The 54654-nt window shown below is 43.7% G+C and overlaps 3 protein-coding genes across 6 annotated transcripts; 1 reads left to right on the top strand and 2 right to left on the bottom strand.

Annotated features, from left to right (window-relative positions):
* Positions 1-26115: 26115 nt before the first annotated feature.
* On the bottom strand, positions 26116-29755 carry LOC307084059 (uncharacterized protein). 2 transcript variants are annotated; one of them, XM_079748192.1, is made up of 4 exons: positions 29664-29755; positions 29026-29299; positions 28755-28884; positions 26116-28464 (listed from the first exon to the last, which is right to left on the bottom strand). In XM_079748192.1, the coding sequence occupies exons 2-4, from the start codon at positions 29291-29293 to the stop codon at positions 28056-28058; spliced, it is 807 nt and encodes a 268-aa protein (XP_079604318.1). In that variant the 5' UTR covers positions 29294-29299; positions 29664-29755; the 3' UTR covers positions 26116-28055. The 2 variants fall into 2 exon arrangements, with proteins under 2 accessions (XP_079604318.1, XP_079604317.1); XM_079748191.1 differs by having other exon boundaries at positions 29026-29732.
* Positions 29756-29793: 38 nt separating this feature from the next.
* stx18 (syntaxin 18) lies at positions 29794-43610 on the top strand. Of its 3 annotated transcripts, none has more exons than XM_079747519.1 (11): positions 29794-29978; positions 37876-37943; positions 39004-39119; positions 40154-40231; positions 40375-40441; positions 40529-40626; positions 41524-41615; positions 42181-42239; positions 42320-42389; positions 42478-42558; positions 42779-43610. In XM_079747519.1, the coding sequence occupies exons 1-11, from the start codon at positions 29826-29828 to the stop codon at positions 42872-42874; spliced, it is 978 nt and encodes a 325-aa protein (XP_079603645.1). In that variant the 5' UTR covers positions 29794-29825; the 3' UTR covers positions 42875-43610. The 3 variants fall into 3 exon arrangements, with proteins under 3 accessions (XP_079603645.1, XP_079603643.1, XP_079603644.1); XM_079747517.1 differs by lacking the exon at positions 29794-29978 and adding an exon at positions 36637-36707 and having other exon boundaries at positions 42779-43607; XM_079747518.1 differs by lacking the exon at positions 29794-29978 and adding an exon at positions 37406-37677 and having other exon boundaries at positions 42779-43607.
* Positions 43611-44599: 989 nt separating this feature from the next.
* On the bottom strand, positions 44600-49512 carry LOC307083475 (neuronal vesicle trafficking-associated protein 1-like). The gene is made up of 5 exons (XM_079747378.1): positions 49393-49512; positions 48871-49023; positions 48580-48696; positions 46201-46311; positions 44600-45288 (listed from the first exon to the last, which is right to left on the bottom strand). Exons 2-5 carry the CDS (start codon positions 48997-48999, stop codon positions 45088-45090), a joined length of 558 nt encoding a protein of 185 aa, XP_079603504.1. The 5' UTR covers positions 49000-49023; positions 49393-49512; the 3' UTR covers positions 44600-45087.
* Positions 49513-54654: the final 5142 nt, after the last annotated feature.

Here is a 54654-nt window from a genome sequence, read left to right as displayed (position 1 = left end):
TAAAAAAAACAGTGAATGCCCATGGGTGAGAAACAATTATGGGTTTGTGTTCATTACATCGCTGCACAAAGGCAATAGGAATTCCTGAGCTAAGTGTTTTTACCATCAAAATGCCAAGGGCAAGATCTATGTAGGCCTAATTAATCCCACAAATATCTCCAGCTTTCGTAACAAAGCTGTTTTACTGTGTTCAAGAGCAAAACATGTAATTTTCTTATGGCTAAGTGCTTGTATAAAGATTCTTGGCTCATAAGGACTATGAAATCATTTATGCACAGCAGAGACATTGCAGTCATTTGAGCTTGATGAATGTTTGTTGACAAACCTATGGGTGTTTTCTTTGGTCCAGCAATATATATAGAAACTGTCTGTACTTGATATATATAGACTTGTTCATAAAGATGATATTTTGCTATTATTTTATATGCAAAAAGCCGTTTCATCAAGGCATTGCAATCTGTGTCATTAATAACCTAGTGAATACTTTATTTAAAAAAAAGGATATTCCCCTTCTCAAACACATACATCTGTACTACGTACATCACTTAGTATTGAACAATAATAACGTATCACAGTATCATCCATTACTAACCAGGTAGGCCTACGCTATTAGAGAAGCCACAGTACGGGGATTCAACACATGACAATCAACACAGGACAATCCATATGTTCTTGTGAAAAACCAACAGATCAAGCACTAACCTAAAGATCCAGATATGTTGAAATTCAATTCAAAGAGTGAAAGTGAACACACGATAGATGACGCGTCACGAACACAGTGCGGGGGGAAACGGCAGTCTTAATAGTTTTGTTGTTCCTCAGCATTAGCTGCAGTGCCAACAGTGCATGTGTGCAGCGAGTGGCTTCCACACTCAGTCTGTGGTGTCTTCTGGAAGCGGACAACAGGAATGCAGTGCTACTGTAGACTCCACACCTCTCTGGGGAGATGTCTGCAACAAAAACGTTCTGCATTGTGAGCAGAGCATGATGCTCAAGATTTCAATTTTGCCGTTGTGTTGCATTTTGCTATGCTCTGTACAAATTGCTTTGCTTTTTCTGTTTTCTGTTGTTTATATGGCATTCAAATAACAACATGTCAGGGCCACCCTAAAGGATACAAAATGTTTTGTAAAAGGGGTGCCGAGAGGGAAGGAGACCTTTAGGGAAAACAACAAACTCTGAACACACATAAAGACATGGCTATAAAATACAGCGTTTTCTATTTCATTTTACGGGGAGGACCAAGTATATCAAAATCCTACCCCGGCAACCTCCTATATGCGCCTCAGAATGCACTCTATTGAAAACATCTCCAATGAAATACATAAACAGATTTCTAGGTCCCATTACGGCGCGCATTTGGGCACTGAAATCTGATTTCTCTCTCTTTGATGCCTCTTTTCATATCCCTCCTTCCTTCCCAGAAACATATGCCCCTTGTTACATCACGTCATGCCAACGAACAATCAGTTTGTCAAAACACATCTCCAGGCTCCAAGAGGAAAGCAGAGAAAGAGAGAGAGTGGTCCTGAGAGAGAGAGGGCCTAAGAGAGAGAGAGAGAGAGAAAGGGAAAGAGGGAGAGAGCGAGAGAGAGGGCCTGAGACAGAGCGAGAGAGAGCGAGAGAGAGAGAGAGAGAGACAGAGAGAGAGAGAGAGAGAGAGAGAGATAGACAGAGGGCTTAAGATAGAGAGAGAGAGGTTCTTAGAGTGATAGATAGAGGGCCTGAGAGAGAGAGGGCCTAAGAGAGAGGGGGGGGAGAGAGAGAGAGGGGGGGGGGGGGCTAAGCGAGATATAGCTAGAGGACCTAGGAGAGAGGGAAAGGGAAATAGGGAAATAGAGATAGAGAGAGAGAGAGGGAGAGAGAGAGAGAGAGAGAGAGAGAGAGAGAGGGCCCAAGAGAGAGAGAAAGAGACAGAGAAAGAGAGGAAGTGACAGAAAGAGAGAGAGATAGAGAGAAAGAGAGTGGGTGAAAGGGAAAGAGGGGGAGAGAGATAGAGACAGGGCCTCAGAGAGAGAGAGAGAGAGAGGGCCTGAGAGAGAGAAAGGGCCCCAGAGAGAGAGAGAGATAGTGATAGAGAGGGCCTCAGAGAGAGAGAGAGAGAGAGAGAGAGAGAGAGAGAGAGAGAGAGAGAGAGAGAGAGAGAGAGAGAGAGAGAGAGAGAGAGAGGGAGAGAGAGAGCCTTTTATAGGCTGCGGAGCAGAACTGAAACAGAGGATACTGTCAGGGTATTACCGCGGCCCCGTAACAGATACCTCCTCCCAGCCATTAGCGCTGGACTGACTGGCTAGCTCCAGGGGTTCACCGGCAGCACCTTCCCCTTGATGTGAGCGCTGGCCCGCGCTGCGCCACCACTGGGGCAGCGCTCCTGAGTGACAGCTCCAATAAGGCTAATTATAGTGGCGCGCAAGGGCCCAGAGTTATGCTGTCTGCTGACCCCACCCACTGTGGAGCCACGGCGACGGCGCTAACTACTTTGTCAGCCCAAGGTAGGCATCATGCTATCCCCGCTGACCCTGTAGTGTACAAACACAACAGAAGTGTTGTTGTGGCACACGCACGCTTGCTAAAATATACACAAAAGGACATAATCCCCTTAATTAATTACATATTTACGGTATATTATATATATATACTGCTGTTTAAGTTGTACAGTACTGTTTATTTACTAAATTTTCCAGTATGCTTTGTGGTGTGAATGTTTCCAATGTTGCTGGGCAAATGTAGAGCTTTAAACCAATCAAATTAATTTGTTATTTTTGTGTATTTACATGTTGCTGGGCAGTTGTAGGGCTGTAAGCCAATCACATTCTGTAAATAGTTTCGGGGGCATAATAAACGGTATATTTTCTTTGTATCTTTATTTACATGCTGCTGGGCAGTTGTAGGGCTGTAAGCCAATCACATTCTGTAAATAGTTTATGCCCGCAAAATCTCTGTTTTGTGGGGGTCCGAGGTGAGAGCACTGCAGTAGTTCGAATCCTGAGGCGTCATTACAGAAAATATCCTAACTTCTTACCCTAATTTAAGTTAGGGACTCAAAGATAGGAAAAATCCTAATTTCCTATTACAGAAGCAGTCCCTAACCTGTTGGCCGTTTCCTATCTTATTTTAACTTAGGTAATTCTAATTGTTCTTTCAATCCGATTTTTCGATTGGCAATCGTCAGGTTATGTCTGTTTCTGCACTCAGAGTGTGCATGAGATTGGTAGAACGAGTTACTTTTAACGTTAACAGAGGCTGTTGAGGATCTTTGTTAATAACGGCACGCTAGTAGCACTAGTATTACAGTCATGGCGGGTATTGGTACAGAGAACAAGAAGAGGTAGTAATAAAGTAGTAAAGTAATTCTTCCACCAAATTCAAAATTAAATGTATTTGCAGGTGATAAAATGAAATTAAAATATGGTCAGAAAAATTGAACAAATCATTATGCGGTCTCGGTAGCCTTTCAGCCATCACATTTCTTTTGGGATGTTCCTCGTCTTCATTGTCATACAGGCCTACTAGCAGTGCTGCTACCATTTTTTTCAGTTATTTTGAATTTAGGCCACCTAACTTAGGGATGCTTACTTAAGAAATTCCTAACTTAGGATAGTTCTGTAATGGCTAAATTCCTATCTTAAGATAAGATAGGATTTCTTCCTAAGTTAAGTCAGGAAACCTCCTTCTGTAATATCAAAACTCCTAAATGCCTTCCTATCTCAAGATAGGATAGGATTTCAGAGTTAGGATGTTTCTGTAATGAGGCCCCTGGAGTCAGAAGAGAAATGTCCTATTCTCTTGACTGTTCGAAATCACTGCCGGTTACCATGGAGAGTTTTTGCCGTTCAGTTCGTGCATTAGGCCCACAGACCGTGTCCGATAGTAAATACTAACTGCGCTGTGTTGCTGTGTGGGACGCGAGACCCGTAGCGCTAACTACTGCTGCATTCCTCGGATTTCCACCTCCGGGATCATCTGCCAGAAAGATGCGTCTAGCGGGGTGGTTGACAACGTCGCTGCAGGACAACACCTGGGATCGCAGTTCGAGTTTTTCCCGAACTCATGACCGATGGGTCGTGAGTAAATGTACACATACACTGACACCCACACACACTCTATTGCCCTCGGACATTTGGACGGGCATCGGAAGAAGCTGTTGCTGTCTGGCTCTTGGTACTGAGAGCAGGCCTTCGTGCACCAACGGGCCCCTACGTCAAGCGCAATCTTTTTGTTTGGTTGTGTGTCTTTAATGTATTTTATGTATGTTTTGTGTAAATGAGAGGCCAAACCGCGCGGAAATATCTGCTTTTTCTCTTTGTCTAAACGGGGCCACTCTCTCTCTCTATCTCGCTCTCATAATTATTATTATAAATAAATAATATTATTTTTGAATAAATAGGACGCGGGACCTGTAGCGCTAGCTACTGCTGCTTGCCTGGGATTTCCACAGATGTAAATTATTTTAGTCTATGCTATTTCTGATGACATGTTTCAAGCTAACCACAGTTACGAATGGTTTCTTCACCAGATAATGGAAAACACTATATAAGGTTTTAATGATTTTATAGATAAGTTAAAGACTACAAACATGGCCACTTTGCCATTTCCGTTTAAGCCAAGACAGACCAAAGGTTTACCTGGGTAAATTAGAACATGCAGGCGTGGCCTATTTACCGTTCCGCCCACTCCCAATATAACCTCTTTGTTTACCTGTGTTCGGCAGATGCTTAATGAACCAACCTCCAGAACGCAAGCCTGTTTACCTGTGTCTCTGTTAAGAATAAACCACGTGTTGAACATCTACCACTCTCCGAGTCATTCCTAGCACGAGACCACCATACCACAAAGGATTAAAATAGTTTTACATCACCACCTCCGGGATCATCCTCCAGAAAGATGCGTCCAGCGGGGTGGTTGACCTCCTCGCTGCAGGACAACACCTGTGATCGCACAGAGGTTTTCCCGAACTCATGACCGATGGGTCATGAGTAAATGTGCACATACACTGACACACACACACACTCTATTGCCCTCGGACATTTGGACGGGCATAGGAGGAAGCTGTTGCTGTCTGGCTCTTGGTACTGAGAGTAGGCCTTCGTGCACCAACGGGCCCCTACGTCAAGCGCAATCTTTTTGTTTGGTTGTGTGTCTTTAATGTATGTCAACCGGTTTAACTGTTAAATGTTGTTGTTTATTGATTGTTGTGTTGCAAGCCCATGCCTGTTTAGACCAGCCTATGTTGTAAGTGTGTGCTGGGTCAATACTTTAATGATAATTGTTATCACTCACTAAAAAAAGAAAATGTGTGTTTTACACACCAACAAAGTTATAAAGTCAGTCTCTTTCTCGCTCTCTCTCTCTCTCTCTCTCTTTCTCTTTCTTTCTGTCTCTCTCTCTCATAATTATTATTATAAATAAATAATATTATTTTTGAATATATATTTGGGTGTTCTGGCAGGTAATTTAGCAATTTCCTACATGACTCTTGTAATTTATATATACATGTTCTCATTCTGTGAAGATACACCATTCACTAGCCCTAGGCATGTGCTACAAAATTGGTAATGTTAATGGCACTAGCCTGCTAGTACACAGGAGGTTCAGCCAGCTCACCATATCACCGCTGAGAATTCAGGATCCTGTTGCGCCACAGTGTTTTGAAACAACATCTGCTTCACGCATGAGTGCGTGCCCTGTGATTAAAAAGGCATTCGAGTCGATCAAACACATGGGTGTTTCACAGGACGGTGTGGATGCGCAATTTTGGTGGCATGCAATCAGATGTAAATACAGCAGAAGCAGTGGCAGGAGTGGTGGTGGTGGTGATGATGGAGGTGGAGGTGACGGTGGTGTGGGTGATGGTGATGGTGGTGATAGTGGTGGTTACGGTGGTGCTGGTGAAGGTGGTAGCGGAGGAGATGGTGGTGGGGAAGGTTGTGGCGTGTGGCTCACTGGCAGACAGCGTGGAGCTGCTCTGTGATGTCAATGCTGGACGTTGAGCTTCACAAACACGTGGCTGCCTTTGGGGCGGCCTGGCAGGCGGCCTATTGTGCCGCAGCCATAGCAGTGGAGCTCCTTAGCGCCGTACTTGTCCTGAAGCAGGAGCAGAGTGCACCAAACATCCGGCTCAACGCCACCGCCACCCGAGTAGAGCGTGGATGGGCGACGGTGTCCCCTGTCCCTAACTGGACATGACAGTTACTGCCCTGCATGAACACGCCGCCCCATCGTTAATCAGGCAAAGATGGCTCTGGGCAAGGGACCACTTGACCACCTTGTTGGGCAGTGGCAGATAAATAGGAGTGAACGAGGCATCTGGATCCAAGGCTTGCTGGTGCACAAACATCTTCTGGTAGAGACCAGGGTTGTGTACCTCCATAAAGGCTGACCCTTCACCTGTCAGTAAGAGAGCGCCGTTTTGGCTGCTGTAGATCTATTTGGTGATCAGGGGTTCCTGAGCGTCGCCGATGATGTTCGGCTGCATACACTGCCTGAATGAGGGGTTTACGTCCAGCTGATCATCCGCAAAGGAAACACCATACACTATCCCTGTGTCAGTGAGCAACATCAGCTGCCAGTTGAAAGTTGGACCTGTGAGGCGGATCTGAATGAACAGCGCACTGTGTTGAAACACCATCTGCTTTACGCATGCGCCCGTTTCCTGCCGCTAGATGTGGATGTTGGCTCCAGGTTGACAGTGGCTGTTGTGGCGGCTCTGAAGGACATAGCCGTACTGACGATGGATGACACGATGGCGGGGGTCCACTGCAAAATCCTGGACGTTAAAGTAGAGTAAGCAACTGATGCTGCCAAAGCGCTTTCACAGTCGTGTCTGTATGATGCTGTATAATGACATTGGTCGCTTGGGGTTCGACAAGTCATATAGCTTGTTACGTGAGAGGTTTTGTTTGCCTTGCATAAAACTTGATGTTGAAACGTTTTGCAAGACCTGTGAACGCTGTATCAAGCAGAAGACTCAAAGAGCTGCTCCTCTCTCAACCATCCAGTTCGGGGCTGGATTTAGTTTGTATTGACTTTCTTTCGATGGAGCCTGACTCTCAAAATGTCTGCAATGTGCAAGTGATAACTGACCACTTAACGCGTTATGCGCAAGCTTTTCCCACCAAGGACCAGACAGCTGTCACAGTGGCGATGACTCTATGGGAGAGGTATTTCAAACACTATGGCTTGCCTACTTACATTCACTCCAACCAGGGCAGGGCCTTAGAAAGGCGATTGGTTAAACCGATGCTGACCATGTTAAGAAGTCGAGGACCTCTCTTTGTCACCTGCAGGGTGACCCTCCTCCTGAGCGCTTCAGCAGGACTTTGTTAAACATGTTTGGCACACTTGAGTCTCATCAGAAGCCTAGGTGGAGTGAACATAATGTGCATTTGTTCCATGCCTATAATTGCACTCTCAATGAGGCTACTGGGTACTCACCTTACTTCCTTATGTTTGGTCGGGAGTCGCGGCTCTCTGTTGATGTCTGTTTTGGTGTTTCATCTGATGACACGTCGTCTTCATCACATCTGGAGTATGTGGCCAAGATGAAAGAGGAGTTGCAAGCTGCTTATCAGCTAGCGCAAGCTTCCGCGGATAGGATGATTTAGAGAAACAAGGAGCGCTATGACCAGAAAGTCTGTTATTTCAGCCTGAGTCCTGGGGATCTGGTGTTGATAAGGAATCTGGGTTTGAAGAGGAAGCACAAGCTTGCAGACAGGTGGAGTTCTTGTCCTTATGTGGTGGACGGTCAGCTCTGTGATCTTCCTGTGTACTGGCTGAAACCTGTGGATGATGGGCCGGTCAAGGTGATGCACCATAACCACATCTTGCCTTTGGGACAGGAGGTAAGATTGGGTCGTGTGGCTGATACCACTCCTGCTCCTTGCCCTAGAGCTGTGAGGCATAGAAAAGCTAAAGAGAAGCGTAGACCAGTTGAACCAGAAGGAATCAGACTCCATAGTGCCTTGTGTCTCCCCTGCTGCTAGTGACTTTAGTTTAATGCATCCACTTAGTGAGGGGTTTAGTGATCCTATAGAGACAGAACCCATTATCAACCCGCATAGGTCTACTGAAAGAATTTGTTATCTCAATGCTCCACTTGCAACTGGCTCTGATGTAGCTCCTTCTGAGTCAGAACCTGTGTTGCGCAGATCCAACCGGGACAGGAATCCTACAGATAGGCTAGCCTATGGCAAGCTGGGAGTACAGGGTGGGAACCATGTTGTAGCATCACACATAGCAACTGGGGATGTGCATTTCTGGCATAAATAAAATTCAATATTCGCTGAGAAGTATCCAAATAATATTCGAAAATCGGTCAATCAATAACCCCGCACACACACACCTCGTATAAACGCACTCACAATGACACAGGGAGAAGCTTTTAGGATTTGTATGAAATCAATCTTTTCATTTCAACAACTGCGCCATCAACATTCAACATCAAAATTATTTCAACGTGGGCTTAGGCAGATAGCCCTACATGCGCCGAAAACAGATTGCTATTTATTTTACTGAACCCAGCCTGCATGATGGTGAACTAGACACGTCTTAAGCATGTGGAAACTATGGCCCAAGAAATTACTTCGCACGGTGTGTCTTTTTTACAATTTATTTGTTACCAGCATTCGTAGTGTTGATCAGCAGAGAAACGTTGCTTAGCACCCGAGGACACTGGGGTTGATAAGTTACCGGACAACTTGCGGAGTGAAACGACAGAAAAAAAATAACGACTTTCCTTGACAGCGGTCATTATATGCTTAGCAACAGTAAATTATCAAAAAATTATTCAGCACAGGAAGTTGTGAAGGCCCAGGCAATTGAACGGAGTTTTCAACAGCATTGAGAAGAGCCGTGATAAATAAATAACGATATTCACATTCATCATTCGATTTTCTACGTGACTATTCGAGTACTCGACGATCGTTGCCCCTCCCTAATAGCAACAGGGCAGCCTCATGCCTGGTGGTGTAGCCCACACATCCGGTGCAACACATGCACCTACACCAGTAATAATGCCATGCACACCTGCCATTGCACCCATAGCTAGTTTCTGAGCACTAGGCTATGTTTGTTGTTTTGGTTTGTTGTTTTGGTTCCTTCTTTGTTTTTCTTTTGCCTGTCTTTCACCTTATAATGTATGTAACCCAGCTTGGGGGGGGGGGGGGGTGCATTAATGATAATTGTTATCTCTCTCTCTCTCTCTCTCTCTCTCTCTCTCATTATTATTTTAAATAAATTATATTTTAATATTTGGGTGTTCTGGAAGTTCATTTAGTAATTTATATCTGCATGTTTATTTCATTCTGTGAAGATACACCATTCACTAGCCCTTGGGAAGTTCAGTATTTTCTCAGTGGAGGCACCATGCTAAAAAAATTGGTAATGTTAATGGCACTAGACTACTAGTCACAGGAGGTTCAGCCAGCTCACCATATCACCGCTGAGAATTCAGGATCCTATTACGCCACAGTGTTTTGCTTAGTAGCATTTTCACAACTGGAAGCATCAGGCTTTTGCTTATTTAATTTTGCTTGGCATGGCCGGCCAGTGAGAAAAGGGTTACACACACACACACATACTCTCTTGCAAACACTCTCATATAAAATAAGCATATAAACACAGGCATACGCCGAAACAAAACACAGAAACACACACATACAAACACACACAGTGTTGCAAATACACAAAAATAGGCATGTGCATTATATTGTCACCATGATTAATCTTGCAGACTTTGTGTGTGTGACATATGTCAACAGAGTAGCTATAAGAATTCATGCAGACCTTTGTTCTCGTCAAAACAAAAATAAAATATTTGCTCTTCTTGGTTTTGGGGTGGAAAGGATTAGTTTAGACTTGGGAATTGAAAGTGAGTCTATTTAAACATCCAAATGGGCAATGTGTTCACCGTCATGGCGCTGTACCTCATGCTTGTAACAACAAATTCCCTCATGTGTTTTCTTTGTCATGTGATTGAAGCTTTAAATAACCTGGGGTTACTGCTCCTCGTCCCTTAATTAGAATCCCGCCTGATGACTGCCATTAAGGCACATCACAATTCATTACACCACCATGAAGCCTTTATTTAACGCAGGGTTCAAAGTTTAATCACAAGCTCAACGGTCTTCCCTGCACAAGGGCTGCTGCTGGTTGGACCACCTGCAGCGACAGATCTCCCTTCAGGGAATACTCAGCATCGTGTTGAATAATGGATAGACTATTAAGCATGTTCAGTGTTAATACATCATATATGTAAGTCTCCATTTAAAAACCCCACCATGATAAATACAAATATCCATCTATCTATATACATATATATATATGTATATATATAAATATATATATATACACTGTATATATCAAGAAAGAAATAAGCATATAGCTAAATAAATACGATGAATATAATAAATACCTATATATATATATATATATATATATATATATATTTTTTTTTTTTATATATAAAATGGCTACCAAAAGGGGTTTTCGCCGAAGGGCGGTTTTGCGCCGCCCCCAACCTGGCAACCCAGCAGGCAGGAGAGCTGACTTTGAAAATGGGTTGGGATGGCGGGGGAGGCTCATTCCACAGTGGAGCCAGGGCTGTTTAGAGGCCCGTCTGGAGTCTCGGGGCGGGTCACTTTAATATCAGCCCAAGGCCTCACATCTGCCCCCATGCCGCTTCAGCAATTACTGCAGGATCTCCCCTTCCTCCCGCCGCTCGCTCTCCCCTCCCCGTGTCTTCCCTGCTTCCTCCGCCATTTCCCAGTCTGCCACTTTTCTTGTTGTGTCTGCCCCCAAACCAGCGTTTCCCCCGCCCCCCCCCCCCCCCCCCCCCCCCCACTGTCTCCACTTTCACTTGACTTTTATATTTTATCTCCTCCTGCTATCTTATATACATTTGTCTACCTGCGAAGGTCAGGGCTGTTTCAACAGAGAGTAAACAAATTGGACACTCGGATGCCGGAGTAATGCTCTGCACGCGTGGGCGAGCGCTTTGCCGCCGTGAACATTTGTGCTTTATTCCCCCTCTTATTTATTTGAGGGGATTTTGACCAGAACCTCATTCATTCCATCCTCAACGCCGTCTCACTAAACTTTGACATGAGGTTCTCGTGATAATCGCTGACCCCTCGTGTTTACACGACATTGCCTCAGTCATCAGCTCTTGGTCCTCAGCCAGCTCAAAACCACCCCCCACCCCCAACAAGCTCAGTGTTTACACAATCAGCCATTCGCCTCTAAACAAAGTCCCCCCCGCCCCCCTTTTTCATGTGTATCTGGGCCTGTGTCTAAAGTGTACACAATCTGTTGCCCGTGAGCTTGCGTGCGTACCGTAATGCTTAAAGGGGGATCGCTCCCTGCAACGGGGGCCTTTTAACTTCAGTCAGCGCTGCATCCTGATATCCTGGGGAGACTGGTTGGAGGGGTTAATTCGCTCCACCAGAAACACAGCCTTTTAGAGGTTCCACATGTACCTTGGCACCAGACAGAAGAGACGCCGGTAGGTTTCGCTAATTGTGGCAACATTCCTGTAGAGTTGCATGCAGTTTTTATTTGCGCCGGTTTCGCTCGCAGGCCCTATCATTATGCCTCATTTGGGGCTCTTATGCATTTCATAGTTGTCAAATAATAGTGTTCTATTAAAGACAACCATTAACCACCAACCCGCTCATTATACACTAACGCATTAAGGCTATTGTGTTTAACGCCATCGTGTCCCAGGAATCATGCACTGTTGGCCACGAGGTTAATAACGTGTGTCCAATTCCACAAATAAGTCGATATCTCCAAAGGTTTTCCGAGAGAACTGAAGGAAATGAAACTTTGATAACATCAAAGCTCAATGCTCCCATTTGGATTGCTTTCTAGTTTTTGTTCTACTTTGGTCCAATGTTCGGCTTCTAGATCTTAGATGTCTACACTTCTCCAATATCCATCCAAACTGATTTCTGAAACAGATCACATTTCTCCATTCTAATTGTATGACGGTGGCATTCATCATAGTGAATAGCGACAAAATGGCAGGAATAAAGTATAGTTCCTTCCTTAATATGCTCTCACGAACACGGAGGAGATATTTCTCCTGACAGCTTGAGAGAAACATCAAGCTCTCTTTGAATGGGCCTCGGTTCACAGGCCCCCCGATTCAAGGAGCAATCTTCCTAATAACAGTAAATCCACAATAATTGACATCCCCAATTGCAGGCGCACACAAAAACCCTTCTTCCCTTGACAGACACATTGAGACAAGCTGAGATGATCCAGTGGAGTTGAAATTGAAAACAGCTCATTTGATTGTTTCTGCGGGAATTGACCCCGATCTCCCCGGGGTCAGGTTTGGCTACTGAAGGTCTGGCCCAGCTACCCCCCGTCTCCCCCCTCTATCCCTGACTCCCCTCCCCCTCCATGACCACCATCACACCCCATCACCCCACACCCCTTCCTGGCTGGCTCATGATTCCAGCGGAGCAGACAGCCAAGCTCTCACCAACGTCTCCACGGTTGGTCCTGAGTGATCACCACACTGACGAGACTGGTAGTAGACCAGTCTGGATGTGTGTAGGTTCACAGGTCACACAGATTTTCACAGCAAAAGTTCTGTGAGCTAAAGGGGGTTGGGTAGGAGGGTCTACCCAACCCCCTATGGGTAGACCCTCCTACCCAACTGAGGGTGTTTTACTCTCTGACACAGAGGATCTGCGTGGGTAACCCCCAAACCATGCATCCTTGAGTATGATTCCTAGCCCCTCTCTGCTCATGTACCTAAAAAAAGTAATTGGAAATAGTCCAAAGAAAACACCAGTCCATAACATCTTTATATATTCAAAGCAGTTTGGAATACATAAAATAGTTAATTGACAGATGATTGAATGAGTATGCCTGTAATCGTCGATGGTTAAGTGACACTCGGCTGTAGTAGTGAGGAGGGATTCATGGGCTCATGTGGCAACCTTCCAACAAAAAACAAAATACACTGTTGAGTTGTCACGCGAGCGAGGCCTAAGGTCATTCAACAAAAATACAAGATGACAATGTAGGACGGTTGAATGTGTCAGTGAGCTATGAGGTTTCACGTCTCTTTCACACGCCCATCATTATGCTCCACACCTGAACAATAGCTGGCCTCCACGTTACACAAATAAGAGCACGTTGTCAGTGCCAAGGCATGATTTGTTTGCACCAATAAAATGGCCCTGGAAATGTTTGTGCTGTGCAAGCATGACTCTTTTACAGCAGTTTTTCCACCGCCTCCTCCAGAGCCAGGATGATAATGGCGAGATAATGACGCTGATTTGAACTTCGAAGAAGCAGACGATTGATTTGGTTGTAACTGCGTCAATGAATACTTGCACAATGTACAACTTCATTGCATAGCAATCAACGTGTGTGCGCGAGCTGTGTATGTGCGTACCATGCGTGTGTCAGCATTATGAGTACGCTCGTCAATGTTTTAACTAAACACTGAACCATTGAAACGAGGCGTTTCACACATCAAACGGGCGTGCAGTACAAACAACCATCTCCCAGCACACCACTTATCCCTACCCCCTCCACGGTGTCCAATCAGCTGCCGGCAGTGGTGGTCCGGCAGCAACCGTGGTTGTGTCTATGGCCCCCTTCTCTCCTGGTGCCTGCCTGGCGCGGCCCATCTCTCTGCATCCTAAGGAGCTGAGCACGTCGGGGGGGGGGTCAGGCCGTAGATTTCCACGGCTGTCGGCCTTCACACCCGATATGAGCCCAGAGAACTACAGACACTCAAAACAGAACCTGATATCAGGGTGGGTGGGGGTGGGGTGGGGGACTATTACCAGTTTGAAGCTTGATGTTTGGGATGTGCTTGGAGGGAAAGGGGGGGGTCAGGGGGGTCAATGATTCTGTTTGACCCTCACACTCTTTCCTAAGCCAGGCCGCTGACTAGGCGTTGATACACTTTAGGACATGGCATTGATGTTTGGAGAGGACAGGGTTGTGTGTGTGTGTGTGTGTGTGTGTGTGTGTGTGTGTGTGTGTGTGTGTGTGTGTGTGTGTGTGTGTGTGTGTGTGTGTGTGTGTGTGTGTGTGTGTGTGTGTGTGTGGGGTGGGGGGGGGATGGGTGAGAGAACGACAACAACAAAGCAGTGACATACACAGTGACACAAATAAAAAATAAATTATTACATTTTGACAGGACCCTACATTTTATTTCTAGGCCTGTAAAACATTACCATCGATTTGAATATATTTGCCTATTTCCTGCGCATCTTCTCATAGATGGAATGTGATTCGAGGAAACTACTTAACCCTGATGTGCTGTTGCTGGACTGATCACCTGCTGGCACCATTTCCCAGCGCCTTGGTTACCTGTTGTTACCCAAGTCATGAATTAAAGCTATTTGAAACCTCAAACCCCCCAGGCACTCTACAATTACACTGGGCTGAGACCTAGCTTCCCTTGAACCCATTTGCCCCCGATGGCATGTTTGACTTCAGCAATACAGTTCGGGGCAGTATAAACGCTTTAATGCGACAGTTAAGTATTCGTAATTATAACCTGAAAAGTGATAACGAGACTCTGTCCTTGCCCGGCCCCCAGGTGTCTTTTGGGTAATGCTCCATGCCACAGGGCCAAGCTGCTAAATGCGCTCGCTTGCGAACGTTTGCGAACGTTTGCCTTTCAGAAAGGCCATCTGTTTGTTCTGCCTTCAGCGCAACAGTCCTTGATATGGGAATATTTGTACGCTAGTTTAACAAATATTCTGCTGCCACACAATCTACATTTTTGTGTGTTCTAAAAGGGAATTTCTCTATAATTCCCAGTAATTCCCTGTAATTCTTCCGGCCATGGATGCTTTACACTATACAAACTTGCAATCTGATGATTTAAACGATGAATGAAATCTATTTTTCATTTGAAATGTCTCGTGAGAAGGCAAAGGGTTGCTTGTGATGCATTATAGGATATATGTAGACCCCTAGATTTGCAACCTTATTGTCTAAGCATGCAGACACCGGTCCAAAGAGTCCAAACGGTGAGTTTAATACTAAGCAGCACACTACTGAATCTACAGCTATGCTTGCCCTCATTTTCTGTATGTGTCTCACACACGATATACACAAACACACACACACACAAAACCCACAAACACATATTTAAAACAAACACACAGACACACACACACACACAGACACACACACATACACAGACAAACACACACTCCCCAACAAACACGCGCACAGAAGGGGCCGGGGTCCCAGGTCTTGTGATGTTGTGGTCATGTAGTGACTAACCCGGGGAGTGAGAGGAGGTCCCATGCTGACAGGATGTCAGGGAGCAGCAGGGGACAGTTAACTAGAGAGAGCATCAAAGACGTGACTGAATCAACTCCCTACTATCACAGCGCTCTCCCAGCGCAGTCCCCCGGGCTACGGCCAGTCAAAGGCAGAACAGAGGGGCGAATATGTTAGTATTTAAGACCCCTTCACCCCATGTCATTTGAAGCCCCCTGGAGAAATATGTTATTGGTGAATGGAGTGAAATCGATACGTACTTTATCGTATATATCTCTTATATGTGCTTTCTTTAGGTATTTCTAGCGCAAAACCGTTGGTTACAGTGTGAGAGTAACCGTCCCTTTATTGAAGGGACAGTGTTTTTATACTTACTTCTTAACAGATGTCACGCTTTTATTTCTATAAACAGTGTTGTGTTTTCTTTTCCTCTACACTTCAGTAAATTCATGGTGCAATTGCCCAAGGAATTGATTGAACAGAAAAAAGCTTTGCTACACAGATATGCCTTTATGCTTTTCAAGTTAATCTCCAATGTACAGCTGTATCTACTTTATCCTCCTACTTTTTCCATTACTTTGGAAGAACTATGACACTAACCGCCATCTGAACAGAGAATGTGTGTGTGTAAGTGTGTGAGAGAGAGAGAGAGAGAGAGAGAGAGAGAGAGAGAGAGAGAGAGAGAGAGAGAGAGAGAGAGAGAGCGAGCGAGCGAGAGAGAGAGAGACAGGGAGAGAGAAAGAGGGAGAGAGAGAGAGCGCGCGAGTGAGCGAGAGAGAGAGAGACAGGGAGAGAGAAAGAGAGAGAGAGAGAAGAGCGAGTATGAGAAAGCAACTTTCAGATATTGCTTTGGGCAGATGTTAAACATCAAATATCGGTCCATATTTTGTAAGATTTTTTTTTATATTGTTTTAAATGTTTTCTGAGAACCCATCGGAGCAGGCATAGGTGAGTAAACATTGACTTTGTTATGATCTAAGTTGATTTAACCTTTCGCAACCTTTGCACTGCATAACCTCATTATTGTGTGCAAGCTATTGTCCTTTATCCCCCCCCCTTCTCCTCTCCATCCCCTCCTCCACAAAAACTGTTTCCCCCCACTCTCCCACCCTACCCCCAACTCCCTGTCGAGTCACACACACACACACACACACACACACACACACACACACACACACACACACACACACACACACACACACACACACACACACCAAAACGGACCTGCATTGACTGCTACTTAATTACACACCATTTTACTCTGCAGTTTACCAGTCAAAAGGAGGGGCTGGCTGTGGAGGAGAGGGGGGATAGAAGGTAGAAGGGAGAAGGGGGGGGGGGGGGGGTACCGGGCCCCCAGTGTCCCCTCCATCAATGTCAGAGGCCCTTAGAAAAGGGCCCCGGTGACAGGGGATGAGAGGCCATAGTGGCACGGCCGCGGCCCGCCGCTCAGAACCACCCCCGTTCCTAATTGACCTCCAAGACGGCTGATAATGGGACGGCTTTGAAGTCAAAATGGACCCTAATGAGAGGGAGAGAGACAGAGAGAGGAGAGAGAGGGAGGCGGAGAGAGTGGAGAGAGAGAGACAGAGAGGGGGGAAGAAAGAGACAAAGAGAGGAGAGAGAGAGAGGGAGAGAGAGGGAGATGGAGAGAGAGAAACAGAGTGGAGAGAGCGGGGGGAGAGAGAGTGAGAGAGTGGAGAGAGAGGGGGCTGGGGGAGAGAGAGGGAGATGGAGAGAGAGAGACAGAGAGTGGAGAGAGAGATAGAGGGGGAGAGAGAGGGAGATGGAGAGAGAGACAGAGAGGGGGGTGAGAGGGGGGTGGGGAGCAAGACAGAGTGGAGAGAGGGGGGGGTGAGAGGGAGATGGAGAGAGAGAGACAGAGTGGAGAGAGGGGGGGGTGAGAGGGAGATGGAGAGAGAGAGACAGAGTGGAGAGAGGGGGGGGTGAGAGGGAGATGGAGAGAGAGAGACAGAGTGGAGAGAGGGGGGGGGTGAGAGGGAGATGGAGAGAGAGAGACAGAGTGGAGAGAGGGGGGGGTGAGAGGGAGATGGAGAGAGAGAGACAGAGTGGAGAGAGGGGGGGGGTGAGAGGGAGATGGAGAGAGAGGGAAACACAACAACAAACTTTCCCTTTAAAAGACAGAAGTGGGAGCGGTTCTCACAGGGCAGGCGCGGGGCTCCAACTGCAGCAGGAGACACAGAGTGAGAGAGGAAACACAATGGAGACGGGATGGGGAGAGTGCCGGCCTTCCCTCTCTGCCCCCTCTCCCCCCTCTGTGCTCACGGGAGCGTGGAGGAGTCCTCGAAGGGGGGGCTGAGACGAAGCCTCAACAGGGGTCTACCTCATCCATCTTCCTTCCCCCCCACTACCCATTCCCTCCTCAGCCCTCTGTCTCCTACATAATATCTGGGTGCCCCCCCCCCCCCCTGAATTGGTGGTCAGGCAGCCCCACCTCTTCCCCTATCATCACTTTCTCCCCTCAGGCAACACCCCCCCAGCCCCTCACACCCCTTCCTCTTTGTACCGTCCTCATATCCTTTCTTCCTCTCCCTCCTCCTCCTCCCTTGTGGTGTTTGCCCTATGTGTGTGTGTGTGTGTGTGTGTGTGTGTGTGTGTGTGTGTGTGTGCGTGTGTGGTGCTGTCCAGCCTGAGGGACAGGAACAAGGCTGACAAAAGCACCGCCGGTCGGTCTGGCGTCCGGGCATGTCCCCCGGCTCGTGGACATGCCTGGGATTCTTCACACCGTCCCGCATACTTTCACATGACGCCCGGGTGACTCGGAGAGAGAGAGAGAGAGAGAGAGAGAGGGAGGGAAAAGGCCAAGGAGCCATTTGCATACAAAGCATCTTTATTTTTTTGTACTGCTCACTCCACTTCTCTCTCTGATCCTGTTCTCTCGATTGTTGTTGCTTTGTCGCAACCCACAAAGAAGTCCTCCCTTTTATGGCCTCGAGTGTTTTGGGTTTTCTGCTTTCACGTCTAATTGAGTTCATTCTCCACGCCCACTAGGACTTTTTTAGATCATTATAAAGAGCCGTGAGCAAATAATGACCTAGTGATGTAGTAAATAAGGATAATGATCTACTGTTCGCAACTGTAAGTAACAGTCGATATCTATGCATTAGCATATTCATATGAGCTGTTGGAACAAAGCTGTGAGATAATAATAAGATGATTTCACATAGATGTCTCATGAGGAGGTAGGAGTTAGGGCATCTTGCTCAAGGATGACTACAGGAAGACTGCAGCCAGTGGGGGTCCAAACCCAGAAATGTTAACCATAACCATTACCACTATACAATCCTGCAATCCATTCTCTTGGTCCTATTGAATATGTTCATTCTGTGGTCAATAAAACCAATGCAGACAGCCTACAACAACGCTCTCTGTGTATAAACCAGACATGTGTTCCTGAACAGCCATACCATATACTCACCCACCCAGTCAGGGTTCCTTGTTGGGGGGGATTGAGGTCATAAGTTCTGTCTTCAGACAAAACACTCACAAGATTGACTTCGGCTGACTTCGCTCTAAACCAGAAAGAACGATGGCTGATTTCATAGCCAGCTAAAACCTACTCTCACCTTCTCCTGACACTCGAGAGGACTGTCTGAAAACTATGACTAGCTGAAGAGGCCTCTCGTCACATCCCTGCCTAGTAACACCATAAAAGCACAAGGACAGAGCAGGCACTGCTGTCTTTATCAGTCCTCATCAGCGAGAGGGAGACACTGCTTGTGTCTTTGTTTCCAATTTGAACTACTTGAGTTATATGGGTTTTTGTTTTTCTTTGGTGGCCATTTCAATGAGCCCCTCTCCTCCTGACAGAAAACAGAGACAGCGAGGGCCTTTCAAATGCTAATGCTTTCAGGAGCTAGTCGGTATTTACTGCGGAGGACGTTAAGTGCATCAATCCGAGAGAGGCTGATTGTTGCAGTGTTTGCCCGTACTAATTGGCCCAAAGGCATGGAGCTGCTGATATAATTTAAAAGGAAAGCTGGGATCAGAGAGGGGGAAAAAGGGGAAAGGAAGGAGCAGAAATTATAGATTAAAAATACATGCTCGGTTGGCAGACAGGGTTTTGATGAGAACATTAAGATTCCGAGAACAAGCCAGACATTGACATGTGGTGGAGCGCTGTTTATGCGCGGCTAAATTATACTGTATGCATTTCCTAACTCAGAGATGGCCTACTTTATCAATGACGTTGACTTTGTGTACAAGCTGTTGTACTGGAAAATGAAAAGCAAGGATTTTTTATCAGCATTCATTATCAATACATTTAAATATATACAAATATACAATTCATTTTTCAGTAAAATTGAGGGAGAGAGAGAGAGAGAGAGAGAGAGAGAGGGAGAGAAATAGAGAGAAATAGAGAGGGAGAGAAAGAGAGAGAGAGCGAGGAAGCGAGAGAGAGAGAGAGAGAGAGAGAGAGGAAGCGAGAGAGAGAGAGAGAGAGAGAGGGAGAGAAATAGAGAGGGAGAGGAAGAGAGAGAGAGCGAGGAAGCGAGAGAGAGAGAGAGAGAGAGAGAGAGAGAGAGGAAGCGAGAGAGAGAGAGAGAGAGAGAGAGGGAGAAAAAAAGAGAGAGAAATAGAGAGGGAGAGGAAGAGAGAGAGAGCGAGGAAGCAAGAGAGAGAGAGAGAGAGAGAGAGAGAGAGAGAGAGAGAGAGAGAGAGAGAGAGGAAGCGAGAGAGAGAGAGAGAGAGAAAGAGAGAGAGATCCGTGGGCAACTTGTCTACTTAGTAATCAGGACAAGCTGTGGGCAAACTTGGCCTGAACGCACAACCGCAACATCTGCCATAGCGATGGAGGAGAAAATGACAAGAGAGACGCTTGTTTGGTTGGATGACCAGAAAGGTACCCGCCACTCCTGGGATGTTCAGGATGAAGACCAGCTCCAAGTGTGAGTGTGAGTGTGATGGTGCGTGTGCCTGCATGACTGAGTGAGATTGTGTGTGAGTTTTTCTGCACATACATGCACATTTGGGGTTGTCGCGGAGAGAGAATATTTGTTTTTATAAAAGACACGCATTGGTTCATTTTTGCTTTTTTTTCTGCATTTTTGCTGATGTGAGCTCGACCCTCCCAGCCGCCCAAACAAAACAGAGCCGCTACTCATCAGCTTTTAGGTCAGAGCCGGTCCAAACTGACTATGTGACATACAGTGGGGCGGGAGACGGCATGAGAGGGAGGTTCGAAATCAATGCGAAAGCCAAAAAAAAGTTGGGCTCTCAAATGGTCATGGTTGAAGCCGGTATTCACAGCGAATTTCCGGCCACAGTGCCATGCCTAAGTCCCCCTGATTATTTTCTGGTTCAGGGGTTGCCGCATTTCAAAGCCCTCTCACTCTGCCCATGTCTGTGATTTGGTCTTGTTAAGGGGCCTATATTTCAGTGGAGAAACAAACAGGGCAGCTTAAACCCAATGAAAAGTGACTATCAATCACACAGTGTTCTCCGTCTTACCTCTGCCTTCAATGTTCTCCAACGCGCCGACATTTAGTGGGTGGCGAGATGCCCAGTTTGTTTTTCTAATACAAAAGGTATGATTTACGTTTTGTGAGTTGAGGGAATTCTATATCAGTAACATTATAGGTTTGTGACCAGGAGGCCCATAACCCCACCAAAGATCCCACAGTATTCAGTCCAGTATTTTTTGGGTCCCCTGTCAAGATATATTGTGGTAATTTACAACTTTTACAATCAAATTAAAATAGCTTGTTTTTCAGTGGTGGTTCTGGTATGAGAATGGTTCTTACAATCATCAGACTAACAAAATATTTCATACCAATATGCATATACCGATCCTAAATCTGTCTTGTAATGTATTTCCTTTGTTTTGTAATCAGAGGAAACACATCCACAAACAAGCGTATTAACAACGCTATGGCCTGCTGGGGGTGGTTCCTTGGGCCACAAGGGGTTAACTTAATAGTACAGAAGTAAATGCCATTTGTAGCACTGTGCTCGCTCTATCAAACTCGTTCATACTAAAACTCAATATGCCATAAACGGCCTCAGTCAACCAGGGGAGAAGGAGGGCATTCGGATGAGAAAGCAAGTATCTGTTTCACATCGTCTGCGCTCGCCCCCATCTCCCCCCCAACAAGACATGAAAGACATAACCTCATAATAAAATGGAATAAACCATCCTCCAAGGTTGAATTCTCGTAATTACGTGTAATTGAGTGTTTGGCGGCAAAACCATTTCCTCTTCAGATCCTGCATGTATATATATATATTTTTTTTTATCACAATCACTTTGTTCTTAGCCTCAGCCACTGAGTGACCTTCTACAGTTGCAGTCTTTCATGAACGACTGTGACATGAGACAGAGAGGGGGACTCGCAAAGAGGCAACCACACCGTGTTGTCACAAGATGAGTTACTTTCCACCACTTCCATATGGTTCCAGTCACATATTGGTCTCCCTCTCTCCTCCTCTCTCTCTCTCTCTCTCTCTCTCTCTCTCTCTCTCTCTCTCTCTCTCTCTCTCTCTCTCTCTCTCTCTCTCTCTATTTCTGAACACACATCAAGTCAGTCGTGACATTTTGGCCCTGGCCGAAATGAGCCTGGGGTTTAAAATGGCCACAGCGAGCCAAATGGGGTTTATGCTTTGATTTATTGTCTCTAAAGTGGTGGGTTTTTGCTCTAGGTGGAAGTACAGAAGACAAGCCTGCATGAAGGAAATGGAGAATAGTGCCCATTGTTTTGAGGTTACCATGGTCAGACCAAAAAAACAAAACCCAACCATCTGAATAGCATAAAGCTAATTGACCTCAAATGGCCTAGTTATAGTACTGGAATAGTTTTTGGTTTATGAGTCAATAAAGATGATTGTTGAGAATGGTGATATAGTTTTGCAAGAAGCGAAGAATACTGTGAGCTTTATCTACCTCTCTTCTTCTACCGTAGCAGAACAAAGTTATTTTTCACTGGCTACAGGAGATTTTGTATTGACTCTGCTGGATTTTTCTCCAAACATCTTGACTATATTGCAGTAATTTACTATGGATGAGGCAATGGTGAGACAACCAGTAACCTGCTGTGTAAATGCTTCCATACATAGATGTTTTTTTCTCGACACGTGAGAGTTAACATACAAGTCCTTGTCAAAGCAGAATTGCGTATATGATGAAGTGATCCATTTATAAACAGACATAATACCCATGATTTAAGACTAATGAATGCGTGCAAGGTGCAATAAAGTAACCGTCTCTTTCGTTATTAAATCGCGCAAGTGACATGATTCGGTCAACAGAAATACACACATCTGGACTTGATATTAGACTTGTCCTGTTTATGGCTGGTCGCAACGGCGTTTAAAAGGAGAAATGACTGAATAAACTAAATAAGGTTTTGTTTTAGAAGATATTGAAGGTGATATTGTATTTGTGTTTAACGTACTGGAGCCTGCGACTGACCTGAATGTTTTTCATAGTTATATTTATGGATTCTTAGCCATCTTGTGACATGACTTACTCTGTCGGGACATATCAAGGGACTGGTTCACATCTGAAAACGGTTACACCACACGTCAGACAAATGGCCATGACAGTTACTGAAGTTACTCAATATAACAGCATAAATTCAGTCAACTATCAATTCAATTATACAAATACATTAGTGGATGTTATGGCCATTTATAAAGGTCATCAAACCAAGAATTTATAAAATCATATTCATAAAAAAGGAAATTAAATAGTACACCTATTTGGCAGTTCCAAAGGACTGTAAAATTTACATTTAAAATGTCAGGCTCTTGAACGCTTAAAAAAGCAACGATGAAATATAAACATTTTGTTGTCAGTTGGAATAGAGCCCCCTTTGTTGATCACATGGGCTCCAAAAAGTCAGTTACGATTAAGACGTCAGGCGGCCATTTTGGTTTGATTGGCTGATGAAAGGTGTAATTAAGGACTGCCAGGACACCAACTTCAAAAACCCTGAATGCAACATTATAATGGAATGTGAAAACTGTCCAGAGGAGAAAAAAAAAGATGATATTTTCTATTGGCTTTAATTACCAAGAGGATCCTCTTTCATTGGCGAGGCCCATGCTGTCCATTTTTGAAGACCTTTGTAGAAAATTACTAAATCAAGCATATCCACAACTATTATATCTAGAGTTTCTTTGTATGAACAGTTTATGATTACTTTTCTTTTTCAAACCTACAGTTTCTAACAATTTGAACTAAAGTTCAAAAGATTTTCTTTGAAAAATACATCATTAAGTCAATTCATTCAAAACGTTTTTTGATATTTTGAAGGAAAAATATATGAATCTGCACAGTATAATGTGCAGATATATAAATCAAATGATTTATCCCGACTGCCAACCAAAAGGAAATTACTACTATAACCGGTATTTGTTCTTCAGGGTAAAAGGCCTAACAAATTAAATTCAGTGCTTTAAATCCTGAAACCCATTAGCTACCTATCAATAAACAACATTTAAAAAATAAATTATTCTTAATCCTAAGAGTGGAGTGAATTGCGCCTTTAGCATTTTGGTAATTGGTAATGCCCTTTAAAATCAAACTAGCTTATGGAAAACCTAATATGTGAATGCAACATCTCTACTCAATCTATGGTAATGCATATTATTTGTTGTTGGTCAAAACCAAGCAACTAAGCAATTTTTCCGTGAGTCAACTTCCAGAACATTAAGAGAATAAGTACACAACCTTGCATGCAATGACTATGATCCATATGCAAACTGAGATCCTGGATATTACGCCTGATTGCAGAATGAACCACTGACTATTCTCCGACATGCAAACCGAGGCCCAGAGCTAGAGTATGCAACACAGTGCCTACTGTATTATATGTTGTATGTCCGTCGGCATGTCTCATGTGTGGGACAGAAACATAACGGCCTCTAAAGCCATTTGACCTAACAAACAGAACAACATTTATCAGAGAGAGACATCTAAAGGAGAGAAAGCAAGAGCATGAGAGAGAGAGAAATATATCATATGCCATGGACAGAGAGTTCAAGGGGACAATCTGCTCCGCCAATCTAACGTATGGCCACATTTCTGGAGCCGTGGTGTATAATCCCTGAGAAGGCATTTCTCCTAGCTACTCTCCATGTCGTCATACAGCTGATTTAGTAAAAGGGTCATTTTCATGTCTAAACTTCTCCCTTTAACCCCACCTGTCAGCTCCAGTAAGGCCGGGATTCTGACAAGACAGTAATGAGTGGAAAGAGGTGAGGAAAAGGCACAGTTTAAGGAGAATTGGGGCTTATCCAGCAGCCAATGGCTTATTTGTACGCCTACAGGGTGTGGCCGGTAGGCTTCCATCTCAAAGGCCAGCGCTCCCTCCCCTCTAATTGCCGTTCCTCAGATCCAGCGGCCTGACATTCCTTTCCTCCGACCAGTTCAAGTGACCACGGCCAAAGGATCCACAGATAATTACCATCAAAGGGGACAACACTATCTGGGACCTCGCTCGATGGCCGTTGCGCTGTCTCTGGATTCAATTTTAAACACATGGCTGTATTCATTACCGCATTCATAAGCGCTTGGTATGCTACTAATGTACAGAAAAAAATAAAAAAATAAGACCCTGTGACCTCTTTGCTTATTGGACACCCAAATGTCATTTGGGTGTCAATGTTTTTGTCAATGTTTTTTAGTAATAGATCTTTTAGTCCTTTACACTACGTAAAGCTTTGACAGTTCTTACAATATATGGTGAACGATGAAATTAATTTTTTAAAGGCACAATATGTACCATTGACAACAAGCGTTTAATCCTTAGGACACTGATGCACCACAGAGGCTAAGACAATTAAAACATTTCTGGAGGGCCAAAACAGCCTGTTATTTACAAAGTTTCCAAAAATAGTGCTTATCCCCCCCATCCCAAAAACAGAAGTGGTCTTCCGATCCACGACTGGACAGCTCCACATAGCAGGAGGGAGGTCGCATCCTGGGGCTACAGGTGAAGATAAGGTCCTCCTTTGATAAGATCAAGCCCTGCGTCAAACAACCAGTAGATGAGACCGGGCGGAGATAAAGGGGCCAGGGCTGACGGCTCTGATAATAGCGCAGACAAAGAGAAAGTGGAGATTAAGGAGTTCTTTTTCAGGCTCTTAAGTGGACTGCCCAGAGGATACCGAAAAACATGGCTGATCTGTCAGTGACACGCACAGAATGGATACCATCAGCAGCGACGCTTCGGTCTCGCTCGTTGAGTAGAGAAGATAAAGAGCCATGCATTTAAAGAATGCCAAGTCTGATTCTAAGTTTGATTAGTGGTTTTAGATAGACTGTATTGATTATATTATATCTATACTGCATATATATATATATATATATATATATATATATATATATATATATATATTCAGGATGGACCTTAAAAACATGGTTGCATGGATACACTCCTTGCAGAGTATGCACAACCTATCCATTGTAACCTATTGATCGGCACCAAGATCCCCTAATGATTATGGTTATTTAGTTGGTCTTAGGAATTACCAGAGAGGGAGAGGACATGATGTTTGTATAAACCTTGAATTGGACACATCCCCATGTCATCATGGCAGTCTGGGCTAGCTGTTGTGTTCCTGCTACAGTTTCATGAAAGGAGGCTCTCTTTTCTCAGGGAAAGTCTTGAAAAAGCTGCTTCAGAAATCAATGCACAAGAGGGAGAGCTATAGCGGTGGAGGCTCGCTGCTGCCCAGCGAGGGAAGACAGTCACACTGCTCGACTGTAGCACAGTCTGGCACAACACTAACAAAGGAAATGAGCAAACCGCACAGCAAATAACAGTCTTTTATTCGTCACCCCGGGGCCCTCATCTCACATCTCGGTGCCAAGACGAGTCACTTTAAAATAAACAGATTTATGAGAAATATTATGTACAAATTACTACATTCGTCTAGACTTATTTTTCGTTTGCGTACGTTTGGTGTAGCCACGCAGCGTTTTTTATTAAATATGGTTATTGTTATATGTCAAAAATCCCAACTCTCAAAGTCACATTAAAATGAAAAGAGGTGAATCAGCAAGTTGACACCCCTACCCACAAAGTAAACTATACATGTGAAATGGACTGTGTTACAGAGCAAACAAGACAGCTTGTGCTGAAAGTGGTTAAACGTTCAAATAAATGGTAACTTAGATGTGAGAATTCGACATTTGTATTCTGGATGAATGTATATGTAAGGATTAACTATGACGGGAAGTCCTGTTAGGGAAAATAATGTATGACCAAAGTACATTATTTTCTACCCCGCTGTGTTTTATTCCACTTATACCCAAGTTAAAAGCAATGATTATATTAGTTACTTTCTTATTCTTCTGCAGCATTTTGATCATATTGTTTTTGCGTTGACAAGCAAACATCTGGTCGATAGTTGTACTCGGATTTGTAGCATATTGATTCAAAACAGTTAAAAAGCTGTGGTTTCCCGTTATGGAAAATTAATACACACCAATGGCACTATTGATTCTGATCAGTACATGTTTCAACGGGGCACATCTTTTAAAAGTCCCTCTTTTAAACAGATCTGCGAAAATCATTGTTTTTGTAGAATATAACTATCAATCAGATGTTTGCTTGTTGAAAGCAACACATATGAAATCATTGTTTGTAACTGGCATAAGCAGAGGTGTTGGTGGCCTAGTCCATAGCCTTAGCCTTTATCCATCATCCTTGTCAAATTTGTCATTATCCTGTAGCTTTGAGGTGCTCCAGCAAACTGCCCCAACAAACAACAACACCCAACTACAGAAGGTTGGTTGGCGTTTGCCAACACAGGTTCAACATGTTTGCTAACAGAAACATAATCTGACAACAGCAAACTGCCACCAACAGGCTTTGGGCACCGGCCAAATGTTGGTGAGTGTTGCCGTTGGTTTGTATGTAAAAAATGTACTGGTATGAAATAAGATTTCAGAAATTACATACATACATAATGGATATATTATTTCTGTCCTAACCTTAGTTAAGACAAGTGCCAGGTTATTGTACACTATACAACTACAGAGAAGGCAATGCTGAGGAAATTCAAGGCTATTTGATGAATTGTGATTTTAATATTTGGTACATTTTAAAATAAAAAGGAGTCAATTGGTGCAGAAAATAGTTAACCCATTTGCACCGGCTGCTGTGCGGCGCAACATTGTATCTAGTAGATACAATGTTGCACCGCGCAACAGGCGCTGTGCGGCGCAACATTGTGTCTACTAGATACAATGTTGCTCCGCGCAGCCGGTACAAATGGGTTAAGACCGGATTGCGCATCAATGCGTGTTTACCATTAAAGGTAAACACGCACAGATGCGTGATCCGGTCTGAATGGGTTAATGGGGGGGGGGGGGGGGGGGGAAGCATGTTGGACTGGCTGCAATTTAGTAAAAATAATGTAAAATCTACTCTACAAAGTTGGGAATAAGTAACGAATAAAAGAAACATGAAAGACAAAAATCACAGGAGTTACAACTTAAAACTAGAAATGATTCAATATATCTACTTCTTCTCATTCTTTCTTTCTCATACGCACACACGCAAACACACACACACACACACACACACACACACACACACACACACACACACAGAGTAAGCATTACTAGATACCTTGTTTAAACATCCATACTAAGCACAGACAGTAAATCAAATGTAAACTATGGACGCGCTTCGGGGATTCTTTAAATAAAAAATATAAGAACAGGCGCCGCGCCATACTAAATGACCACACCTACTTCACAGTATTTCTGTTGGCCGTGTTCCAGAAACGGCCACAGGTTAACGTGATATATATCCTCTTTAACACTGATCTTTCGAATAAACATCATTCTGCTTTTTCAGCAGCTTAATCTTAAGAGAATAATACTCCTCTTGGAGCTTGAGGACAGCCTCTTGTCTTCGAAGAACAGACATCTCCAAATCCATCCGTTCTTGCAGCGTTGTGTGCTGTGAGGTGTGCGGTGATGCTGGTGTAGTGATGGCGCGAGGCAAAGTCAAAGGCGCCGACGGCATGGAAGGAGTGTTGACGGTCATACCGTGATTGCCTATGTTCATCACGGGAGAATGGTGGACACTGTTATAAAAAGACACCTTCTGTTCCTCTGGAGAATCGAATGGGTCGCTGAGGCGTATCGTCCCGGACTCGTTGCACGAATGATGGCCGTTCTCCGTTAGAGGTGTGTTACATAGATTGCTTTCTTCATCAAAGCTGAAATAAAAGAAGGAGAAGTTTAGCATTTAAGTGGCAGTTGTTGGGTTTTTACACAAATGATCAGATATAAACACAATGAGGACAGTGACAACATTTCTTACATTCTTGAATATAGATTGAGTTTTCCACATTATATTTTGAGTGCAATTATGCAACTATGCTACTATGACAATGACAAGCTTCAACGAGTCCTTAAGCAAGGCTCTGGCCATGGAGCTTCAATGTCACACTTTTGTGTTCTATTGATAGAACTGAATGAGTACTATTATGTTGTAAATGTTTTGTACCTCTGTTGAGTTTCGCTTAAAAGTAGAATGGAAGGATCTTTCATCTCCTCATCCATTCTATCAGAGAGGTTCATCACAGAAAGCACAATCTGGGTGACATCACTCAACTGTGCAGGGGACAAGTCTTCACCTGTGAGAAAGACATAGAAAAAACAGCATTAAACCATGTATACCAAATAATGCTAAGCTGGAACGAATGTGCAACATGGATAGACTTTGTAATACCAAATGTGTGAAGCTGTAATAAAAATACATATTTTAGTATAGTCACCTATATGCATTCTTTGTCTTTTTATTTCATTTCTTGACTTTGCGAGCAAATTCTCCCATTTTTTGGTACAATCAGCAACTGTCCGCTGATACTGAGGGAAACCTATATTAATGGTATGGGCTATCTCTTCCCATGCTTGTCTTTTAGCCAGTGATGTAACTCCAGCACTGCACTTCCTTCTGATTATCTCTTTCCGTTCTTCTATCAGCTGAGCAAGGAGTAGAGACTCTTCATCGGTCCAGTTAGGCCTTCTCATTCTCGCGTACATGCTTGACTGAGAGAAGGAGAAAGACAGCGAGAGCATGATAGATTAAGCAAAACAGCGAATCCGTAATACGATTATATTCAAATTGGACATCTGAATAAACGATGTGGAGCAACAGCAGTCAAGAATTTATCTGCAACAAATCACTAGCCTGGTGGTGGAGTAGCCTGCAATAGTCAGGAGTTATGAACAAAACACGCAAGGATTACTCCTAACTTATTATGACTAGATATTCTTCTGCTGTTGCTTTTGGAGAATTCTAAAATTTCTAAGAATAATAAATGGCGCCAGCTCTTAGTGCTCGCGGCAATTAAGAAAACATTCAATGACATGTAAAAACGATAAAATATCACCCTCTATCGATTATACATACTGGTTGTATAATAAACAAGTTAAAAATAAAAAAGCCGTTGTTCTAATCCTTAAATGTGTTGTGGTTCTCTCACTGTTGTCCTTACAGAACACCATGTCGCGGAGTGATGACGTAGCGCTCGGTGACGTGTCCGTTTGTTTACAGCTCTCAGGCTACAGCAAGATGGCTGTGGACATAACTTTACTTTTTAAAGCCAGTGTCAAAACTGTCAAAACCCGAAACAAAGCCATGGGCATAGGGTTTGATTCTACCAAAGACGAGATATTCAAGCGGAGTAAAACAAAGCATGGATTCTCCCCCAAGGCTAAGGAGGTGGTAAGTTCAGTTGAGGATCTCAAGCTACTGGATCGCTAGCATCTAATGCCGACACCAACGTTACCGCTAATGTGAATTACTTAGATTTCATCAGCCACTCAGATCTTCACACAATTTTGAGACCCAAAACATAAAACGGCTCAGAGAAGAACAACGTTAATAGACCGTTAAACGTTCGCAACGTCTTCGTTAACGCTTAGCTTGAAGTTGTAAACTTTACAACAAACCATTCAAATTAAAGGCCAGCCAAAAGAAGGTTCATGGGAGCACACATTACATTTTTTCTTTTTTTGTCAAACATAAACATTTTGAACACTTGCATGGGCTGAAAGCGCATTGTGCAGTTATTCCAAGGGCTACACGTGACGACTGAAGTTGTAAAGCGATGCCTGCTCGCTTGTCATTGCTCTGTGACTAGCTGACAGCAGGCTGCTGTATGTGCTGTTTATTTTCAATATTACGTGTGCAACATTGCAAGATGACAACTGGGCCACGAGATTGAGCTGCACTTTTTTACACTAAGGCTGTATAAAAAACGATTCTAGATTAGAAAGTAAGTTAACAACAAGTTTGGGGCAGGTAGATCCCCATTTGCTGATCTCCTTTTGCAATAAGCTCCTTTTGCATAGCTCCACTTTTTTTTGTTCAACTATTAGAGACCTTTTGTCTAGACACAATTATTAATCCAATAATTGCAGTTAGCTATGCATTGTTTTTATGTGAACCTCAGTGCCGTATTGCCCATGACACAATATTAATAATTCATTACATAACAGATGATTTATTTTTCCATATGTAATATATCATTGAATATTATGCTCATATACTTTTGTAATGCTTGCAAGGTCTGAATTCAGCACAAGAGCCTATACACTAATAGGTTTATTTTATTAGAAAAGGAATAATGGTTGAGTTCTACAAATGATTCACGCTTGCCGACCTGTTGTCTGCATTTGTTTAACTTAATTCACTGTCAAGCCTGGGCAATCACACACAAGCTGGTGTTTAAGGAGATTCAAAGGGATCAATCAAACACACACATTATCTTGTTTAGGTGAATAATACCTCAATAACACCTTTTCAGTGCCAAAACGGATTTGGAGTTTTCTATGGCTGCTTGATCCATTACTTTTTTCTTCCCATTAGCATCCAGTTTGGGGTAGTTTAGCTTAGAATAATATGTTTTGTAACTGATGTAGCACCGTTAAGCAAGGTAGCCACGCATAGCCGGACCATATTCTCTTTACTCACTAGTTTGGGAAAGTCTGCTGTTGGCATTGTTTGTTGTGGGGCGTCGTTAGGCAACCTTACTTTGCGGCTGTCGGATCCTGAGAGCGGTATATACAGTGATCCTTGTTTGGAGCCGAAGAGGTTACATGATTGGTCAGAAATGAGACAGGAGCGGTCTAAAATCGGAATGGTCTCCTGTAGAGCCAGGCACAATCAACTCAAAACCAATGGAATTCTCACAGAGCAGTTTGCCCCCAATAGCTGACTGATGGCTATGGCAGTAAGGATTTTCAAGAGCAAATAATAGCTCTTGAATCCTACCTCCAGACCCTTTTTATGTAAAAACTAGAGTCTGTATTGGCTTTACTACATTTTACAGTTGAAGAAAACTACTACTATGAGGCCCCTACAAAAGGCTCTGCAATGCTGATCATAGGATTTTTTTTTAAGGCAGGGTGAGGCGTTTTCATAGGCTCCTAGTCCCAATGCCATGCTTGCAATAAGTTGTGAAGAAGCATAACACATTTCGCCTCCTAACTGATGCATATTATATAATGTGCAGACAGAGGCCACTGGCATCTGACAGCTCATGTCATGAATCCAAACTCCTTTAAAGGCCCTAGCCTGCATTTCCTTGGGGAGATGGTGCCTTCAAAGGATACCTGATGTCTGCGGCGAGGGCCGGCCAATTCACAGCGGCTCCCAAACAACCAGGCTTTTGTCACGCACTGCTCACCCTCGTTGCACTGATATTGGAAATGGTGGTTTAATAAAAGCAGAGAGATGCTGATTCAAAGAAACTCTAACCTTTCCTGTGCTTCTTGCCCTCTACACCCTCCCCCCGCCCTCCCCCCCCCCCCCCCGCGCCGCTGGCTTCTGATATCATCTCCAACCATCTCGGTAAACTGGCGTTGGGAGAAATTGAAATTGCGAGTTTGGAATGTTCTGACTGCCTACAGTTATGTTGTGGTTTTCATCCACCTCTATTCCTCTCCCACTATCCATTTGTCCCTCTGCACCACTTAAGATAGCCTTTGTGTGTGTGTGTGTGTGTGTGTGTGTGTGTGTGTGTGTGTGTGTGTGTGTGTGTGTGTGTAAGCCCGCTCTTCGCATGCATAATTCCATAAACATGCTGCAATAACATTTTCTTTCGTCTCTCGAACAATTTTGGGGAGAAAGTCGATCCTCCCAAGAGCCAGTGATTAAAGGTGGAAGATCAAAACAAAGAAAATATTAAATTAGATCCCCAGTAACAATGTTGACGGCCGGCACCTAATGCACAACAGATGTGGGTTTCCCTTCAAGACATGCACAGTTCCCCCTCCATGCAGTTCCCACTGAATCTCCAAAAAACCGATAAAAAAAGACATCAAAGAATGAGAGAATACATGAACAAAAAGCTCTCTCTCTCTCTCTCTCTCTCTCTCTCTCAAAATGATAATATCATTGCATGGAACAACGTGATGGTTCTAGGCGCCGCTGAGCCATGCTGATTGGCTCATAACAGGCCCAATGTTTGCAGGGGGCTGTTTGGTGCTGGGGAATCTTTTCCCCCGTCTAGAGGGGTCCCCCCTGGCCACTATGATCTCCATTTCACCGCTCACCTCCTCTTTTCTGCAGCAGGCTGCTCTTCTCGTGTTTTAAATGTGTAAAATTGTTAAATTGTGTGTAGAAAATAGTGCCTGGCTTCCCACTGAGACTATAGCAGCGGTAAATTGGCTCTTTCTCACAGTGTTTTCTTTGAAACCCTCAAGAATGTGGCCGTTAGCCAGAAGCTAAGAGTATGTAATGTTACTCATGGGGAGGGATGTTTATAAGGGGGGCTCCGTTCCACAAGGAAAGTTTGAAAATTCAAATGACAATGTCACGTATTCTTAAAATATTGAGTTCAGATTTAAGAAAGCGGTTCATTTGATGTTATGCTTTCTTTTTTTTTGCAGTAATGGTTAACATCCCGGAGCTTAAAAGCTATTAAAATAATCCTGAAGAACTCTAGATATGATCTTGGAAAAAGCTTTTTGGAGAATTGTTGCAAACCACATCGTCCTACAAAATGGTGAACTTTCTGTTGCCTAATATACTGTACTAACACAATACAATACATATGTTCTTATTGCGTTAGTTTGAGGTCAAACCGGATTCTACTTAAGCTATTTTTTTGTGAGAGAATCACTGCCAATTGACAGCTCAGGTTTATAGGCTAAAATGTTTGGTTTTCCAAAGCCCTTATTTTTTAAGTTTTGAAAGTAGATTTTGATGGCTTCTTCATGGATACTTTGGGAATTGTACAATGGCTTTGGAGGGTTTGGGTAGCATGGAGGGTAGGGTTTATTACACATTTGAATGATTATTACCTCATGTTTGTTTGTGTGTTTTTGAAGTGGTTGCTTGGCCTGTCAAATGGTTGTTAAATACACCAGGGTTTGGTGAAGAAATTGAAGCCAAGCGATATTTTTGACTGAAAGAGATTAAAATGCATTATATGTTTTTTCTTCTTCCATTTATTGAATTGTAGCATGAAGCTGAATATTTGAAAACATATATTATACTGATTGTTTACCTGAGGAAAGTCCACATCTGTAATGCCGATGCTTGGTGCTTTAATTCTTTGGTATAGGGTGTGACTGCCTTCATTATAATACATCCGTCCACACATTCACACACCCCACTGTTAGGATTGTTGTTGTGTATGACGCGATTCAAAGGAAGAGGCCACCAATTATTCTTTCAAATTATTGGATAAAGTAGTTTGCTCCTGTGCTCAGCATTTAGACCTAGCAGTGAACAATAGGAAACAAAGTTAGACGCATCCGTCTTATTGTCTAACAAAGGTTAGCAATAAAATAATTAACCTAAGGTCTACTGTCTGCATTAAGGTACATGTTTGACAGAGTGCCATCTTCATAGCTTGCCCCGGACCTGTCAAGCAGGTTAGCTACCTTGAGAGGCAGCAATACTCTGTGTGACCGGCAGGCACTGACATCACATGTTCATTTAAGGTTTTAAGGACTTGGAGCAATCATCCGTTGACCCCTTATAGAGTCCTGTGAGTCTGGGTTAGGGCTGTCCAATAGCGTCTTGTTGTATGTTTTTCCACCCTTATGTCCTAATCTCTACTGTATATTTTGAACTGACTAAATGTTGTCGCATTCAGCCCTACCCGTTCGGACTATAGGGATTGTACACCAGAATGCCTCATGGGATTTTTGGTTGGACTTGGTAATACTCTGAACTGTAGTGCTGTAAAATCCTAAATCAACGTAAATATATCCTAACCTTGGCTAATAATTTGTTTTGCCACGTCTCACATGAGAAACACTGTGGCAGTTTCAGACAATACAACGTCTCCCCATAATGACAAATCATGTCATGATTAATTTCTAAACAATGACCCAAAAAATTAATGCTACCATCATAATAAAAAATTCCAATGCTATGATTCCAAAACGGAGGCAGTCAATGCGATGTGCAAGCTATGCACAAGATTGGGGACAATGCCTAGTTAATACATTTTTGGGACACTAATATTTATGTATAGAAATGGTTTGCAATTAGAAACTGGACATGTGCTTATACACATAGAATTGTTGTTTTAATATCCAGAATAGGTTTTAGACTCCTAGATAAGGAACTGCTGTGGAAGTTCTTGTAATCATTTTATAATTGGAAAAAAAGAAAGAAACATATCTCTGCATATCACTTTGAACCCCATATCACTTTGAAATGTAGATAGGGTCATTTAAATTAATATGATATGTCGGTGCACTTTACCTTTTTAATTCTATAATAGAATTAGTAGGTGTATGAAATATATCGCATGTGTTGGCATGCACACTCTTAATTATTTTTTTTACTGAAAGCCTTAAGTGAAACTGAAGCAAGCATTAGGGTTGTCCAAACATCCAGCAATCAGCTTAATTCTGTAGCTTGTTAATGTCATTAACCATTTAGGCATCGATGAAAGGAATCGTTAAAGGTCACAAGAAGTTGCCAAGATTAGTCTTAAGTCCAAGCCAAATACATTTGGACGATCTGTAACGGTAAGATGCTAGTCTATTTTTCTCTGTTTCTCTCTCTGTATTAAAACGCCTGAATCCGTAGAAAGATCTTTCCATCAAATAATTCTCATCGTCTAGTTAAAACCTTGCTGTACAGCTTTCCTGTTAACACACACAATTGCACTATATATATATATATATCGATATATGTGTGTGTGTAGATGCATGCTTTGGCCTATATAAATTCATGAAAGCATCCTTACAATGTCAACTTGCTCCTATTTTCAGCAAGCAAACCAAGGGTAATAAAATCAACATGTTCTCATGCTTTCTCCCGCAGGCGTGCGTCTCAAACAGCAGATTGGTTTGTCTATGGTACACAAAGCCTGTATGACGCAGAGCTCGCCCCCCCAGTCACATCAGGGCGCTCATTATGAAAGTCTTGTCGGTTTACCTGGATTTGGCTAAACAAAGAGCGCCAGGCCTTCAGCTATCCCTCAGACTTTGGAGACTTTACCGTTGCTCTATCATAGTAATCCCCCTCCACCCCCTCACTCGTGATGGTTTCAGCCTCAGCTGGAGGCTAGGATTGGGGGGTGAAAGTGATGAGGTGAAGTGGGGGTCCTTGATGCTGCTGCTGCTGATGATGATGATGATAACATTAGATGTGGCCCGGCAGACTGTCTCCGTCCTCAGCGGTGACTAGCAGTAGTCACCGCACAACACACACACACACACACACACACACACACACACACACACACACACACACACACACACACACACACACACACACACACACAGACACAGACAGACACAGACAGACATAAAAGGCTGCCCTCCTTTTATGTGTGAATAACACAATACTCATAGACATACACTCAGACACACACACGCAGCGCGCCACAAGGACCCCTTCCTCATTGTGGGGGAATTACTTGCTCTTTAGGGTCTTACGTTACAAGAGCAATTGATCCCACTGACCCCCTGCAAGCCCTTGAGGTTGTGCTGGGAATCTGAGCCCCAATGTATACACACAGGAGACGGCTCAACCCCCTGTGACATGACTCCCTTGCTCTCTGGCTCCCTGAGTCAGCACCTTCCAACCCTGTGGCCTTAGCACTGCCTGCTGGAGGAGTCTGCGTAGTGCGTCGAGACACAGGGCCCATGACGGACCATGTAACTCCCAGGATCTTCACGCACATTTAGATGCTTTTGAGCAGTGCGACTGTATGTCGTTCCTATGGCTTTAAGATGCTTTTACATGAGGAGCACTTTAGGCCAGATCCTTGATAGGTTTTTTTAATACAAAGGAACAAACAAGCCTTCTTGCCGATCAATCCAGTGAGGTTTGACTGGAAAGCAAATCCTTCTTTTTTTTTTTCTTTTTTTTTTTACAGCCCTTCAAACAAGATCGACTTCACTTCTGACCTTGAAACAAGCTGGAGTGCTCGGAACAACATTTAAATCCTGACCTCAAATAATTGTATTATCACAAGAGGTGCCTCTACAGTTTTTTTTCTTTCCGTCCGCCTGGTTTCCTGGAGCAGCACCCCCACCCTGTATATCACTGCACCACTATTGCCCGTCTGGAAAAACAAGATCTCAATTACGTCCACGAGCTGTTGGTCTCGGTGGATCCCGACACCCATTTCTCAAACACGGCGCAAACACAAAACGCTGTTGTTTAGTCTCCTCCGAGAAGCAGAGACGCTATTAGACTCTGGCTCGTGTTACCCCTTACAACTCAAAAGGGGGGCAGGCAATTTGATAATTGGGGTTATTAGACCCGAAAAACAAGACTGCGGGTCGAAGACAGTGTCGCCGCGCCATCAAAATAAACAAGACTGCCCAGTCGAAAGACAGTGTGGCTGTGCTGTCAAAATAGCCTCATTCACACGCGGGGGGAGGCGTGTTTGGGCGGGGGGGCTGCCTGTCTCACACTCGCACACTTTGTGTCACATTTTCAGACCCTGCACTTGTCTCAAATGACCTGTCATTCTCCGAATCCCAACAGAGCCAGCCGTGTCCGTCGCCTCTTCTCACACACGGCCCCGTCGCTGCCAACCCCGCTCCTCACACAGACAGGCGTCCCTGTCTGCTCCTCAGTGTTTGACTGAATTACAGGAGCAAATATTGGATTAAATAGAGTTTCCTCTGGTTTCCGTACACACAAACACACTTGTGGCCCCCGTTTCTCCAGGATAAACGCTAACGGATGAATATGTTTTTTTTTTAAAGCCTATTAGAGAATTTCTCTGAGATGATTCCTGAATGGCAAGCAGCAGACACACGCCTGTTTACAAGTGCTTTCTTGACAAGGAAGTCACTAGTTTGTTTGCTGTATGTCCGAGGGCAAACAGATCGTCGAGGGTAAACAGCGAGGACGCATTGCGAGATCGATGGGACACGGTTGCTTGTGACAGTAAACAAATAGGAACAGCCACATTGACTTTGGCTTTTGCCTTTAGGTAAATGGGACAAAATGGCTTCCTGGCACACCTTTTTTAAACCCTTCCTTATTATTTTTTTAAAGCCACACTGACACTGCCAAAAATACCTGAGACATATCGGAGGCATGGCATTTAAAGTGCGCCCCTGCCAAAGACATTACTTGACTTGATGTATAGAACCGGTTAGTAATGCCACTCTTCTCTTCCTCCTGGCAGATCACCAACATCACGAAACTGAAGGACTTTCTGCTGCAGCACAGGAAGGACTACATCAATGCTGGCAGGTATGCGTCTCCCTCCCTCCGCCCTCAAACCGAGACTGCTGCCTGGCATTGCACCCACTATACAGAATAGATGCCACCGTTTACCATCATCCAGATGCCGCCGTGATCCCTACCTACGCAATGACCGTCCAAAAGAGCGCTGTCCTGGACTCTTCATAAAAGGCCTTAAAGGCAGCTGTGTGTGTGTGTGTGTGTGTGTGTGTGTGTGTGTGTGTGTGTGTGTGTGTGTGTGTGTGTGTGTGTGTGTGTGTGTGTGTGTGTGTGTGTGTGTGTGTGTGTGTGTGTGTGTGGTGAATGCAGAGTGTGTGTGTGGCATCATTGTAGTGGTACACGGGGCCGTCGGATGGCGTCTGAAGGTTGGCCGGCTAGTCGGGTGGTCCCTGGCTGCAGTCTCCAGTCTAATTGTCTGGAATAATTGAGCTGCAACCAAGGGGAGAGTGGCTCACGCCCTGGGACTAATCCTGGCCCTCCCTCCCTCCCTCTTTACCCCCTGTCCCACTCCCACCCTTCCTCCCCTCCCTCGCTCCCTCAAGCCCCCTCTGTGCTTTGGGGTGTGCACGTGGGTGTGTGAAGGCGCGTATGTTTTGTTAAACTGTGTTGATAAAGCTTTTAAACGCTGCCATTAGGCTGTCATCAAAGTGTGTGGGCGGAGGAGGCCTTTTATTGAGATTGCGGTGTGGAAACAGGTATCACGTCAGGCCTGGTTGGGGATTTTTGATGGTCTCGGTTTCACTCAAGCATCTCATTCAGCCCAGTTTTGAACCGGATACTCCTGCCCTTGGATACAACGCAAAAGCAAAGGAGTGATGTGTGAGGAACAAGAGGCATCGTTTGGACTTTCTACATTATTATACTTGCTAGCATCGTTTGAACATGGAAAGGAGGTTGCCGCTGGTGTAATGTTCAGCAGGGTGATGCAACACATATTAGAAGTAGAAGTAGTCAAATTGACCCTCACTCTTTTAATACCCTGATCAACTCAATCTATTCATGTTTCAATCAAAGACTGATGATTGCAAACCGCTAATAAGATGCCGTGATGCGATCATCCCGTTCTCAGCCTCATCTCGTCGGACCTGACCCGTATGACGGACAGCGAGCGGGACCAGATAGACCAAGACGCCCAGATCTTCATGAGGACATGTTCTGAGGCCATACGCCAGCTCCGCTCTGAAGGTGGGCCGGCAGGGTGTTTTCACCTTGGGGTGGTACATGAGGGAACCGCCAGGGGGTACTTGGCACTTCTGCTCTTGAAAAACACATTTAACAATAAAACAAAACTTTAAATAGATAATAAAAAAAAAGTATATTATAGATTTTTTCAGTTATTTGCGTGTGTTTCACTTTATGCATTCGGTCAAAGGTTTTTCCTTTGCTTTTTTTGTGTTGATTTGTGTTTGGCAAATAAACATGCTGCAAATTCAGCTGTGCTGACTTTGCACTGTTTCCCACTGGCCATGGCCTTCTTGCAGTAATGATTGTATATAAAGGGGGGGCTGGCACCTTTTTGCTCCAACACTTCATGTGTGTTTAATTGTTTTTTACCGTTTGCATATGAGGTGGTCCACCAATAGCCTGGGAACCAGACAAATCTCACAAGCTCATGTTTCATTTGCTCTGCAGATAAGTCTGGCCTCCCTCGCATACAAATTTATTTCTGCCCAGTACGAAATAGGCCAACCGATCGCAACCGTTTATCTAACATGAGGCGGGATAAATACAATGATGGCTCAGGCGTGTAATAGAGGCATTTAACAACAACAGAGATGGCTGCCGCTGATGTAGAACGGTCTGTTGATAACGCCGGTATAAAACATACTGGACGGTATATTTTCACTAAAAGAAGAACAGACAACTGCACGGAAAGCTTTTGTTCAGGATAAATGTTTTTTTGTCTCTCAGTACTGCGTCACCCGTTTCGTTGCTATGATTGGTTGTAGGCCTATCCAATTGTGCCAAGAGGCATTTTGGTCTGTGTCCGTTGGTCTGTAATTCGTCTGGCGATGCCAGGCGATTCCACCAAAGGTCTTGATGACGATTCAAAGGTCTGGAACCACTGGGCTAGCATGGCCCAAGTAAATGAGTCTCTTTGCTTCAGCCTTACCTACAGCTGCATCTCTGTCCAGAGTGTTACAAAATGTACAGAATGTAACATTTTGTATTAACATGTTGTGTTTGGTGTGCTTTTTGTTATTGTTGGCTCCTGTTAGCTGAGAAGCAAGTGTTGTCTGCTCAGATGAAGGAGCACAGGGCAGCAGTACTGGACCTCGTCGACATGTATCTCAGAGGTGAGCTCAGTTCACTTCACTCAAACCATCCACAATAATACTCTTGGTAGCATGTAGTGGGCTTAACACGGATTTCACAACAACCACCTTGCAGTGAACGACGTGTGGCTTCAGTGTGTCTCCCCTGATGTTTTCCCTTCAAGGTGTGTGCAAGATTTACTCTGAGCAGAGGGCCATCCGAGTCAAGAGAGTGGTGGACAAGAAGAGGCTGTGAGTAGCGTTTGGTGTATCATCACCTCGACGGTGGGATCCAACCTCTCCACACACCACGCCTGACGCTGTGATGTCATTCCCCAGGTCCCGACTGGAACCCGAGCACCAGGGCAGGTCGGGGAAGGTGGCCGAGCCTGAGCCCATCGAGGAGAAGACCCTGGCGGTCAAGGAGGAGGGCTCCGGTAGGTCTCCTTCCATTCCGGTCTTGCCATATGATGTTCACAAAATGTTCATGACCGACCACCTGGTCGCCATAGTGACGTAGAGTTAGGGGTTGCGGTGATGTGCATCTCCACCATTGAGTGGTTCAGATTAAAACCTCAGGGATTCTGGGTATTCTTATTCAGTGGTGAGTTGTCACATCACTCGTACGATTTAAAATAGTGACACAACATGCCAGCACGCGTCCTGTCCTGGTAGGACCAGAATTGAAGTCCATGGGGGGGGGCGTCCCATGAAGTCAATGTCCAACACATGTTGGAATGCAGAGGCGTGTATCCATAGTCGGTCAGACTGCCCTCTCCATCGGTCACAAGACACATATTTGTGGGCTTCGTGATCAATTGATGCGTCTTAAATGCCAAGTGTAAACGGAGACTGTGGAAGGCAGGCAGCATCCCGCGCCACACAATGGAGGCTTTCTTTCTCTCTCAAGGGCGCGTCAACGTCGGCAGGCATGAAAGCCATGAGCATGTCCTCTCTGGTGCGGAGGGATGCGTGTGAGCCAGAGTATGTTCTTGGAACTCGGATGAGCAGAAAAGCTCTGAGATCATATTCGTCTAATGCATACAGTAGTGTGTGTATGCATAATTGTGTTTTGAGGAAGATTATACACTCAAATCTTCATCTAACCATTGTCATGTTTATACGATTTGAGGGGAATTTGAGATAATTGTGAGGGTAGCGATTATGCCAATATTTTCGAATGAGAAGATCCTTTTGAGTGTGGTGATTGCTTTTGAGATGATAAAGTTGCTGAATTTTAAATGTGTGTGTGAGAGTTGAATCTGGCTTATTTTGTGTGGTCTCTCTCTCTCTCTCTTTCTCCCTTACTCTCTCGCGCTCTCTCTCTCTCTCAGAGAGGAACATGTCTGAGCTGCTGGACAACAGCGTGAGCCCCTGGGAGGACAGCCGAGCAGAGGACGAGCTCTCTCCAGAGGAAATTCAGATGGTGTGGCGCCCCTTCCAGTAGCACTGCATACACTGTTCAGCCTCTGAGCTGCTACAATAACCTGCTTTGTATGTCTATCTCCAGCATCAGGCCAATATGAATTGTAATCACGTCAGGATTATAATTGGGCATAAACAGCCTAACCTTGTTCAACCGAAAAAGGATTACTCAGACAGCTGACTAATTCATTTTACACACGTTGGTTCCAGGCTTAAACTAATTTTTAAATGGACACTGTCAGACTTACGACTAGGAATATTTGTTTTGCAACTACAGCACCAATCACATTGATGGTATTAGATAAAATGAAATACAAACTTGTTTGTGATGAATAAACATACATTGCAGGCCCATTTCCTTTTCTGTTTCCCTTGTTGAGTAAACGTAGTGTTACTCTTAATTGAATATGAGTACTGTTGACTAAAATGTAATGGTAATGTTGGCTGACAAAACTTGAATTCGGTCAGGTACTGGCGAGCTACGACTCCGACACAAAACTCTGTATGCACTTTAAGATATCTATTTGTGTACAATCGCTAATTGTTTTCCTGTGTTCTCCCTGCAGTTTGAGCAAGAGAACCAGCGGTTAGTGAGCGAGATGAGCAGCCTAGTGGATGAAGTGAGGTGAGAAGTGATTGAGTCATCTGAAAGGCAAGGCTATTCTGTGGGTTTGACAAATCAATCAACTTCCAACGTGCTTTCAGGCAAATTGAGGGCAAGGTGGTTGAGATCTCTCGACTCCAGGAGATCTTTGCTGAGAAGGTCCTCCAACAGGTGAGTTCTATAGGAACAAGTTTTATACATGAATATACTTGTAAAGGTACACGGTGGATGGATGTTTATGTACGCATTTCTTCCCCAGGAAACGGAGATAGACAATATCCACCAGTTAGTCGTGGGCACAACAGAAAACGTCAAAGAAGGCAACGAAGACATTCGAGAGGTGAACAACCCTACAGTCTTCATCAATCATCCGTATCAGCCGCGAGATCTAGTGTTGCAACCAGCAACGTTCACCTTGCCCACATTTTTATGTAATTTATTAATCAACGTACAGAAGGCTAGGTACAGGTTTTCATGTTGAAACGCGTGTCTCTCTCTCTCTCTCTCTCTCTCTCTGTCTCTCTCTCTCTCTGTCTCTCTCTCTCTCTCTGTGTCTCCAGGCCATTAAAAACAACGCTGGCTTCCGCGTGTGGATCCTCTTCTTCTTGGTAATGTGCTCCTTCTCCCTGCTCTTCCTGGACTGGTACGACAGCTAATGCCTCCCTGACGTCTGATTGGACCCTACACCACACAACAGGAAGTGGACATCCTCCTGACCTCCTCGCCTTGTCTGTTTTGTTCAGCTAACACTTCATGTGTAATAATGTCTTAAGGACCCAATGGACGGAGTAGAACAAATGAAGATGATCAAGTTTGTGTGTATGAAATGCAGTTTGTAACCAAGCGCTGGGGCCACAGGCTAGCTGTAAAGTGGCAGCTTCCGTGTAATACAGCACTGTATCCACTAGAGGGCAGCAATCCTTCTACTGGGTTGAATGTGCCCTGTCCACTTTTAATTTTGAGTATTGGTGGGACAATCATTGTCTTTGAAGCCACTTCAGTGCTTGCAAATTAATTAAAGGAAGCAATTGTTAAAAAGACAGAGGCTTCAGCTGGTTGTGTCTTTTTTATTATTGCCTCCAATGCATTAAAGGATACTATGTAGACTTGCATTGTTTGGGCAAATAATGTTTAGGATTCATCTAATGATAAACTCTTTTTGTAATCTGACTGTGAACTTTCTGTGTCCCTCATTCACTTCCATGTTAGACTGAACTACCAAAACCCTGGAAGTCCAGGTCGAAATAAACCACCAATAGCACCGTTGGTTGCCGCTGTTCAAGTTGCACTGATCAACCACTTAACCTAATAAAAGCCTTAATGCTTGAAATAATGCCTTGTGCTTGTCCTTCAAATTACATTTAACACACACTCGAAAAAATTAAAGTGGCCAGCCTCATTGGGGCTTCTAGGATCAGCCACATTCATTGGTTTCGGTTCTTAAGAGCATTTTAAGGACTTACAGGGACAGAATCCTGAACTGTTGTGTTCCATAATAAAAGGCAATTCAAATTAACAGTTTATGTTTCTTGATTTAATATTGAATTGAGTGATATCAAGGGATAGACACCTGAAAGCAATGTAATAGTAGGATTAATTTATTTACATTTTCTCATCAGTGTTGAAAACCCATTTCATTAACAAATTTCCTTCTTACAATTTAATGTCAGTAAACCATTTCATCTGCTGTTTGTTGGCACTTCATTCCCATTCTTAAGTTTACAGTTTCAGTAGCAAATGCACTTTAAATATAATACTTCATTGTTTAAAAAGATACATCCTTTCTGCCAGCTACTGTGAAATGACTGATACAGAAAAGGCAACAACCACAAGTACAACTGTCAGATTGTTCTACTACATCAAATTGTACAAGTATCTTTTGAAAAAGCTACCAATAGCCATCCATTGTCACTACACTAAATAAATTCAAAGCATTGCACAAGACAGTATCTTCATATTGCAGTGCACAAAACATTCAATACAATAAATAGATTATGCTGGTAGAAAACCCGTTCTAGAGTTCTTATGCAGTTCTTACATTGTTTACATCTTCTTTGTGTATTTTGTCAATGTATAACGTTGAGTCGAAATAAACACGGTGGTGCTGCTTACAAAGAGTTAAAACACATTTAGACATTCATTTCAAATGAATCGGAATCATTGGGGCCTGTTTAATCTAGTGGCCAAAGAGTCTTAAACACATGGTAGGTGAGGACCAGGGAAAGTACTAGAAAGGTAGAGATGAACACAAGACACTGCTGGTTCCACTGTGTCCTAGTCTGCCTGTTAATAGTGCATTAGCACTCTCACAAGACTGAATCAGCTTTCAAATGACTGGAGAACCAATCCACCATGGCACGAGCCATGCATTTGTGTGTTGGAAAGAGGTGAGGCAGACGTAACCAACACTCACTCCAGCTGTTCTTGAGTAAAGTGAGGTCTCTGTTTCCAATGCCTATGCACAGAGACATTGTCTGTGCGCCTGTTGTTGTTGCTCTATGTTCATGAGGCTTTTCTAAGTTTTTACGCACTATCTTTAAATATGTAATAAGTGTAAATCACCCTATGCTGCCCAGACAAACCAGGAAATCCAGGGAACCGGTAAATCCTGGCCTTCCTGCAAAATCGCTTCACAAACGTCCCCTCAAAATAAATCCCTCACTTAAAAATTGGACCTCGGCTTCCACCACAGCCTTGGCCGACGTAGCAGCTCAGAGGGGATTACGCTCATGTTTGACCCCACAGAAAAACCAATGGGACTTTGTTTTAGGTTTCGCTCAGAAAAGACACAAACATTTTGGGTGGCAGTCAAACGCCGCTTGTGCGCTGACGGCGACGTGGGACTGGACCGGGGGAGGGGGCGAGGGGATCAGGCCAGCTTCTGGGCGGTCTCCGTCTCCTGCTGGGTGACCTTCTCCTCGGACATGACGGTCATCCACGGCGACACGGAGCGCGTGATGGTCTGCTTGGCCATGTTGTAGTGGTTGATGATGGTGAAGAGGCGGCCGCGGCCCCCCGGGCCCTGGGGGGGGTAGTAGCCGTACATCCCGGCCGGCATGCAGCGCCCTTGCTGCACGGAGGAGAGGAGAGGAGAGGGGGGGGGGGGGGGGGGGAGGATGGTCCCATTGGGAGGAAGCGGGGAGGACAATAAATCAGTTGTTGAGCCCTGGAGGGAGGGAGGGATAATGTTCTGGGGAGAAACGGGAACATAAGAGGTCGCAATTTGTCGTGATGAAGAGTAAAACTGAAATGAATAAAGGAATGTTCATATTTTTAGACTATTGACGACGCTCAAAAGAAAATCTTGATAATGATGTGTCTAAAAGGATTGACGGTTGTGGAGGCTGGAGTTCGCTCACTGTGCTGGAGCGAGATGATGTGAAAACTGATTAGCCTATTACCGTAAATGAGCTAATATACACCAGCAAGGCACATGCATGATTCTCCATGGCAACAGGGACTTGCAAACATTGGTGTGTCGTTGTCATGTACGTGTTTGTGTCAATGTATGTGTGTGTGTGTGTGTGTGTGTGTGTGTGTGTGTGTGTGTGTGTGTGTGTGTGTTTGTGTGCGCGTGCGTGTGCGTGTGCGTGTGTGTGTGTGTGTGTGCTTAAAGGTGAATTTGGTTAAACTAACATCTGGTAAAGAAACCCGCAGAGGTAGCTGCAGCATTAGTTTGATTAAAAAACAAATACATTTAAAAAATCAAGACCTTAGCATTGACTTTCCTTCCATCCCTTTGAGGTCAAACTACGATGCATTTGTTTTGTTTTTTTGTTATTTGCTAGTTCAGTGAGCCTGATATTATCGGTTGAGGAATGCTTTATAAATAAAGAATAAATCAACAAATAAATAAATGAAACAACCCAACGACCATCCCCCATGCATATATATCTACATTATATTCTCCCATTCTTCATTGAATATGACATCTATACATATTGTTACGTTGTACCCCACATTGCAGGGCTTGGCTGCTTACCGTGTACACAAAGCTCTCCGGGCAGGGCTGTTCGTACTGGTAGACCTTGTAAACCACCAGGAACACCACACACACCAGGAAGGCCAGGGCACAGATCACCAGCAGAGTCACCTGGAGAGGGAGACACAACCAGCCAGCACCACCACCGTCACCCATCCATGATCCAGCCAATCACAGTTCAGCACTCAAACTGTTATGCAGCACACATGTTAACGGCTCATTAAGGCCCAAGAATGATTCTGCGTCGAATAGCCGCAGTAGTCTTTTCCGAATGTCTTACACCCCTTACCTTACAGGCGCCTTTTTTGAGACTAAAAATATGTGCGAGGCCCCAAGAATTCAAAATACACTGAAAGATGGGTCTAAACAAAGATTTTCAGCTATCATTATAAAAGAAATCCATCAGCAAAGGACTGATGAAGAGTCATTTTCATGCCTCATGTATCATGGTAGCGGGGCTGCGATGACTCGAAGAGCATGGCAATGGTTCAACACGATTAATTATTCAGAGATACAAGGTAAACTGACATGCACTCTGGCGGTGGTTCATGAAGCCTCTACCAGACCCAGGTCAATCTTCATTCTATATTGGTGTGGGCAGAATGGTAAAATAACCACGCCTATATGGTCTGATTTATCGTTATATGGGGTTGTCTTGATGGGTATGTGTAGAAGCAGAAACCAGTCAGCACTATCAATATGTGGTCCAATGAGGTAATAATGTTAGCTGTAACATTGTGTAGTCATATTATAGACTAGATTAATTTGACATCAGGACCTAACCTTGATGTATACATCTCATTGTTCTCAACACTTGAACGGTGTGAAGAAGCAGTGCAAGTGTTGCAAGGCAAGGGAGTATTGATATGTCAGGTAGCGTGCGTCTCTTCTCTCTCTCTCTCTCTTTCTCCTGGGGATTATGTAACCGCCGGCGGTGTCTCTAGGAGACCGGAGGGCCAAGGAAGACAAGATGTTATTAAAGTCACTTCATAATTTTCCCGTTTGAGAAGTGGAATAAATATTTTTTTGCAAGCCCTGTTCCCCATAGGCCTACTTTCTGCCTGCAGTGGTCAAACTGTTGATAACAAAGTCTCTCTGACAAAAGTTTTGGCATAAAATGAGAGATGAGATATTATACAATGTGCGGTGAGGTTACAAGAGGAACATGCACAGATAAAGATATTTTGAATGAAATATATTTTATATCTGAAGGGCTTTTCCACAGTGCATGATATGAGGATATTTTTGTTTTAAGCCTTAGTCTCTCTTTCGTGTGAGAACAATTCATGTGTCAGGATTCAAAAGTACATGCAGTGCTGGAAATAGCTTGTGACATGAAAACGGCAACAGGAGTGGATGAAAGGGAATACCCTTGCGGGGTCTTCTTAACACTGCATATCAAAGCAGAGATTGTCACACCAGAAATGTCCCTCCTTATCTTTAAAACTGGTTTTCTTCTTGCACATCAAAGGACATTCTGTTAAAATCAAAGACATTAGATGGCTTTGATTATGACCTTTGATTTATGATGTTGTTTTTGCAATTATAAACATCTGTTGAGGATTTTATTTTATTATTATTATCATTATTATTTGTATTTGTATCTATTATGTATAATTGAGATACATAGTAATTGTCAATATTAGCACTTTCAGCCCCACCGCTTATTATTCCATGTCCACTTACTTCCTTAGTTGGCTTTATATCATGTATTGTAATCCATGGCAGAGAAAGTGTTTGGGTATGTTTGGGTATGTCTGTGCAGTCAAAGAGGATTTTCCATGTCATGAGTGGACAATAAAGATGTCTACTATAATCCAATTATCAAAACCATTATTATTACTATCATTAAAATAATTGAGGGATACACATTCTAATGAGCATCAATGGTTCAACCAGACATTGCTGTTCAGAGGCTATCGCCATGGCAGCAACGGAATTAATGAGGTGTTTGGGGGCGGGGGATATAGGCTGTGCATTATGCATTCTGTTGTGTACGCATGCAGCTAGCAAACCTTTCCTGGTGGAGCCCTCTTGCTTTGCAATACACTGAGGTCCCTGACACAAACCGACATGTTCTTCCACACTCTAACTCTGATGAGTCGAGAGGGAGAGAGGGAGAGACAGAGAGAGGATTCTGTGACAAAGCATGCACTGCAAAGAAGCCCCAAGGTGGTTGATATTAACATGGGTGTGTGTGTGTGTGTGGGTGGGTGTGCGTGTGTGTGTTTTTTTTGTGTGTGTGTGTGTGTGTGTGTGTGTGTGTGTGTGTGTGTGTGTGTGTGTGTGTGTGTGTGTGTGAGAGAGTGAAGAGGAAGAAAAACCACACAAATAATAGACACAGGAGCATGAATGCAGAAGAGAGGTGGTGTTTCTTACCTTGAGCCGCTCAGACACTCCCTCGATGATGCTTATGGAGAACTCTGCAATTTTAGGGGACCTCAACTTGGCCTTCTTGCTGTCCCCATCGTAGTCGCTCTTTGTCTTCACCACCACCTGGCCCAGGAAAACACAAGAGATGCATGACGTGTTACGTGCTTCATGGTATTTCAGAAAATGGGAAAATAAAGACCTATCAGAAAATTATATCGGTGACCTAATTGTTATTTTCCAATAGAAAGGCTTCATCTTGATTATATTCAATGCATTGATGAAAGAGGGAATTGAGACCTTTTCCGGAGCTGGGAACTGCAGTTGACTGGCATCTAACGGTGTGATCAGGGGGATTGTGTCGAACCCGTCTTCACTAACCCCCTTCCCATTATTCTTTTCGCTAAAATTGTTCCCTAATTTGACCATTTTCCTTCACGATAAGCAGTAAACCTGAGAAGGAGAATAAGAAAACATGCGCATTTCAACCAAACCATCAGACGTATGTGCAATTCTAACATGTTTGTTTTAATAGGCTATGAAACACCCGGAGAAATGTCACGTTTTATGTATATATATATATATATATATATATATATATATATATATATATATATAATGAATGAAAAATCTCAAACAGTAATCCGCACAATATGATAGAATACCCTGCAGTAAATGATGAGAGAAATAACAATACATGTGTGCTGGTGTCCTCGTCCGCGGAACACGATATTATTGACAGTAGAAAGGTTTTTATTTTTTTACCCGGCTGCTGTGTATCGTGATAAATCAGTGCCATTATAAACCTTATCGTGCACGTACCCGCTTGATTATGATATTTTCTTGATTCCGGATGGTGCTTCTGTCCTCCAATATATTACAGCTTGAGCCGTCGACGTTGCCAAGGTGTGACGCAGCCGATGTACGAGTCGGGAACACAGATATGGCCAGGGTCTGCACGGCGGGGTCCCTTCCTGCTGAACCACGCCGCCGCCGGCGACCAGTGGTACTGCAGATCATATTGAAGACCTATCATATATAAACCATTTAACCGTGAGTTTCAGCGCAGAAGAATGGATGCATTTTCAATGGGGAACTAGAATAGACAGCACAAATATGACAATGACAAGGGCCAAATACTAAAGCATACTATTACAAATAAAATAATAAAGAAAAACCCGAAATTACCTTCTAATATTATCTAAAAACTCAGTAAAGTTATCCCTGTCAGTATCAAATATTGGAATGTTGGAATTTATTTTCGTTTTAAGAGAACAAGATTAAGAGGCTCCAGAAATACCAAATGAGTAGTTAAGGATGATTTAAGAAAAAAAATATTCTTTGCCACGTATAATTTTTGTTTTTGTTTAATGTTAAGGCTGTTTTGGAGTTAGCGGCTCTCAACATTCAAAAACCAGAGAAACTCTGGCGGCAGAAAGAGAATATGTTCCGGCTACAAACGTTACTTATTGTGAAAAGAAATACCACCTGGTGGCGCCACACGCAAACCTTTATTTCGGTGAAGGGAGAAAGGGGCTAGTTTATGAATTTGAGCCTACTGGTGTTGTTTATAATTCGAATAAAGTAGCCTATGCTTCTATCTCAATCTTATATTAACAGTTCAACAATGCGTTTGTATTTCCTCCATCGGTGAGGTAAAAGCGTAGCAGATTCGACAATAGGCTTAATCGGTTTATCATTTCGGCTGAGAAGTTTGCATCAAGTTTGTTAATTTACACAATCTATAGATCTATCTAAATATATATGTACATTTAAAAAAAAAAAAAAAAGGTTCATGCTCTAGTTGAATGTTTGGATTTGGCATGTTAGAAAGTTGTCGGATAGTAGGAACGTTCATGTTTTGTCTATAAACCACTAACACACGTCATCCTTTGGGTTTAGCTGAAAACAATAAAGAACGGTGTTACAATGTAGGTTAATCCAAAAGTTCACTGCAGCCGCGTGTCTGCGAGTAACACTCTTTCCTTGGCACGTGTCCCAGAAAGTTCATTTGTCATTTCCTAATCCCCGCCGCCTGCGCTGCTGAGGATATGTGTCTTCTGTCAGGACACCGGAGACTCCCGTCCTAGCCTTTTATATCGCTCAAGGCTCAGCCATCAACAGCAGGAGCGCACCTATCTTGGAGCTATTTAACAGATCTCACCAAACCCGTGTCCCCCCCAAAATACAAGGTATGTTCTACACACTTTTATAAAACCACATTCTGATACGACGTTAATATTTCTGTGGTTGCGTCATTTTCATGGATCTCTCATCCAAAGTTATGCATCTCGAATGGCCGTTTTCATGATCGAGGCTGCTTTTAATCCACGTTTCAGCGCGTTATGCCAGTTGTTGTCCTTTTGTGCAGTCAATCGCTTCAAAATGCTTTTCCTAGCCTAGCAGACTGCACTTTGAGACATGAGATAGCGCCGTATGAATTCATTTTCTGCCGGTTATAACTAACTTCACCACCGGTTAAACCATGCAAGCCCCTTTAACACACACACACACACACACACACACACACACACACACACACACACACACACACACACACACACACACACACACACACACACACACACACACACACACACACACACACACACGTTGATCAGTGGCACCAGTAGTCAACCTTGTGTAAAGTTGTTTTTCCCAGTAAACGCCTTTACATCGGAAAACGTTGTTATTCATAACCATATGGAGACCAATCACGTGTCCCAAGGTTTCCGGAGAATCTGGAAGTATGAGGTCACTTTAACTCACATTGGCCCAGGAATGTAACTCTTATTTGCGGCATGCTACTGAGATGCCTGCTCCAGTAGACAGAGCATTGTTAAGTGTAGGTTTTGTTTAATTGTTGTTCATTTGAATGGAGAAGCAAAAAAGTCAATACAACTAAATTTGACTCTGATGATGATTAGACTATGAATGAAGATATTTGTAAGTGTTAGGTCTGTTGGCTGAAAGATTTTACATGATGGAAAGGGCAGTTATTTAGGTCTATGATAGATTCCAGACACTACAAACCAAACAAGGTCATGTTTGCTATTATCAGTTAGTTGGTCCAGAGGTTTTCCAAATGGTGGTGGCCAGTCGTGCGGTCGGGGACGGCAAAGACAACACAGGGCTGGTTCTCAGCCTCATGTTGCTCATGCTCCCCTGCCTTTCAATTGAGTTATGAGCACAGTCTCTCCTAACGTCACCAAGAATGGAAACACAGAGTAAGAACGCACACAGTCATGTTTTGGCGTCGGTGGAAGCCATTGTGTTTAGTCTGGCCAGTGTCAGCTCTGCTTCCCCCCACAGAATTACAGGAGGTTGGTCGTTTAAAAATATGTTATTGTCAAGCCAATGCACAGAATATAATGCAACTTTATGTTAGGTAAGGCCTACTGGTCAGAACTGTATCAGAGGTTGATAGCGTGGATGGACAACAAACTCAGACATCCAAGCAAAGGCTCACATTACATAACGTCCCCTTACCCTAAGCGTCAAGCTTTAAGATCCTCATGATGGTCATGAAGTAAATTCTACAAAAGGGTCAAATGATTCCCCTCACATCAAGGGGATGCACATATGAAGCCTGCAGTTTCCCAGTGCAGATAATAATTTGTAGAATTGAACATGCTTTAGTGTACCGCTGAAGACGCTGTGCCATAACAGAGAGGGTCCGTCATTTATTTAACATGGCAAATGCAGGGGAGTTAAACCAGACATTTGGTTGAAATAAGTGTGTTTGACTCATTTTGACTGGAGAGGGACTGGCTCTGTCTGCAGACCCGCCCCACTACCACACACACATGACCATGCACAGCGGCACTAACCACGCTACATAAGGACTTCGTTCAGCTCTACATCGTGGTTTTCGCCGCCACACACTTTCCCAGGCCGCGAGGTGTTTACAAGCGAGGACGCCCTTATAAAACATTCTGTTAGGCCGGAGTGACACTAAGCCGAAACACACAAGTCCAAAAGTCACGGAACATTGGTTGTGATGTTAAAGTGATTGTCTTTTTTCTTCTTCAATGAAGACTGTGTGTGGAAAAATACGCTATTTTAGTCAAATGACAGACTACAATTGGTTTTGTTTGGAATACTGTTACCATGGTGTTGGACCCCACTGCGGAAAGGCGTTGTGGAAGTGATGGCATTACCTAAACAGGGAGGTTGAAGTCATGTTTTGGGGTGGAAGGAGTGGTTTTCACCTTGAAGACGCTATATAATATAGTGGTAATTCCAATGAACAGTTGAGTTCTGTACTACAAATACATGCGGTACTCATAGCGTGTACCAGTAGATGTCAGGCTTCACTAGATCACAAATGTTGCCAACCAACCTCCTGTGGTCGGGCCTAGAGCTTATGTTCACATATCATTAGTGGAGGCAGGGTTTTAGTCTTGTGGTGTAGGAACTGTCCCATCACTCCAAATAACAGGGGTAATCCTCGAAAAATTCATCATGTGTTCATGTTTTTTTGGTTTCCTTGAGCATATCTATTGAACAACTTATTGCACACTCAATATGGTTTGATCAATTTGAGTGTTAAAAATATCCTTGCCATCTTGAAGAAAAAATACCATTTGTAAACTTGACGTTGGTCTTCAAAGTCACCCATGGCTCTATCACCAGAAGGACCGATACTAATCGTGTCACAAGAGTCTTTAAGAGGAGATTGCCCTATTCCCATGCGGAAAAAGGCCTATGGCCAGTCAGCCTTGACTGTCTAAGAGTGTGGAATTTAATTCCAAATCACATCAGACAACTAAACACTTTGTCAGTAACCAATTCAAACAATGGATGATTAATGCATACACATGACAAGACTAAACTCTCGGTTTCCTGCTGCTATATGTCCTGCTTGTTCATAATGTTGTCATATATGTAGATTCGTCTGCATATGTTTGTCTATATGTGTATTTGTTTTGCAATTTCGTTCTATGAATGACTGATTTTGCGTTTTTTAACAACTGTGTGACCTTTAAACGGCATTTCCTGTTTTTCTTTTGTTTTTATGTATTAGAAAGCATTTAACACCGTGGCTAGAGACTGCAGATGACAAATAGCTTCTTGACGGATGCTGACATTTTTATACATGTGTAATCATTCATTTGACATTGTTCCTTCTCTCAATTAAACTAAACTATAAACTCAATTATAGATTAATTGTATTTTCTGAGAAGGATACAATTCTGGACTGATGGTGTCTACTCTATCGAACATTCAACATCCCACAAAAGCCACCACATTAAAAACAAACAAGCCGGCCATTCAGAACGGATTAATAAGAATTGAGCTCCTGAAAGTGTGTGAGCTTCATCTCGTCTACAGGTTTTCAAGAGAGTATGCACTTTGTAGGGCTGGTAGTTTGAGTAGGGGGCATGCTTGTATGGTATTTTGTGGCCTGTGTATGGACTGGGTAAAGTTAGACATGATAAGGCTTTTGTGACTGTCACCTCCATTTGCTTCTGAGAGTGTACAACTCCCGCTATGGAACATATGCAAACCATGGGCTGATAACGTGTTATAGTAGTTCCATTGTCTAGTTTCTCATAACTACCTCTGTTGTCTGCACTTTGAGCAAGAACTTATGCCCCCCACCCCCACCCCAAATACTTCAGATTCTATTCACAAAATACTGTAAAAGAACATTCATTGACTTTTTCTACAGCCATGAATGACTGGAATTTCTACAATTTATCCGTATCTGTAACATGTCTGATATCTAGTTGTGGAGGAATCATAGCTTCACTGACTTTTGAGCTTTGAGCTTTTTAACCAAAGATAGGGAGAACGGTATATTGTCACTAGTTTAGTAGAAGTAATAGCCAAAGCAAATTGTATAATCAACTACATGAAGTTATAAAATATTTACTACCAGATAAGCAATTGATGACGAGCTGCTTTCTCATTTATGTGTTTAATTATCTTGTGCGGTCTCGTGTGTGTTAGCAACCTACACACGAGCATCAATCGTGTGTAGGCAATTAAGTCAACTGTTAGTTGAGGACAAGACTTACGCTAATAGCTGTAGTTCCTCTGTGTAGTCTTCTATTCTTCAACTATTTAGCTGACATGTTC

Source organism: Pollachius pollachius, assembly GCF_949987615.1.
Source record: "Pollachius pollachius genome assembly, chromosome: 12".
NCBI lineage: Eukaryota > Metazoa > Chordata > Actinopteri > Gadiformes > Gadidae > Pollachius > Pollachius pollachius.
The sequence above is the reverse complement of the archived record's forward strand: the minus strand, read 5'-3'. Positions and strand labels throughout refer to the sequence as shown.

Excerpts from the sequence above, each read along its gene's own strand:
- LOC307084059 (XM_079748191.1), bottom strand. The coding sequence starts at position 29,329 with ATGCTCTCGCTGTCTTTCTCCTTCTCTCAGTCAAGCATGTACGCGAGA. Across the intron at positions 28,885-29,025 it reads AAGACAAAGAATGCATATAG|GTGAAGACTTGTCCCCTGCA; the intron begins GTGACTATACTA and ends TCTTTCTCACAG. Across the intron at positions 28,465-28,754 it reads TTAAGCGAAACTCAACAGAG|CTTTGATGAAGAAAGCAATC; the intron begins GTACAAAACATT and ends CTTTTATTTCAG.
- stx18 (XM_079747519.1), top strand. The coding sequence starts at position 29,826 with ATGGCTGTGGACATAACTTTACTTTTTAAAGCCAGTGTCAAAACTGTC. Across the intron at positions 29,979-37,875 it reads CCCCCAAGGCTAAGGAGGTG|ATCACCAACATCACGAAACT; the intron begins GTAAGTTCAGTT and ends TCCTCCTGGCAG. Across the intron at positions 39,120-40,153 it reads ACGCCAGCTCCGCTCTGAAG|CTGAGAAGCAAGTGTTGTCT; the intron begins GTGGGCCGGCAG and ends GGCTCCTGTTAG.
- LOC307083475 (XM_079747378.1), bottom strand. The coding sequence starts at position 48,999 with ATGGTCAAATTAGGGAACAATTTTAGCGAAAAGAATAATGGGAAGGGG. Across the intron at positions 48,697-48,870 it reads AGTTCCCAGCTCCGGAAAAG|GTGGTGGTGAAGACAAAGAG; the intron begins GTCTCAATTCCC and ends TTCCTGGGCCAG. Across the intron at positions 46,312-48,579 it reads GAGTGTCTGAGCGGCTCAAG|GTGACTCTGCTGGTGATCTG; the intron begins GTAAGAAACACC and ends CTCCCTCTCCAG.